At 33.3% G+C, this 72,089-nt stretch overlaps 2 protein-coding genes and 1 long non-coding RNA gene across 7 annotated transcripts in view; all 3 read right to left on the bottom strand.

Moving 5' to 3' along the window:
- Nucleotides 1–25,338: 25,338 nt before the first annotated feature.
- Nucleotides 25,339–29,885, bottom strand: LOC111365463. Of its 2 annotated transcripts, none has more exons than XR_002697460.1 (4): nt 29,632–29,885; nt 29,273–29,382; nt 28,506–28,652; nt 25,339–25,699 (listed from the first exon to the last, which is right to left on the bottom strand). It is a non-coding gene; the product is annotated as an uncharacterized LOC111365463 (long non-coding RNA). The 2 variants fall into 2 exon arrangements; XR_002697459.1 differs by having other exon boundaries at nt 29,273–29,340; nt 29,632–29,883.
- A 13,587-nt stretch (nt 29,886–43,472) lies between these two features.
- On the bottom strand, nt 43,473–50,346 carry LOC111365462 (probable disease resistance protein RXW24L). Of its 3 annotated transcripts, none has more exons than XR_002697458.1 (3): nt 49,833–50,346; nt 44,081–45,917; nt 43,473–43,732 (listed from the first exon to the last, which is right to left on the bottom strand). XR_002697458.1 is itself a non-coding variant. In XM_022986015.1 (2 exons), the coding sequence occupies exons 1-2, from the start codon at nt 50,262–50,264 to the stop codon at nt 43,721–43,723; spliced, it is 444 nt and encodes a 147-aa protein (XP_022841783.1). In that variant the 5' UTR covers nt 50,265–50,346; the 3' UTR covers nt 43,473–43,720. The 3 variants fall into 3 exon arrangements, 1 of the variants encoding a protein (XP_022841783.1); XR_002697457.1 differs by having other exon boundaries at nt 44,081–45,909; XM_022986015.1 differs by lacking the exon at nt 44,081–45,917.
- Nucleotides 50,347–69,531: 19,185 nt separating this feature from the next.
- Nucleotides 69,532–72,089, bottom strand: part of LOC111365461 (putative late blight resistance protein homolog R1A-10) — a 5,149-nt gene continuing 2,591 nt past the window's right edge. Inside the window, exons 2-3 of one of the 2 annotated variants that reach the window (XM_022986014.1) lie at nt 70,451–72,089; nt 69,532–69,680 (exon numbers count right to left, since the gene is read on the bottom strand). The exon at nt 70,451–72,089 is cut by the window's right edge and continues 634 nt beyond it. In XM_022986014.1, coding sequence (XP_022841782.1) covers nt 70,489–72,089 — 1,601 coding nt within the window. In that variant the 3' untranslated portion in view covers nt 69,532–69,680; nt 70,451–70,488. Of the gene's footprint in view, nt 69,681–69,858; nt 70,158–70,450 lie in introns of those variants that run through there. The other variant, XM_022986013.1, reaches the window with a different exon arrangement.

Here is a 72,089-nt window from a genome sequence, read left to right as displayed (position 1 = left end):
ATATCAAAGGGTACCAAATTTCAAGATACCCTAACTACTTCCTAACTCGAATTAAAAAGGGTGAAGACGTGAGGTAAAAAACCAACAAATGCAATGCCCTTTTTCAATTTTTTTAAGGCATACATAGGTGGGCCTTAAATCCTTATAATATGGTCATTGCCTAGTTTATACTTGATAGTTGAAGATGAAGTCACACATATTTTTTTCAACATGCATGGAACCAACACATTTTAGATCATCTCTTTCACCGGCTCAAGCACCCCCAAATTATACTATACAAGGTTCGAGGATGTAATAAATAATAGGTTGTGGGATTGAATATCGTAATCTGCCTGTTTCAACCTATCAATGATACTATTCAACTCGTTACTTTATAATGCTAAAATCAATTCATGTGTGCAAAGAGTACCAAGTTTTATATGGATAAGAATAAATTAATTTAAGCATGTAACCTATCCAAAGTTCATAAATAAATACATAATTCCAATAATATTCATCACTGTCAACAAAGCCATCTAACCTACACAAACACGCAAACTAAAAAAATAGAATTTTTTTGGAAAATTTTTAAAATTTTTTGCATTTTTCCTAGTTTCTCATATAAAATAAAGCAATAAATACTCAATCACACAAAAAAATAAAACTAAAAACTCAATGTTTTACATTTTTTTTCACTATCCCAAAAACTTAAATTAGACAATATCCTCAATGTCTTAAAATCTAATGTACACATGAAGGGGTGAGAGAAAAGAAAAAGATACTCCTTGAATTTTTTGTCTGATATTTGAGGTAGCTTGTTAGATTAGTTCATTCCTTTTTCAGTTTGCAGGTGTATTGTTTCATATTAATGCTGCACTTCATATTAATATTGCATATCTGCTTAGTTCTTTCTCAAACTACATACTATATGATATATTGGCTTTTTCATAAAGTCAGAGTCAGTTGTTTAAGTAAGGAAGTGGTATGTTGCTTAAAGGAAATATCTGAAAGGGTGCAGTTCATGCAATCTACTTTGAAAGCACTCTACACACAAGCACAAAAGTAGCATTAAAAATCCAAATTACTTTATATCTACTTAATATTTATTATTTTATATTTCATCCAAAATATGAAGTTCAAATAGGTTAGCCAGTCAATGCCAATAAGTCACGACTGGCAGGGTACTACAGGTAAACAGATTTCTTAGCTATGTATTTTAAGGTTTTCATGAGATGCAATCTTTAATTTTCCATACAACAACATATATTGAAATATATACTTACTATCTTGGACAGGTTTGATTGGTCAAATGATTAAAAGAAAGAAATATTATTTTAACTAATAAAAACTTTCCTTAGTTTAATTATTGACCATATCAACCATAAGCTACTTGATTGTTACCGTATATAAATCCCATATTATAGGTAAGATATGTTCGTGCCTTGGAGAAGTCTCTACATAAGTAGAGAAAATTATAAAGGTACAAACTACTGCTTTAAGAATAATCTCTATTTTCAATAAACCTGCAGCATCAAGTTTTAAAGTCTTGTGACCATTCCAATGAGTCCTGATTGCCTAATGTTCTAGTGAAGTTTCTCAAAGTATAACCCGTGTTCTTCAACCATAATTGAAAACACTTGTGCGTGTGAGTAAAGATTGGTGAATCTTGAACCAAGTGGTGGTTGCAGCCGATTACAATAGTGAAGTGACAATAAAATCAAGATCGGAGGGTTTGATTCAAAATGCATTGGAGAGACCACTCAAATGACTACAACTTTACTACAAATAACATTTCATCAACACTAAATGCTATTCAAAATATAGCTTTTGGGAATTTATCTTGTATTTGGGCTACAATTTAAGATAAAGGAAAACTTTGATTTTATGTTCCCAATTCGATCGTTTACTATTCTAAAAATGGGTCTTAGTCTCCAACTAAAGATCTAAAACATCAGTTGTGCGGTCAAAATTTGATTTGTGAAAATACTTTGATTATATTTTCACTCATTTTTTACTCTTAATTGTATCTAATTGACTTCTAGCAAACTTCAATTATCGTTTTGTGGTTCAAATAAACTATTGAAAAATTGCAACCGAGTTCTCAAACTTTGAATTTCACCATTTTTTGCATTTTTTTCACTTCTGTATTTTAATTTCACTTTCGATCATCGAATTTCACCTAATAAAAGAAATATACAATAAATTAGGTTGTAATTAATCAAAAGCACTATTAAATGTCTATATTTTTAGGTCCTAATAAGTGTATAAACTACACTTATCCCCTTGAATACTTAAAAATCTTGTAATCAAACCCATTAAACAAATATATATCTGAAAACTTTAAATTAGTCGATGGAACATGAGAAAGATTCAAAATTTGAGACTCATTTTTTCAAGCAACTCCGGATTAATTTGCTTTTAGCTAGTTGGGTTAATTTATAGATGTATTCAAGTCATTGGCTACTTTCTTTTTTACGTTTTTTTCCCTCCTGAACCTCACTTACCAAACAGGCTATAATTAATTGTTTAGATTATAATTAATTAATAGCACATGACTAGTTGACTCCCAAATACAATTTGTGTGAAGTCAACGTCCACATCCTTTCCGATTGTAATATGTAAAATAATTAATGATTAATTAATATAGTTAAGAAAGACTTCAAATTTTAAATTATATGATGAAGTCATTTAATAATACATATATATGGAAATTTGTAAAATAGATTCCTTCGCACGTTAGTGTTCTCAAGTTAAATATCCAAAGATATTAAAAATTAATAAATTTCATTTTTCAACAAGCTTTTGAAATGCTAACACGTGAAAATGTGACATTTATGTTCTTTGTTGAATAGTAATCCATTTAAACAATAAAATGTATTAAAAATTAAGACAACGAGATTTTCTGGAAATCATTTTAATTGATTTTCTAATTGTATGATTTGGACATTAACCCTTTTAAAAGACTTATTAAAATAATATTGCTGAAGCTGGCCGCTGACAAGCAACCAAATTAATGCTAACTTTATATCTGTCGTGTTCACAAACACAGATAACTTCCAAACAATTTAAAGAATAAAATGGATTGAAACTTTTGGTGATAAATATGACTGTAAAGATTTATATGTGCATAGTTTCCATTCTTTCTTTAGACAAAATTGCTGTCTGATTTATTATAGGAAAGTTGACAATAATTGAAAGAAAGGCCAAAGGTGTGACTACAATATTATCGGGCTCCTAGATATGGATGGACTTCTTCACAACGTCTTTTATTTTTTCACCACATGAACTAGAAAGAGTCTCGCATTGATTACATCGGTGAGGAATTCGCAGACGTTAAATGGTTTGCTAATGCCATAAATTTTTTCACGCAAGCATATCTAATGCCTAAATAATAAATAAATAAATTCGCATTAGCAAAGTAGGCACCATGTAGAAAATTTTCTAACCAATGTAATCTGGTAGAGACTCTAACTAAACGGCTGATGAGACAAATAAAAAATAGATATTGTTAAGATTCAAAATCTTTGTTGCACGGAGTGAACTCAGTAGGATTTAAAATTATTGTGCAGATTTAGATATGAGTTTTATTTTAAGCAAAAATAAAGACACCTAAACAGTATTAATGAGTTGTGATAAAACCCACTAGAGAGCACATTTTGACTTGAGTGCCTATTTATTAGGTACCAATGTCGCGTGCTATGGAAGTCTTTCAACTTACATGTATCAATCCACCGAATGCCTTAAAAATGTTTGAATATGTTAAGATAAGTCAATTAATTATATTTGGATATGGATTTTGTAATTATATCTAGCATGATATGGGGAGTGCTATAGATTGTATAGCTATCAGTGCATATTATTTTATGGTCACCTCTGATCGTCCTAAATCTGCCCTTTGTATGTATATCTTCAGAGTTATCAATTGAATTATCAAAAATAAAAATAAAAATAAAAAATAAAAAATGAAAAACTTTAATCATTTTGACATTGTTTTAGATTATGGTTACATGATTATATTTTTTTTTCTAACCACATCATAAAATTTATTCTGCTGCAAATTCTTGTTATTGACTGTTCGTTTTTCATCCATTCCTTTTTTCTCCCTTCTATATCGATTTAACTACTTCGAAAAATTAGCAGTTTAAAATCTATGACAGAAAAAGCAAATATTGGTTTTGCTATGTTGCGTGCTTTTCATTTGCAAGAAGCATCCTCGCTATCACTCCAGAATGACTTGATGATATTAAATATATCGAGAATCAAAATGTGTTGCAAAAAAGTAGTTACTTTATGTTTTGTAGCAATAACTAGTAAGTTAAAATCTTTAAACCAATTTATTGTTTGCTATGAATTGAGATTTTTCATCCAAAATCAGGAAACCAACCTTGAACCTCCTCAACTAGTTTAACAGCTTTTGAATCCTCTTCTTAGCAAGTAGCACGGTATGACTCACCTACAAACCAATTAAACAATAAAATCCCAAAAAACTAAGAACCCATTTTTTGAATAACAAAAATAAACCCCAAAGTTGAAAAAATTATTCCAATTGGTTTTGCAAGGAAACGTGATTACGTGAAGAAAGATGGGAAAAAATGGGTATTGAATCTATTGATAAAAATTAAATAAGTTTGTGGTAAAAAATTGGGCCTAAAATTATATAAATAAGTGGGCCAAAGATCGAAACAAAAAAATCATTTGAGGAATTGCAGGTGGGCTAGCACATTGAAATTAATAATTGGTGGGCAAACCGATTACAATTAACATAAGGCAAAAAAAAAAAAAAAAAGTGTATTGGGCCTGGGCAACAGTAGGATGCAGCAAAGTACAGCTCATCCCTAAATCTGCCCATGGCAAACATTGAGTCAACCTTATGCATTCTTGTAGCTCTTTTTCCACCCGATCTTTCTGCTGACCATAGAGCATTGGCATATGCTAGATCTTCCCTGATTTGATATACCTGATCCACTATCTTTCTTTTAATTGATCCATCACATGCAAAGTCAACGTTATCGTACTAGTCGGAGTCAGGATATTTTAAAAGTGCTAGAGTTATAGCCATTTTTGCAACCCTTTTTGTGGACATTTTCGAAGCAAACATTTTTATTGTTTTCATACCTCATAATGGCACTCTGAATTAAGTTGTGAGAATGTAGTGATCTCATCTCTAAACTTGGCAATCATTTTTTGTGGGAAATATTTATTGAAGAACTTCTGGCTCAAATTGTCTCAAGTTGTGATGCTGTGAAGGAGGGTAGCAATCAGGCTTCTCCAAGATACATCTCCTCCATCTAAAAGAAAAATAGACTATCTTGTGTCTACACATTCAACAAAATTTAGTCTTTGGTTCTTTGAAGATACCTTTTCACTTTCTTGGCAGCTCTCTATTGCTCTATACCTAGATTACTTTGATATCTATCCTTATAGCAACTGCAAATATAATGTCATGTCTATTACAAACTTGTACATACATCAAGCTACCGACAGTGGAAGCATTGGGTATAGAAGCAATGTACTCTCTTTCCAATTCATTTAATGTACACTATTTTTGGTTTAATTTATCACTTTTAACAACATGATACACGATCCTTTATCCCCTATCTTTTCAAAATCTTTTCATTGTATACTTTATGAGACAATCTTAATGACCATTTAGACATATCTCTATGAATCTCTATGTTAATGATATAAGAGGCTTTACCCATACCATTCATTTCAAAATTTTGGCTAACAAACTGTTTTGTGTCATATAGCAAATCGATATCACTGCTTGCAAGTAAAATGTCTTCTACATATAGGAGTGTAAAAATGTATGTACTCCCACTAACTTTGAGATACATGCATTGGTCAATGATATTTTCTGTAAAACCATCTGAAGTAACAAAATGGTTAACTTCAAGCACTACTTATGGGATGCCTGTTTTAGGTCCTATATAGATTTTCTTAATTTGTAAATCATTTGATTCCTTCATCGCTATTAAAGCCTCCATGTTGTTTCATTTGTATCTCTTCTTTAAGATCATCATTCAAGAATGTTAATTTCATGTCCATCTGATGTAGCTTTAGATCAAAATGAGCTACTAAAACTATTAAAATTGTAAACAAATCTTTTTTAGAAGTTGAAGAAAATGTTTTATGGTAATCAATTCCTTCCGTTTGAGTGAAACATTTGCTACAAGTCTAGTTTTATACTGTTGTATAGCGCCAGATGCATTTCTTTTGGTCTTATAGACCCATATACAACCAACGGTTGTAAGTTCATTTGACAAATCAACGAGATCCCAAACATGCTTTTTAGCTATAGATTTTATCTATTCCTTCATGGCATCATACAAAAGATTGAGTTTTTTCCTTCAACAACTTGTGATAATGAGCTAGGATCATTGTACTGTCCAACATATTATTGGACTCTTGAAGATATTCGACATAATAACTATAGATTACTAATTTTCTTATTCTTGAGGATATCTTTATACCTACCACATTATTTTGATTTTGCATATTCTGAATAGTAATAGCTTTTGCATGTTCTACATTGAGTGGTGATTCTCGTTCAGTGTTTTTCTCATGTAGTAATGATTGTTCTTTAGTTGATTCATTTTCCAGTTTTACATGAGTGCTTTATTTTGTAAGAATCAATATACCATGATTGGAAAATGACCTAACAAATTCGCTAATTTCTTGAAAAGCAATATTTATAGAAAACGCACTCACACTCACAACGTGATATTCTAGAAACTTTACATTTCTAGCTTTGACTATTTTTGGAGTGTGCGAAGGACAATAGAATCTATAGCATTTAGGGTTCACTAGATAGCCTATGAAATATCCACCAACTGTCAACGGGTTCAATTTCTTTATGTGAGGATTATGGACCCCCACTTCAACCAGACAACCCCAGATTTATATATATCTCAAACTAGGTTTTCATTTGTTCCAACTTACCAATGGTGTTTTAGGAATTGCCTCAGATAGAAATCTATTTAAGATATACACGACAATTTACAATGCTTCACTCAATAAATATAACTAGAGTTGAATGTCTCATCATGCTCATAATCATGTCCATTATTTATTTATTTTTTAATTTCTTTCGGCTACATCATTTTTGTTGCAGCGTACCTAACATCCTCTATTGTTGTATAAAATTTAGCAAATGGAGTTGGCATTTGTCACTTTATTTTTGTACTGTCCATAATATTCTCCACCCTCTCTGAACTTATAATTTTAAATTTTCTTTCATTTTGTTTCTTTGCTTCTATGTTATAAACCTTCAAGGCATCTAGTGCATCATCCATATGATTTAGAAGATAGAGATACATATATCTTGAATGGTCGTCTATAAATACAATAAAATATCTCTGACCATTTAGACGAGGAGTGAAAAAATGTCTACAAATATCTATTTGAATAATCTCAAGAATGTTTGAACTATTTTTGGCACTATTAGTGGCCTTGTTTGTCAGCTTTCCCTTTATACAATCAATACAAGTTTCAGAATCAGCAAAGTCAGGAGTCGGTAAAATTCCATCATTTACTTATCTTTTGAGGTCTCTATAGAGATATGTCCCGATCTTTTATACCATACTTCAGATGAATTCTTCTTATCATACAACGTTTATTGTCAATATTACTACTATTCAGGTTGAAAAAGATACATTCATAAGTGGGATCCAAATCAAGTTTGTATAAAGTACCAACTAAAACATCATCTCCAACAATAACTGAATTTTGAAATAAACTAAAACTTCTATTTTCAAATGCAAATTTTAAACCTAACGGTGCTAGTTTTGAAATAGAAACTAATTACGCAATATTATTGACTTTTTTGCTCTAAGGTGGGCTAGCAGGTCTTTTTCCTTACAACTTGGGAGGTGTAGCCTCATTTACCTTCGATTTCTATGGAGTAATTTGAGTAGGAGGAGCTAATGCAGATAATCTTACCCTAAGGGGCACTATGGTAGAGGTTGGGGAGGTGCCCTAACTAAAAAGTGGGGCCAAAGAAGAAGCCAAATGCCCCAGTCATTTTCTTTTTATTCACATGATGGAGACAGTATTCCAATGTTCCTCTGAAATTGCAAACTGAGGCAATGTACCTCCAAACAAAGGAGAAAAATGTTAAGTATAAGAAATGAAAACAATAAGGCATAGCTTGCAAATCTGAAGACTAACTAGGTGTGGAGTAGGTTGTGGAGATGGTGAAAGACGTCGTACGATCTCCTTCCATTATATCCCAATAACTTGAGATCCAAAACCAAGACTCTTTCTACCCTTCAATGGAGGATGAAAGACCTAAAACAAAAAGGGGGTCTGCATCCTCCAAGAAGTTAGTGGCTTTAGGATTGTAGACGGTTGGAAGACATTGAACGGCATGTCATCACTAGCATCGCCTCGTGCCAAAGCATCCACCATCCAACAATTTGACTCCAGGAGTTCGAGTTGAGTATGGTCGATGGATAGGTAAACTAAGGGCGACTTTTAGAATGGCCTCGCTAATAGCTACGTACCCTAGCCTCGAATAATATGTTAGTTCATAAATCTCGAGGACAATTAACCATATGCTATCAGATATTCTAAACTGTTCCTTAATGGTCTAAATTTTGGCTGGAGTCATGGTAGAAGGAAATTTTGAGGATTTTCATTTAATTGAGGTGTTTATAGGCTCGATGGAAAGTGTCCACTACTAAAATACAGTTTTTCACCTACGAAAAATTACCAACAAATTGCATCCGTTGGTGATTAGAAATGGATTATCTGTTGGTAAAAGTAATTCGCTTTTAGCTACGACAATTAGCAACGAATTTTCCGTTGGTAAGATGATATCTCTTTACCAACCGATATTCCGTGCCTAATGTAATCATTTAACATTTGGCTCTTCCTCCAACGGATATTATTACCAACGGATTGCATCCGTTGGTAATTAGAAATGGATAATCCGTTGGTAAAATTAATTTACTTTTAGCTACAATAATCAGAAACGAATTTTTCGTTGGTAAAGATGATATCTTTGTACCAACGGATATTCCGTACCTAATATAATCATTTAACATTTTGATCTTTTACCTACGGATATTCCGTTGGTAATTAGAAACGGATTATCTGTTGGTAAAAGTAATTCACTTTTAACTACGATAATTAGCAACGGATTTTCCGTTGGTAAAGATGATATCTTTGTACCAACGGATATTCCGTACCTAATATAATCATTTAACATTTTGATCTTTTACCTACGGATATTCCGTTGGTAATTAGAAACGGATTATCCGTTAGTAAAAATGATATCTCTTTACTAACGGATATTTCGTGCCTAATATAACTGTTTAACAATTTGATCTTTCAGCAACGGATATTCTGTTGGTAATTAGAAATGAATTATCTGTTGGTAAAATAATTCACTTATCCCACATCGGAAGTTTACAACAATATCTTTGTATTTGCCCTCTATAAATTTGTGGTCCAATAAAGAGTTAAACAATATTTTGACCTTTCAATTCAGTTGGCAAAAAAAATAAAAATTATAATTATTAAATAAATAAATAATAATAATAATAATAACAATAATAAAAAATAAATAAATAATTTTTTTACCATATGGTTATTTACAACATTGATTTTTACCAATTGTAATGGTAGACATTTACCAACGGAAAGTCGGTTGGTATTGGTTAAGACTTTTACCAACGAAAATTCATTTAGTAAAAGATTCACACTTTACCAACGAAAAATCCGTTGGTAAAATGTTTACTCTTTACCTACGACATGATCCATTGGTAACTATCAGCGACCCTCAAATTACCAATGGATCTGTGGTTGTAAATATTCCATTGGTGAATATTATTAGCAACGGATATTGAGGCTTTAGGAACGGAAAATCCGTACCTGAAACTCTATTTTTTAGTAGTGGTCCAAGTATTCACCCTCGACCTAAAGGATGCAAAAAAATCTCAATCAAGGTGAGGACAATTGGTTCCCTAATACTAGAAGTGCCCATACCTAATCCATCTCCATTCATCCCGCCTAAAGAACCTCTCATAGTCCCAAACATCATTAGTGCTTGTTTTAAAGAAGAAAACCAACAAAAGGGATGAAGAAAATAAAAATGAAACTAAGATCTTGTTAGAGAAACTATTAGTGACTGTAACAAATACTGGATAGACATATACCGGATTTGCAGTTTACAGAAATACTAAATTTGCACATACCAAGTATGCAATGAACATAGATACCGGATATTAGCTAACATTTAGCAAATTAAATAATCTTGTTAATTACAATAAAGTAGAACAAGTTAATCTAAATTACAATAAAGAAAGTAATAAAAAAAATCAAATGAAATTTGAAAACGAGATCTATGTGAACACAATTTTCTTAAAACAGATTTGCTCCCTCACTATAGGTGCTTGAGGTTTAGTTTGGACATCTATCCTAGGATACAACAAAGGAATGGTAGAATTTGAGTTTCTCAAATACCATTCAGGCAAACAGAACTTGAGTCAAAACAATATCACAAAATAATAATAATAATAATTCCAAATAGACAAGGAACTGTATATCTATGCAGTATGCAGACCAAAAGAAACTATGCAGAAACTGTATTGCTTTTTGTGTAGAATGGTGAAAAAATGGGTTCTCATATACAGACTTAACCCCTATAAATGGTAAGTTAATTATGTCCGTAAGTATGCCATTCACTTGTATTATAATAACAATAATTATTGGAGTTTCAACAGTTTTGAAATTTAAGATGTCTGTTGGAGAACAAATTGACAAAACGTAGGCCCTCTAAAGGGGCCAATTTGAGTCCTTTCGGATTAAATAATTTTGTTAATTACAATAAAGTAGAACGAGTTAATCTAAATGACAATAAAGCAAGTAATGAAAAAATCAAATAAAATTTGAAAACGAGATCTATCTGAACACAATTTTCTTAAAACAGATTCGCTTCCTCACTATAATTGCTTGAGATTTAGTTCGGACGTCTGTCCTAGGATACAACAAAGGAGTGGTAGAATTTGAGTATCTCAAATACCACTCAGGCAAACAGAACTTGTGTCGGAACAATATCATCAAAACAGAAAAAAAATCCGAATAGACGAGGAACTGTATATCTATGCAGTATGCAGACTAGAAGAAACTATGCAGAAACTGTATTTTTTTGTGTGGAATAGTGAAAAAATGTGCTCTCATATATAGACTTAACCCCTATAAATGTAAAGTTAATTATGTTCGTAAGTATGTCATTAACTTGTATTATAATGACAATAATTATTGGAGTTTCAACAATTTTAAAATTTAAAAGGTCAATTGAGGAAAAAAATTAGCAAAACGTAGGCCCTCCAAAGAGGCCAATTACAGTCCTTTCGGTCCGACATTCATGTGTCCAGGCCAAGCTCGCACACAAGTTCAAGGTCCGAAACATATTTCGGTCCATGATTTGCACCCTCTTGCGCATGCACGTGGAGAGAGTCTCTATACTACTCATGATTACACTCTTTCAAAGTGTAATCCTATATAGGTGGTATTTGCCTTCATTACTTTCCTATGTGGGACAAACCTTAATTGGTTTCTCTCCAACATATAAACTCCTTTCAATTGGTATACTTTGAGCTTCAATTTCTCATTTACCCGAACATCATTTTGACAAGTAAATATATAATTTTAATGTTCTCACGAAGGAGAACACAAATCAATCTTGATCTTCAAAAATAAACAATCGGGTCCCACACAAATTTTCTACCAAATTCAGCTACTCAACTCATTTTTCCAACAAATTTAACTAGAAAAAGGCTTTTATAGTAAGAGACCTACTAAAGATGATGAATGTCGTTAGAAAATTGAAATTTCTTGCTGAAATTACGATTTTGAATTTTTTGTAGAGTAAAGAAATTGCAAATGAAAGGGAAAGGCCTGTGCACTTCAACTGTTGGATAAAATCAAAATTGATCTTAGCCATCCATTCATCAGCTCATTCAAGCAATTCAAATGAAAGATTAAAGCTAATCAAAGGTTCGGATGAGGCAAAGGTCTAGATGAAGCAGTATATCTTAAATATATGTCTGGTCACATGGCCTTGAACTTGCACGTGAGCCTCGATTTATTTTCTTGAAAACACACAACACCTTTCAATCAATGTCTGGTCATCTCAGGGTTTCAAATCACCTACGCTACAACATTCCATTTTTCACGCCACATCGCCTTTGCCTTACATCTTCGTCAAGTTGCCTACCTTCAGATCCCCATCTTCCATGGTACGACATCGCCTCTACATCACAGCTTCATCAAGTTTCCTATCTTTTTGAGCCTCGTCCTCTAGCCTAGAACCTCACCTCTACATCATAGCTTTATCAAGTTTCCTATCTTTTAGAGACTCATACTCTATGTCAGACCTAGCCTCTGTAATACCTGGTTTGCATAGTTGCTCCACAAGGTATCAAAACATCATTTCAACATTTTAAATCCATGCGTTATATTAAAAAAAAAAAAAGGTTGAACCCCAACCTTGAGGGCTCCCACCGCCCCGCCCCAGAGCTTTGTGAGGGAGGTAAATCGCAGGATGTGCCTCAGCAGGCCAGGGAACAAGAGCTGTCTGTACACTGCGCCTATAAGAGTCCAATTCCATGTCTCAGGAATCGAACCCCCACACTGTAGCTACCAGCAAGACGTGAGATAACTTCACTCATGTCCTTTGCACCACTGGACTATGCACCGGGGGGCAATGCGTTATATTAATATCCATGCTAGGATTAGGCGAACGAGGTATTGCTTGTTTGGTGTTATAAAATATTATGGGTTGTTTAATTTGTTAACAATAATTTTTTATCTATAACATTATTTTCTATTAATTCATCTTTAAAGACGCATTATTATTTTGTTACAATGTTAAAAGAGTTAGTGAAATTGGTGAAAATGACACTTTTTGTATTAATGAATTAAATTAAGTTTGAGTTAACTTCATAGTTAGGGCAGGAATACTTACTCACTTGTCACTATATTGATCTCTAAGTTCATAACAACTTTGAATCATATATGGTCTCTATATGTAATATGAATATATTTCTATGACTTTGATTGTCATTAGAGTGGATATAAAAACAAAAAGAAGTAATTTTGGTGAAAGCAGCATCTGACCGTTAAAAAAAAGGAAAAATGTGTTTTTTGTACAAGAAATACTGATTTCACTCCAAACATTACCGGCCATCTAGATGAGTTTAGATAAGGTGCTAAGTTTTGTTATCTCATCTAGAGGGATTACTAGAATATTAGTTCACTTCATTCCTAGTGTAGTGAAATTACTTATGAGACTCACATGTTGGTCATTATAGGTGAACTTTGTATCAATCGTGATTCCTAGTGTAGTGAAATTACTTATGAGGCTCACATGTTGGTCATCATAGGCGAACTTTGTATCAATCGTGATGTCAAAAGGTAGTTAGAATGTGTCTTCATTCATTTTTATGATCACATGAGATAATATAAGCCAAATGCACATGGTATTAGGTAAAACGACAATAATTTAAAATGGTTGCATGCAATTTTAGAGCATGAGCTCTCATTTGCCTCTATAACTCATCAATAATATTTTGAAAAGTTGTAGAAGATTTGAACGAGTATAACCAAGATTAGATACATAGTTTGTTATATCATCTGGAGGAATTTAATAGAATTTGAGTTAACATCGTTCCTACTGAAGTTACTCATGAGACACAAATGTTGATCATTATAGTGCGAACTTTGTATGGATTGTGTTGTTCAGATATAATGAGAGCTTTGTATGGATTGTGTTGTTCAGATATAATGAGAACATGTATTTACTCATTTTTATGGTCATACAAGTAAACATAAAATCCTTTGGTGGTCTGGGCTGGGTGAGAGCTCTGTGAAGAAGATGAATAGTTAAAATCCTATTTTATTTACTTAGTATTTTTTTTAATTTATTGAAGAAATATAAAATTATAATTTTGCCCTTTAAAATTTGGTCAAGAAATAGTCAAATTGAGCTTTTTAGGTTGAATACGTGTAAGAATTTTTAATTAAAGATGGGCTTATATGTGTAAATAATTGTGTGTTAAATTATAGGCTATCGAATTCGGTTGAGCCCAATTAAAGTGATCTAATAAAGTTTCGATTTTGGACTTTAATGTATCAAATTAAAGTATGGGTTTACATATGTGTAGAGACTGGGCCCAAGTCCTAATTCTATGGTGGGCCAAATTAGGTCAAAGGGCATCCCTATATAAATAGGTTATGGTCCCCAGATCACATGCAACGTATTATTCATTTTCTACTGCATCCTATCACAGAGAGGAAAAGGAGACTGCATGTAGATTTGGAAGATCATACCGCGAAATTCATATTGCATTAACCATGTCAGATTCAGGTATGCTTCCGCTTTAATTCTTATATTTCTCGATGATTTAACATGAAAGATCCAATAATTTAAAGCATTAAATTATCCAACAAGTGGTATTAGAGCCTCTTCATGTTGAATCATTGAGAATCAAAGGTTTTAATTTGGTTCTTGCAATATATTTTGAAATTTTCAGATTTAACAATTTTTGGTTATATATTTTGTTAAATGTGAAAATTTTTGCGGTATAATTCTTGTTATTTTCGTTCGGATTAATTAGTTTAGAAAATTCAGATTTGGAATTCGAAATTTTTGAGATTCAGATTAAAAAAAAAAATTTAGTCGGACAGCGGCAGTCGGAGCGCTGTGCGCTGCGCAGGCAGAAGCGCGCAGTAGGCGCTGCTGCACTCACAGTAGCGCTGGGTGTGCTACAGGAGCCGGCTCATGCCAGCGACGTTAGTCCGAGCGGCGCCAGAGTGCGTCGCCGCCAGAAGGAAAGAAAGAGAAATTTTTTTTTTTTTTTAGGTTTTTTCAGTTTTTGATTTTTGGAGGCGGGGGCCTCTCCTGTAAATTAGAAGAATTGAGGTCCTTAGTTGCAATTAGGGTTAGGGTTATAAAATTAAGTTTTCAGTCCCTAACCTTTAAGTTATATTGAGATTTGGGCCTTTAAGTTTCGAATTTAATAATTCAGTCCCTAAAGTTTTAAAATTAATTAATTCGGGCCATCAAAGTTCTGAAATTATAATTAAAGAATTCAAAATTTAATTATTAATTCAAATTGGCCCCCAAGTTCACAATTAATTCAAATTGATCCCTAAAGTTTTGAATTGGTCAATTTTGGCCCCTGAAGTTTTAAAATTGTTCTAATTGATCCTCTAAAGTATTGAATTAATTAATTATTATCCATAAAGTTTTAAGTTTATTAATTTCGACCCCTAAAGTTTGAAATTAATTAATTTTGCCCCCTTAAAGTTTTGAATTATTAATCCTAAGGCCCCTAAAGTTTAAAACTAAACAAAATATGCAAAATTGGTGATTCTCTTTCTCAAATTTTGGTATTAAAGACTCTTTTAAAGAGATATAATATTCGAAAGTTAGTTAATTGAAGCAACATGTTGCCAAAGCAACCTCTCTTGTGAAAATTGACTAACTTAGAATGTTAAAAAGTGTTTGTGCACGTGTTATTCATAGGAATATTGGTCGGCCCAAAGAAAGGTCAATATTTAGCCGAATACACATGCACCTGTGGTGATAAACGTGTGACGATTATTTGGTTTAATGTGTGATCAATAAATCGGTCCAAAGAAAGGTTTATTGATTGATACGTTGTTTTATCGTCAATGTTTGATCACTACGCCAAGAGTACCGCTTACAAGTCAATATCTCCGTCCAAAGACTGGATATTAATGTTGTGCTTAGTATCTTGTGATGGGCCCTACCACTATTTGAGATTATTATTATTATTATTATTTGCATATTAAAGATATTCATGTGAGCTATTCATAATAAATGTTCTCTAATTCAATTTGAGGTTCTGCTGCTAATATTTCTGCTAGCATCAATTCAATTCCAATGTTAAATGGTACAAACTTCAGGGCATGGCAAGAGAACGTTATGATTGTTCTCGGAGTCATGGACCTAGACCTTGCTTTACGGGTCGATCAACCTGCTGCACTTACTGATAAGAGTACCTCTGATGACAAGAGGGAGATGGAAAAGTGGGAACAATCGAACCACATAAGCTTAATGGTCATGAAGCGTTCTATTCCAGAAGCATTCCGGGGCACTATATCCGATAAGGTGACTACGGCTAAGGGTTTCCTTGAGGACCTTGAGAAGAGGTTTGCCAAAAATGAAAAGGCAGAAACAAGTACACTTTTGGTAAATCTTGTCTCAATGAGGTATAAAGGGAAAGGAAACATTTGGGAGTACATTATGAAAATGTCTCACATTGCTTCAAAACTAAAGGCACTCAAGTTGGATTTATCTAAAGACTTGTTAGTGCACTTGGTTCTGATATCCCTTCAGGTACATTTCAGTCAATTCAAGGTGAGCTATAACTGTCAAAAGGACTCATGGTCCCTTAATGAGCTCATCTCACACTGTGTCCAGGAAGAGGAAAGACTGAAGCATGAAAAGACAGAAATTGCTTATTTAGCCACCACTTCTAAGGACAAAAGCAACAAGAAAAGGAAGATTAATAAGAAAGCTGCAGGTACGGCACCGCAAAAGAAACAGCATAAGGAACCAACTGAAGGTGGTTGTTTCTTCTGTGGAGCTGCATAAGGAACCAATTACCACGCATGGCGTGTAAAGAAAGGTACTCTTCTTCATTTGGTTTGTTTTGAGGTTAATTTAACTTCGGTACCTAGACATACATGGTGGATAGATTCTGGTGCAACAACTCACATCAGTATGTCTATGCAGAGTTGCCTGAGTTGCCGAAAACCAAGTGATGGTGAAAGATACATCTATGCTGGCGACGGCAATAGAATGGAAGTAGAGGCAATAGGAAAATTTAGATTATTGTTAAAGACTGAATTTTATTTAGATCTTATTGAGACATTTATTGTACCGTCTTTTAGACGGAATTTGATTTCTATTTCTATTTTGGACAAATTTGGTTATACTTGTTTTTTTGGAAATGGAAAATTTAGTTTGTTTCATGATTCAAAATTGGTTGGTTCCGGTTCTTTATCAGGTTACAATAATCTTTATTCAATTGATACAATTACTTCTTATAATGAAACCTTGCATGTAAGTACTAGAGGTGTAAAGCGAAAATTAAACGACGAGAATTCTGCCTTGTTGTGGCACAAGAGATTAGGTCACATCTCCAAAAAGAGAATTGAGAGACTTGTGTCTGACGGGATTCTCGACCCTCTTGACTTCACAGATTATGATTTGTGTGTCAACTGTATAAAGGGAAAACAAACCAATAAAAGGAGATTTCAAGCTAATAGGATTTCGGACGTCTTAGAACTTATACATACGGATATTTGTGGACCATTCCCTACGGGTTCTTGGAATGGTCAACAATATTTTATAACGTTCATAGACGACTTTTCAAGATATGGCTACATATATCTCATTCATGAAAAATCACAATCACTGGATGTGTTCAAAAACTATAAAGCTGAAATTGAGAACCAACTCGGCAAAAGGATTAAAAGCGTCAGATCTGACCGTGGGGGTGAATACTATGGCAGATATGACGGTTTAGGTGAACAGCGTCCAAGACCGTTTGCTAAATTCTTAGAGGAATGCGGTATCGTCCCATAGTACACTATGCCGGGTTCGCCAACTATGAATGGTGTTGCTGAAAGACGAAACAGAACGCTTAAGGACATGGTGAGGAGTATGATTAGTCATTCTACCTTACCAGAATCTCTCTGGGGTGAAGCACTAAAGACTGCAGCTTATATACTCAACAGAGTTCCAACTAAGGCCACTGATAAAACCCCATATGAGCTTTGGACGGGCAAGAAGCCTAGTTTGAAGCATATATATATTTGGGGGTGTCTAGCTGAGGCAATGCCCTATAAGCCAAATGAAAGAAATTGGACGCAAGGACCATCAGTTGTTATTTCATTGGATATTCTGAAAGGTCCAGGGGTTACAAGTTTTATGATCCCACAACTAAGGCAATTTTCAAGACAGAAAATGCTAGGTTCTTTGAGGATGTTGAGTTTGTGGGGGGAGAAAGGGTTACAGGCTTTGTCTTTGAGGAGGAATATGTTGAAATTCCTCCAATTGCCATTGACAATGATCATGTTTCTATCCCTGATATTGTTCAAGAAGCAACTCTGGATCAAGACAATGTCATACCTCCCTCTCAAGATCAACAAATTGTTCCAGAAGAACAAACTCTACGCCTTCAAGAACCAATGCCATTAAGAAGATCCACTAGAGAGAGGAAAAGTACGGTTTCGAATGATTACATCGTATTTCTTCAAGAACATGAAGTTGACATTGGAATGGTGGAAGATGATCCGATCAACTTCCGTCAAGCCATGGAAAGTTCTAACTCTCAAAAATGGCTCGATGCTATGAATGAAGAGATAAAGTCCATGAAGGACAATGACGTATAAGACCTCGTTCCATTGCCTGAAGGTGCGAAACCCATTGGTTGCAAATGGATATTTAAGACCAAGAGGGATTCGAAAGGTGATGTAGAGAGGTATAAGGCTCGTCTTGTCGCAAAATTCTTTACACAGAAAGAAGGCATCGATTATAAAGAGACTTTCATGGACTTAGTTCCCAGACCTGAAAATTGTAATGTTATTGGTACCAAGTGGATCTTTAAGAACAAGACAGATGACCAAGGTACTATAACTAGGAATAAGGCGAGATTAGTTGCTCAGGGGTATACTCAAGTTGAGGGGATTGATTTTGATGAGACTTTTGCCCCCGTTGCACGACTTGAGTCTATTAGGATTCTGCTTACTGTTGCATGTACCTTAGGATTCAAGTTGCATCAAATGGACGTTAAGAGTGCCTTCTTGAATGGACTTCTTCAGGAAGAAGTATATGTGGAACAACCTAAGGGATTTGTTGATCCAAAATTTCCCCACTATGTCTACAAACTTCACAAAGCACTCTATGGTTTGAAGCAAGCTCCTAGAGCTTGGTATGAGAGACTTACATCATATCTGGAAGAACATGGGTTCTCTCGAGGTGGTGCAGATAGGACCTTATTCATTAGACATATAGAAGAAAATTTTACCATTGCTCAGATTTATGTCGATGATATCATTTTTGGGTCTCCTCTTGAGTCTTTAGCGTTTGAGTTTGCTGAGTGTCTGCAGAGAGAGTTCGAGATGAGTATGGTTGGAGAGTTAAGTTATTTCCTTGGACTTCAGGTATGACAAACAGAGGATGGACTGTTTATCTCACAGTCTAAGTATGATAAGGATCTCGTTAAGCGATTTGGGTTAGATAGTAAGAAGCATACTAGGACACCGATGAGTACTAGCTTAAAGTTAGGTCGTGATCCTTCTGGTAAGAGTGTAGATCATTCCCTATATCGTAGCATGATAGGTAGTCTTCTCTATCTCACAGCTACTAGGCCTGACATTGCCTTTAGTGTAGGAGTGTGTGCTCGCTTTCAAGCAGATCCAAAAGAGTCACACCTAAGCTCTGTTAGACGCATAATCAGGTATATCAGTGGTACAGTGGATCTAGGGATATTCTATTCTAGAAATTCCAATCTTGATTTGGCTAGATACTCTGACGCCGATTGGGCCGGAAATGCAGATGATATGAAAAGTACGACTGGGGGTTGTTTTTACATGGGTAGCAATCTCATAGCCTGGCTAAGTAAGAAACAAAATTCAATATCTTTATCCACCGCAGAGGCCGAATACATAGCTGCAGGGAGTTGCTGTACTCAGCTTCTCTGGATGAAACAAATGCTTAGTGATTATGGGATTAGTCAAGGGACAATGACTGTTTTCTGTGATAATACGAGTGCGATAAATATTTCTAAGAATCCCATTCAGCACTCTCGAACAAAACATATTGACATACGACATCATTTCATTCGAGAGCTTGTTGAATCACATGTTGTCTCTCTTAACCATGTCTCTACTGATAATCAATTGGCTGATCTACTTACGAAACCACTAGATGGATTGAGGTTTGAGTCGCTTTGGACGGCTGTTGGTGTTTGCTCACCTATTTGATCATGGATTCATGTATGTTCATGCATTCATCACATATGTACCTCATCACTTCATATCTTGCGTGTGATATGTGTGTGTGTGATGCATTTCTTTTGTTTTGTTTAGTCTTCTGTTATGTGTTATATGTGTGTTTTAAAAAAAATCAGATAAAATAAAATAGAATAAATTTTTTTTTGAACATTTATGTAATGATTCTGGCATTTGCATTAAAGATCAAATTCTATTTTTTCAACATGTGTATGAATCTGAGGATCCATCTTTGTTCATTTTTCAATGTGGAGTTCTGGGTATATGGCACATCATTCATTTTCACACAACACACACTGTAGTCCTGTAAGTGAGTCTTGACCGCATGGGTGAGACTTGGGATGGTGTTCTTCTATGATTGGGGTTGTATGTACATTTGACTTGATCTGGGACGAGTGTAACCTAATCAATATTGTCTTTCCCCAGTTTTACTTTTGTTCTTTGTTGAACTTATGGCTATCTTCGGGGCCTATTTGACTCGAACAATTAAGCCTGAGGGGTTTCTAACCTGGTGCCCTATGGTCGTCTGACTAGGGAGTCACCGGCCCAAAGTTCGTTACAGGAGTCATTTATGTTGCCTAATGGGGATGGCATTGCACTTAGGTTCTTTTGTGAAAAAAAAAAAAATAATAATAATAATAATAATAAAGATAAAAATACAAATTTGGAATCATACAGTTAGGGGGAGTAAAATTGTGACAATCATAGTATTTGCTATAGGTCCTCGTGGAATTGGATTTGACTGTCACTTGGTCGACATTCACCGTTGTCGGGTCGTTTTCACGTGTCCTTTCTCACTAATTTAAGGTTTTGAGTCTAGCTTGCATGGACTACGTAGCACTTTTCACAGTAATATTCTGTATACACTTTACTACACAGGATTCTGAACTATGTGTGGATTAACGATTTGACTACATGCTGGAGGTCGGGTTTGTGATTTTATGCTTATTGTTGGTTTTGATTGCATATGTGATTTCATGCTATTATTTTTTTTGGATTATTTTCCACTATTACGTAGTTCACTTATTTTTGAAATTTCACGATTTGGGCTAATTTCGTCATTTCTTGAAGATTATGTTATTTTTCTCACAATTCAAATTTTTGGTGCTATTTTTGACATTTGGTATTTCGCTCGAGTCTCGCCTGGTCTTCGCTCGAGCGACAAAAGCAGTTTGCCTGTCGCCCGAGTCTCGCTGGACCCTCGCTCGAGCAACAGGCCTATTTTAAAACGGCCCTGTTTCATTTTTTTCGCGCATTTTCTCTTTTTCTCTTCTCCTTCGTTTTTCTTCGTGATTTCCTCCATATTTCATCCCCATATTCCTCTAATAATATCACTCCACGGTCCATAACATATTTGTTTCCAGATTTCCTTTGCCAAACTTCATATGGAGGTAATTTTTTTCTTTTTTCGTTTTCCTTCTCTTTGTCGTGTGTTTGGCTTACTTTGGTATTCTTGCTTGATTGTTACTTAATTAATAGTGGCTTCGACATTCCTTGTTTCATTGGGAGTTCTTTCCCGCATTGTGCATCACGATTTCCATTGCATTGTTGATTTCTTCATTCTTCGAACTATGTGATTTACATGTTTTTCATCCATTTTCAATTCGTTCGTTCTTGCATTCCGTTAATCCGTTTGACGTGTGGTTTGTTTCATTTTAAAGTACGTCGTTTCTCGTTTGAGGGACTATGATTGGATGGGTGATTGGATCTCATATGTGCTTGGAATTGTGTGACAAAGTGATGCACGCCACATGCTCGATGAAATTTCTTACCTATTTTACTCTTTGTTTCCTTTTTTTTTTTGTGCATCTCATTTCTTTCTTTCCTTTCCGTCGTTGGTTCTTTGTCATCACGTGCCATGATAGGTGTGTTCACACATGTTTTTGGTCTATATCTTCATCTTACTTCGTTTGTGCTTAGGGTCATTCACATTTGTCGATGCATCTCTATTGTGCCTCTTTTGTGTGTGTGGTGTTTCATTCCACATTGCATCGAATCACGTGCATTCTTCATATTACTTATTAGTTTTGTCTCTGCGAATGCCAGATGGCCCGTAAGTGTTCTCGATCCTCTGCACAGCCAGCTAGTGGTTCGACGTCGTATAGTCGTTCCAGATTCATTTCTGCTACAGTTCAGGAAGTCTTCACTTCTCAGTTCTCCTTACGCCCCGTTCTCGTGGAGCGTGGGGTAATCTTATCTGACTTCCTGTTGATATAGCCGCCATTTTTGTTTCCCGGGGTTGGGAGCCCCTTCTTATTGGTCTTTCACCTCCTCCCCCACTCCTTGTTCAGGAATTCTACGCGAATATTCATGATATAGACGGCTCGTCCTTTAGGGTTACTCTTAGAGGTCATTTGTTTAGAGTTACTCCATCGGCTATAGTTCATGCCTTAGGTATACCTCAGATTACCCATCCGACGTACCCCTATATTTTACCTGCTTATATTCCGGCCGATACTCTTATTCGGTCTACGCTTTTGAACACCCCGTCTATCGGTGGGCTTACGGCGATGGCCACGGGGTCATTGCCTACTGATCGTCAGGTCTTGTTGCGCATAGTGTGCACAAACCTGTGGCCTGTTGCCCATACCTCTTCTCTACCTATGGTACGTACCCGTTTTCTGTATGCCCTTCTTCATGGGGACTCGATCGACTTTTCTAGTTTTGTGTGCCAGAATATTCTGGCTTCCTTTCGTACTCCTGGGGGTCGGATCGGGTTGCCTTATGCTTGTTTGATTCATCGGGTTGCGTTGTCTTTGGGTGCCTCTTTTTCGGAGGGTTCGACTTGTCGCATAGGACGTCCGATTGGATAGCAAACCATTCATTAGAGTCGATCTCATGTACTGTCATCTTCCTCTACCGCTCCGGCTGCGACCCCTGATGTTTTTGATCCTTCGGAGCCCTTTGATCCTATTACTGAGATTCTTACAGGGGGCTCCCGTGTGTTTCTCCCTCCTCGTCCAGTTTTTCCTTCTGCTATGCCTCTTAGCTCTGCGTTTGCTTCGACATCTACTTCTACTCCGGGGGTGGCTTCTCTGCCCGTTGACACCATGGTGACGCTTATAGGTCAGATGTCTACACTAATCGAGCACCAGGCTCGTATGATAGCTAAGATCATGCAGTTACGTGTTGTTTCGGACGTCAGTCAGCCGAGATGTCTACGTTTCACCGTGCTCTTGCTGTCTATCAGCGTCAGTTGAGCTGGATTCGAGATCATTTGGAGGAGAGCACGAGTGCTGAGAGTGGTTCTGATTCTTCCAGTGCTGGAGATGCTGCTTCTAGTTCATTTTGTTGCTTTCGCTTTTCTTTGGCCCTTTGTGACAAAAAGGGGGAGTAGATTGAGATATGGAGTAGATTGCATAGATATTGGAGCTGCATAGATATTGGAGCAGATAATTATTTTTTGATAACTGTGATATAAAGTTGATGTATATATGTCATTTTATAACTAGATTAAGTTTTTGATGTTTTGGCAATCTTAATGTCTGTTTTTGGTGTTTTAGACATACATTATTATTGCTTCTTAATCTGGTTAATGATATATGATTTATATCTTGTCTATATTTACTGTTTCCATTTCACATGCTTTTTCACGTGGTATTTGAGTTTTGTTTTTCAGGAAACAAGTTCAACAAGATATTGCTGATGTGATAGAATAGATTGGTAGTTTGAAGTCAATTTGTTTTTTATCCTTGACTGTCAAATGTGTTTTTGTCACAGAATGCCAAAGGGGGAGTTTGTTAGGAAAATATGTAATTGACAAATATGTGACCAAGGACCAAATTGTCAATGTCCAATAGTTCAGGGTCTAGAGTTGCAATTAACTAAAGTTTATAGGCTAGGTCTAGGGTTGTGTGGGATGCCTCGAAGATGCAAGCGGTGCTTTGATTTCGCTAGAGTCTCGCCCTGACCTCGCTCGAGCCACAATTGCAGAACCAACTTCGCTGGACTCACGCTGAGCCATCGCTCGAGCGAAATGTACGTCGCTCGAGGCTCGCCAGTACCTCGCTCGAGCGACCGTGTTACCTAGCCAATTCTAATTTTAAACGCTCGTGAATGTTTGACGCTCCACATTACCATATATCGACCTCTATATATACCAAACGTCCGATTCGTGTTCATTAACCCGAAAATTCACATTGAAAACACTTTGAATATTCTTTCAATTCCTTGGCAACCAAAAATCCAAATCATTCTCTCCAAGGATCAAAAGCCAAAGAAATCCTTCATTGTTCTCATACCAATCTTTGGCTTGTTGAGTAAAAACATCAAATCCATAAACACCAAAACACCTGTCTCACAACTCCAATTAAACTTCCAGACGATCATCAGTTTGAAGATCCGGGAAGGATTTGCTTGAAGAGCAGGAGTGCGTAGCGATTCACGGGAGGTAGAAATTATACAAGGCTGGGATTTAGCACGGATCTACAAAATCCAGGAGGGTCTTGAGTTCATACAGCAAGGAGGTCAGAAAATTGAGAGTGTCAATGATGTCTGGCGTGCTGTAAGTTGGTTTCTACAATAATGAATTTCTACTGGCTTGTGCCCGGAGTTTTTACCCAGTTGGGTTTCTCCGTCAACATGTTTATTGTGTTTTTACCGCTTTAATTTATTTACTTGTCAATGGTAATCCAACATAGGTAGATAAAGCACGTGAATTAATCTGAACAAATTATAATTTGTGTGACTTGTTGCATGAATTATTCAAAAAGTTTTTAATTCCGCAAGAACACCTATTCACCCCCCCCTCTAGGTGTTAGTTGGGTCGAACGATAGGTTTTTCACTATATTTACAACATTCTCCCTTGAATGACTATTTATACAATAACTATCTCATTAAAACCTCGTTTGACAAAAAACTTGATGAGACAAAAATGTCGACAAATAAAGAAAGAGTATAAATAATTTGATGTAGTAAAATAATGTCTCATTAAAACCTTGTCAAGAAAACACAATGTGACAAAACTTGATTGAAGGAAAAGTAGTACATTTACTCCCCCTAATTTCAATTCTTGTACCAAGCAATTTACATCTTGTATGTCAATGCCTTAAATATTGATATCTAATACGTTAATGTTTTCAAGAAAACCTAATGGAATAAAACATGATAATTGTAGTAACATAATGATTAAAACAAGGTTTTGTTGATCTCTTCAGGAGTTATATATATACGAGTAAGACGCACGTGCAAAGCACGTGACATGGTGTAGTTGACTATGTAATAGCACAGGTACAGAAAAATACATAGATGTAAAATTAAGGAGTTTGGGTGAATAGAAAAGGTGAGCTCGTCCAAAAGGGGCATAAGCGAAAATAAAACCTCAATTTAGAAACATAATAATTAATAGTTGTTTATGCCATTACAGTAAAAACTCCTATATATCTAAAAACAATTACTTTCTAATAAAAATCGACCGAAATAATAAAAACTCAAATATCTAAAATTAAAGCTAACAGTAAACATATTTCAATAAACATATCCAAATGCAAATCTATCCGTTGGAAGTGGTTGGCAGTTGGACCATTTCATTCTGATGCTCAAGTAGCAACACATACACTGTCTTTATCAAACCAGGAAAGGCTTCTTAATTATTTTTCTTCTCCTGTGGGTCACAAAGAATTACCAAAGCCAACCTGCCCTGAAAACTTTTAACCATTTTAAGACCTGCAAACACGCAACAAAGTGGGAGCCTTCATCATTAGTCATTCCAAAGCAAAAGCAAAAGCAAAAGATAAAAGAAAAGAAAAGAAAAGAAGAAGGAGGAGGAGAAATTTTTTTTTTTTAAAAAAAAAATAAAAAAATAATGCAAAATCAGAGGTCAGTTGAAACCCAACAGTCTCTGATGCAAACAGGGCAGATTTCAGGAAGTTTGAGTTTCACTGGGATTATGACAAAAGAAGAGGAAGAAATGTTGAAATCTGCTCTTTTGACATTTAGGGCTAAAGAGGAGGAGATTCAAAAGAAGAAAATGGAGGTTAAGGAGAGAGTTCAAGCACAGTTGGGTCGAGTTGAACAAGAAACTAGGCGTTTGGCTACAATCAGGGAGGTATATATTTTCATGATATGGCCACCAAATTTATTGGCTACCTATAAGCAGAGACTGAAAATGTGACATTAATGCAGTTGCTGGCAGGTACCAAAGAAATGAGTTTGAACTGAATGATGTCAAGTTGAGGTCCATCTGACATCATCATCTTACTACCCCATTTCTTGAAATGAAAATGGTAGAATAATGTTTTTTTTTGAAAAAAATGAGTGGTTGAAGAAGAATAAAAAAATTTTGATTTACGTATAATATTATTTTATGAAAGATTGTGCGATTGGAAAAAGAAAAAGGAAAAATGAAATGATGTAGCCGAGGAATAAGTTTCAAAAGTGCTTGATGTATAGCATGGTATAGTCCCCTCACAATAAGAGGCTTATCAATTTTTATTATTATTATTTTTTTCTATGGACTCCCCACACATGAGAGAGCTGTACAAGTAGGGATGGCAACAGAATGGAGCGGGGACAAGGCAACTTTTTGCCCCGTTTAATTTTTTTCACATTTTCAAATTTTTGAGTTAGGTTATTATTAGAGAATAAATTATAAATACAAAATGAATTTTCAACTGGTGAATTGTCTAGAAATAATAAAGCTAATAGTAAAAGCAATTACTTTTTAACAGTTTCATAATTTTGCTGGTGATGAAACCCTATGTTCTCAGCATATTCTCTCTCTCTCTCTCTCTCTCTCTCTCTCTCTCTCTCTCTCTCTCTCTCTCTCTCTCTCTTTTTCTTACCAACTGATCCATAGAGTTCCAATTCCTATATCTTTCAAAGTATATTCCAATTCGAGTTCCAGCTCAAAAAATTATGGCTCTCCATAATAATTATAGAAAATAATCTGCCTCAAGCAGCTTCTATTTACATTACAAAACTACTATAAGAGGGAGTGTGTGTGAGAGAGAGAGAAAGAGGGTTCCTATGGTGCCGAGTAGGTAAACTCTGCATAAACCATTGTTGGAGTGAGCTTAAAAGTAAATTACACTTGCTGTTAGCAATAAGATGCTAAAAGGATAGAGTAATGTCAAACCTAAGGTGAGAAACAATCTTCAATAGCCCTACAAAAACAAAAAATCCATCATTGTTGCTGGTGTCAGAAGCCATAGAAGTCTAGCAAAACATGTGGGAGGTCGATTTTGTTGCTTTAACTCCATCCCCATCTTCATGGACACTTATCCTTTCAATCTCTTTGTCATTTAATTTTGCTTAAATTAGCTGCATAACATAGGATCTTACTAATTATTGAAACTTCGCTTCTAATAACTATGCTAAATTATTTATTTCAAATTAATTCATTATTCTCAAGGCAAAGAAAATTCCTCTTTACTAGAAGAGTTATAAGGGTATAATTAACCTTTGCTTTTGTTGCAACCGAGTCCTCTACAACATGAATGACTCTCTTCTCTCCTACCCCCACTCTCATTCTCCTTCCCGATTGCAAGATAATATATAGTTGGAACTTGAGTTTCTTTCTCTTTTTGTCAACATTGAACTGAAAGTTGTTAATTTTGGGTTTTCAAATTTCACCTGCTATCATACAATCAGGGATATGTTCGACCATAATTCTAAAGTCAATTGCCCAAAATTTTGAATTCCACCTATCGCAATGTTGGCTAATTAGAATATATCATTAAATATGTTTGAAGTGAGAATATATTCTAAAACCAAATTGTATTGTCAAACCAATTCTCTTAAACATCTAGAGAACATAAAATGAGAAAAAAAAATTTAAGAATTTCTACATAGGCACTCAACTTCCAAGCTGTAGTATATATATTCGGCATAATGGGTCCCAGAGTTGAATAAATTGAAGACATAGTTGAAGAAATTTTGAGCCACAATCGGAATGATATCTTGTTTCCAAATAGCTTAGACTTATTGGGGCATCTCAAATGCTATCTAGCAATGGTTTATACATGCACAGGCTTTATAAGTACATGCACCTCTCTTAAATGGACTACAACCAACTTAAGGGCAATGAAATCCTAATGACATTAAACTTCGAACAATTAAAAAAAAAAAAAAAATACTGTTTGATTTCATACCACCAATAGAACACATATCCCATGTCCCAAAATGAGTTAAAAAGACAAGTAAAGGACTGGTTCGATTCAATTCCAATTTTTACCGAAGTATAGCCTTAACAATTAAAATACTCTGATTAGCATAAGGTCCTCATCTCTACCTGAATTTTATACGCCAAAAGTCGAGTATCAATAATAATATTAAGAAAAGGGTAATCTTATTCAATCCAAACATTAATTAAAATTAAAATATTTCCAGTAGTTATAATCAATTATAATAAAAGAACTCATTATTTCATCTAGGAGTAATCAAATTCTAATCAATACCACATTGCAATCATACATAGCACAATTAGTTAATTAAAGATGAAAGAATAAAAAAATTTAAACAAAAACCATACCTTCTGTAGGTCCATCCATCATGATCATTGATCACAGCAGTAACTCTTTTTTCATTCGAACTTCCCATTTCTCCACCAAAATAAAGCAATACCCAGATTTCAAAATTCTATGTGCAACTTTCTAGTAATTGAACACAGCTCCATATCCTACAATATCTTTCGATCATTTAAGTTTTCAAAAAATGTAAAAATTTTGGATTGATTATTTACAGGAGGAAAAAAGGGTGACGATGGTTGGGAATCATTTGGCAAAGAAGCTTGTGAAGTATCATTATAAGATTTCTATACAACTCTCCAGCAATTGTTGTTTTTCATCATCAACCTTGATTAATTTCTTATATGTAAACTTTTATGATTACACTACTTGGTAACATGCATACAGGCACTTCATCAGATTAAGCTGCTAGATATTGGCTTCTAATCAGAGTTTGTTTGCTTCTGACACAAACCTTTTTTAAAATTTTATTTTGGGAAATCTCAAAAATTCAATAGTGGTTTATTTTTGTTCTTTCTTCAGAATATTTCCAAAATCTAAAATATGATGGGAACTAACATTGTCAGAGTACTAAAATTGAAAGAATTGAGAAAGAAACAAATCAATTAACCTTTGGGGGCCTCATCGTAAGCCTCGATTCACCATATCTCCATTCCCCATTTCTCTATTCCTCCTTTTTTTTTAAATAATACACTTTTCTTTTATTTCACTCTAATTCAAAGACTTTTAACAAATAAGTCAGAGTGAAAAAAAATGTAAAAATGAAATTTACCCATCTGTTGTACCCACTTGTATTGTGCCAAACACTGCTTGAGCTCGAATCATCATGATCATCCTGTTCTGCAGACATATTTTGCCCATTTTAGTGTACACCATTAAATCCTAATGAGAAAATGACTATCAGTCAAGTGAAGAAGATTTCATTTCAATTTTTCAAAGAGAAGGAAGGACAAAAAGCATCATCAATTCAATCGTCGGAAAAAAAAAAACAAGAAGAAGAAACAAAAATCATTCACCACAGATAATACAAACCAACAAAATCAAAACATAGAGAAAAAGAAACAGTAAAATTAGTTCATTCAACACTCCGTCAGTGAAACACTTGTAAACCCATTCTTCAAGAATACCTACATCCGCTTAGAGGCTTGAATCTAAATCGAAAAGCTCCGGCAAGATTACGTAGCTTATGGAGAGAATCTTGAGAGAAAGAAAAAGAAAAGAGAGAAGGAAGGAGAAGTATGGACGATTTTCTGGGAAACTGGTGAATTAAAAAGATCTAGTAGTTCTGAGAAGAGAATGGAGATGATGGTTGTGTGAGGTGTCTGTACTCAGATGTATGGGTGTTGCGAGTAAAAAAGTTTTTTTCCTACATTATCTTATGATGTCGTTTTACGTTCCAAAAATAATTATAAATGACGAAAAAAAAAAGGTGGAGCTAGAGGTAGAGGCACGCATTCCTATTAACAGTAAACAAACAAACTCCCTCTTTTATGTTATAGGGATATCAAAATATTATTTTGAGGATAAATTCATTACAAAATATACCTCATCAAAAGCAATTAGAAAAAATACTATGGAAAATTTAATAAATAAAAAAACTGCATTTATTCTTTTAAGTATGCTACAAAAATTGTCTCGTTAAAAACATTATCAGAAAAATTCAATTGGACAAACCATTGGTAAAGAAAAAAATGTACATCACGTATTTACTATTTATCATGATAATATTACTTGAATTATGTTTCAAGCAAATTAAATATTTCAAGGATAGTATTAAATTTATATAAGATAAGTTGACTATAATCATATTTATTATATAAATATCAAATATCGTGCATTGTTCACTAACAATCACATGATAATTTATTTATTTATACAATTTTTCGTGAAATTCAATATGTAAAGGGTCGTACATTTTATATTATGACTTTACTTTTTTCCTTTTCATTTCACATGGGTACACACTTTTAGGTGTTCAGACCATAGATCCAAGAATCTCAAGTATCCTTTGTAAGTTTGATTTTACTAGGATCGCATCCAAAAACTTCGGGTTTCTTTAGTAAACTAATTTTAGAATGATACCATCATTTTATTTTGGTTTCTCACTATTCATAATATGATATGATTCATCATATGCAAAAGTATTATCAACAACTTTTTTCTTTTTGATTCTATTTCTTGCCTTATATTAACATAACTTATTGATATATCTTAATTTCCAATATATCAAGAACCAGAAGTATTAATCACAAGTAACATAATGTGTAAGGATGAGAAAGTTGGGTTGCCCCCCAACAAGCGCTTGGTTATAGTCCCTAGCTCAACTATAGGCCTTGTTCACTCCGGATTGGCAAGAGGAATGGATGACTTCTCCTTTGAAAAATCACCTCCAAAGTATGGTTTCAACCGTTGTATGTTAGCCTTAAAGTTTCCCTTTTCCTCATGATGAAGTTCAACCACTCCATGTGAAAAAATTTTAGCGATGGTGATAGGACCCTACCATCTCGAGCGGAGCTGTTTAGGAAACAATCAGAGTCGAGAATTGTAAAGAAGAACTTGTTGCCCAAAAAAGAAGTCCCGCTTTACAATGTTTTGGTCATACTATGTCTTTGTCTTTTCCTTATAAATTTGGCCACTTTCGTATGAATCAAAGCATTGTTCATCAAGTTCATTCAATTGAAGCAATCTTCTCTCACCAATCGATTTGACATCAAAATTCAAAGCTTTTATCGCCCAATAAGGCCACTGCTCAAGTTCTACTGGGAGGTGGCAAGCTTTTTCAAACAAAAGACGATAGGGAGAAATACCAATGAACGTTTTGAACGTGGTAAGGTAAGCCTATAATGCATCATCCAATTTCTTGGACCAATCATTTCTAGAGGCACTCATCGTCTATTCAAGTATCCTCTCTAACTCTCGATTTGAGATCTCAACTTGGCCACTAGTTTGGGGCTGACAAGGAGTGGCCATACGATTCTTTACTCCATATTTGGTCAATAGTGAATCAAAGAGACGATTGCAAAAATGTTTACCTTTATCACTAATGATAGCTCGGGGGTGCCATAATGAGAGAAAATGTTTTTCTTTAAAAAGCTTACTACCACTTGAGCATCATTAGTAGATAAAGCCACCACTTCTACCCACTTTGACACACAATCAACTACCACCAATATGTATTGATTTGAGAATGAAGGAGGAAAATGTCCCATAAAATCAATACCTTAAACCTTAAACACAAAAAACCTCCACCTCCAATATAGAATTCAAAGGCATTTCATTTCGGTTGGAGATATTACCACTGAGTTGGCATTTGTCACACTTGGAATCAAGAGTGTAAGCATCTTTAAACAAGGTACGCCAATAGAAATTGAATTGAAGTACCTTTGATGTAGTTTTTATGGTACCAACGTGACCACCATAGGGAGAGGAATGACATTGCTCAAGGATTTGCTCCATTTCTTCTTCCGGTACACATCTCCGAATAATTTGATCTGGGCCCGTTTGAACAACAAAGGATCATCCTAAAAATGATGCTTGATGTCGGCAAAGAACTTCATCCTTTGTTGGTAAGATAGATCTAGGACAGTGATACCACTAGCAAGGAAGTTCAAATGGTTGCATACCATGGTGTATAAATGGTTTGTAGAATATGCATAATTTGCAAGAGTTGTTTATCAAAGAATTCTTCATTTATCTCCCCATCCACTACTTCTTCGGTTTGCTCAAGTCAAGACAGATGATCGGCAACAACATTTTTTATCCCCTTTTATCTCAAATTTCCAATTCAAACTCTTGTAGAAGAAGTACCCATCTGATCTACCGAGGCGTGGCATCTCTTTGCTAGCAAATACTTGAGGACTGAGTGGTCTGTGTAAACAATCACGTTCGACATAGTGAGGTAAGATCGAAATTTATCAAATGCAAATACCACTGCAGGCATCTCTTATTCAGTAGTGGCATAGTTCAGTTGAGCATCGGTTAAAGTTTGGCTAGCATAGTAGATAACGTGCAAGATTTTATCTCTTGTTTACCCTAAAATTGCTCAATGGCATAATCATGTACATCACACATAAGCTCAAACGGCAGATTCAAATTCAGAGCTACAATGATAGAAGCCATGATGAGTTTCTCTTTAAGAGTGTTGAAAGTATAAATACACTCTTGAAAAAAATCAAATGGAGTGTTCTTCTCAAGTAAGGAGCAAAGCGGCTTTGCAATCTCCGAGAAATCCTTGATAAACCTCCTATAAAATCTGGCATGTCCCAAAAAACTCCTTATCTCCTTCACCAAGGTTGGTAGAGGTAATTTCTCAATGACTTGGATTTTTGCCTTGTCAACCTCTATCCCTTTTTGTGAAATTCGATGGCCAAGAACTATGTCTTCTTGGACAATGAAATGGCATTTTTTTCAATTAAGTATTGAATTGGTTTCCTTACATCTTTTTAACACCATCTATAAATTGCTTAGGCATCCGTTAAATGAGGCTCCAAACACTGAGAAATCATCCATAAAAACTTCAATACATTTTCCACCATGTCGAAAAAGATAGCCATCAAGCACCTTTAGAAAGTGGTGGGTGCGTTGTAAAGACTAAACGACATCCTTCTATAAGTAAATGTACCATATGGGCATGTAAAGGTAATTTTCTCTTAATCCTTTGGGGCTATTGGAATTTGATTATAGCCCGAATACCCATCCAAATAACAGTAATGAGAATACCGCGCTAACCGCTCAAACATTTGATTAATAAAAGGAAGGGGAAAGTGATCCTTCCTTGTAGCCTTGTTAAGCTTGTGGTAGTCAATGCATACCCTCCAACCGGTCATGGGTCTAGTAGGCATAAGTTCATTATCCTCATTTTCCACAACAATGATACCTTCTTTCTTTAGCACCACTTAAACAAGGTTCACCCATGCACTATCTGAAATCGGATAAATAATGTTCGCATCAAGCCACTTTACTACCTCGGCTCTTACCACTTTTTTCATGTTGGGATTCAACCGCCTTTGATGCTCCACTAATGGTTTAAAAATCATCATCCAGAAGGATTTTATACATGCATAGTGAAGGACTAATTCTCCAAATATCTGCAATAGTCCGACCAATGGCTTCCTTGTGTTCCCTCGACACCCGAAGGACTAATTCTCCAAATATCTGCAATAGTCCAACCAATGGCTTCCTTGTGTTCCCTCAACACCCGAAGTAACTTGTCTTCTTCCAAATCACTTAAGGAATTAGCAATGATAATTGGAAGTGTAGATGACTCTCCCAAATAGGCATACCTCAAATGAGATAGAAGAGGCTTCAAGTCAAGTATAGGTGCCTGTTGAAGAGATGGTATTGGTAGTGAAGAGCTCTTTTCCAAGTCCTCAAAATTTGGTGTCCTCTTGTAAGACCGAGAAGGTATAGCCTTCAAATAATGTGCCATATGCTCAACTTTAGGATCTTATCTTTGATATTTGAAGAATGGACAACACATGTTTCGAGATGATCCTTAGAAAGCCCATAAAAAGAATCGGCAACCATATGATTAGCAACGTCCACTCGAAGGTATGAATCGGATTCAGAGGAATACTTGATGGCCTTCAAGATATTGAATGTAACTTGTTCATCTTGGACTCTTAGAATGAGTTGCCCCTCTTTTACATCAATCAAAGCTCGACCGGTGGCAAGGAACAATCATTCCAAAATGATAGGGATGTCATAGTCCCCCATGTCAAGAATTATAAAATCATCCGAAAATATGAATTTGTCCACCTTGACTAACACGACCTCAATGACACCCTAAGGATTTTAATTGATCGATCAGCCAATTGTAATGAGACAGTGCTGGCCTTAGCTTCTCCCAATCCCAGCTTCCTGAAAATAGACAAAGGCATCAAATTAATTTTAGCACCAAGATAACATAAAGTTTTACTAAAATTTAAATCACCAATAGTGCATGGAATAATAAAACTCCCTGGATCTTTGATTTATGGCCATAGCTTCTTTTACAAAATGGCGCTACATTCCTTCGTTAGCATCATTGTCTCATGTTCTTATTGTTTCCTTTTGTTTGAAAGAATATCCTTCATAAATTTGGCATAACTTGACATTTGGGCCAACGCATCAGCAAAGAGAATGTTTATGTGTAGATTTTTGAAGACTTCCAAAAATTTTCCAAATTGAGCATCCAATGTCTATTTGTAGAACCTTTGTAGGAGGGGAATAGGAGGCACATAGGCCTTGACCGGTGTTGGATACTTTGATGTTGATGGCTCCGATTCATCTTCCTTGGTCGCTTCATCCTTTGTATTACGTTCTTGTACAACCCCTTCTTCTTCAATGGGTGCCCTGTCAATTTGAGCCTTCGGGTGTATCACCGTGATTTCGAGCAATTGCACCCCACGTCTAGTGGTAATTTCACCAACCCCTCTTTTGAACCTCTATCCGGCCACATAGCACTTTGCTCACTTATGACCTTGAATAGATCATATGCTTTCCGAATACTCTTCTTCTTGATTGAGCCATTAGACGATGAATCCACATCTGAACGGCAAAGAGTTAACTCGGCATAAAAATAATTCACTTGTTGCCCCCTTGTGATTCCATGATTTGGACATTTTCGAAGCATATCTTTAAACCTCTCCCAAGCCTCATGAAAGCTCTCAAATTCAGATTGTTGGAAGTGGTTGTGTCATGCTTGAGTTTGGCTACTCGTGTGGGTGGAAAGAATTTGGTTGTAAATTTCTGAACAAGTTTCTCCCAACTATTTATACTTCAGGGCGATAAAGTTTCAAGCCATTCTGATGCAGGAAGATCCGAGTCGAGTGATACTGATTTGTCAGATAGCACGATGATGACACTAAGATACCATGAGATGGCAGATCGGCGCAAAGATGGAAAGTGAATCGCCATTATTTCCTTAATTGGGGGAATTGACACGTCTTTGGTAATTTGGCCATAACTTTGGCTACGGTTATCGGAATCGCTATTATGACCCCAATCCAAAAAGCTCTTTTCGGCTATGCTTGGTGGACGTCAATTTCGAGCCCAAAATCCACTGTTTTCCTTTCCAAAATTCAATTTTAAGTTATTTTTTACTATTGATGGTAATATTTCGTTTTTCTTTTTCCATATGTTAGAAAACTCGAATTGAGCCAAATTTTTGGCAATTTACTTCTTTTACTTAATAATTTATTTTGGTATAATTTCGAGATTTTGCCATTTTTGGTAATTTTTCCATAATTTCGTATTTCGCAGCTATTTAACCCGGCTTGTGGGTTAATTTTGAGGATCCTGCATTATTAATAATATTGAGTTGAATTCAGAGTATTTTCTCTGATTTTTTGGGCGTTTTCTGACGTTCTTTTCTTGCAAATTATCTGCTACAACAAACCAATAGGATAATCACTATCCTACCTGGCGTCACATTCCCTGCCTTATCCTTCAAAGTTTGAACAAATAACCTCATCCGGATTGCTTCCACATTCACGCCTTCATATTTAAAAATTCCAACATCTCTATAATTCGTGCAACAAGTGAGTTGAGGGTTCTCACCAATTCTCCCATAGAATGGAATGGTGTTGGAGAACAAACTGATGACATCCGAATGAAGTTGAAAGTTTGGATGTCCATATGAAGGGTAGACAATACTTGATTCATTCTCTAACACGGGTGAGTTCATGAAGTCCCCAAATAGCATATCTTCCTCATTTACAATGGGCCCTTGAGCCCTACCTGCTAGGTTACCAAAAGCTAGTGGCATGCCACCTCGAGGAATATTTTTTGGTTGAGCATTAGGTTCCACATTACCCCCTTGGTTTGCCATCTCAATTAGTTCTTAGCATCTTAATTCTCTTTGTTTTCATTGCCTTTTTCGGAAAGTCCTTTCAATATCCGAATCAAGTTCAAAAAGATCAAAACTTCTCGAATGAAGCATGCACTACCAAAGACCTAGAGAAACCAAAATTAAGAAGTCAGTTTCACTATAAAGATATAAAAACTACAAAAAAAAAAAAAAAAAAAAAAAAAAAAAAAAAAAAAAAAAAAGACCAAAAGTAAAATTGTGAAAATTAGAATCAACAAAGATTGTAATTGAATTAAACATTTTTCGACAACGGCGCCAAAAATTTGTTCGCTAAAAGTGCATACCATAGTGCATGGGTCGCTTACAAGTAATACAATGAACTTTTTGAGTCCGAGTCGATCCCTCGAATAGTGCTTCTTCCAATTACACGAAAGTTGATTCAAATTAGTGATAGAGGTGTACACAATTAAATCTTGAAAATTAGAAATAAAAAAAAATACTTGTAGGCTTAAATTTAATTAATAGTTATGAAAGGAAAAAGGTTCCAAAATTTAGATGGGTTGGGATTTATGATTTCACCTTACCGTCATTTCATTAATATCTCAACAAACCAAAAATATAAATTACCAATGTTAGACTCAATTTTCCAATTTTAGTTAGTTACCTCTCTCAAGTGAAACTAACTTTAATTGATTCGCTTTACCCACTATATCTCTATGTTGATAAAAACACAACCAGCCGCATTAAATTGTAGTGAAAATAACTCAATGGGTCAGTTAGGGTTAGGAGTATATCTCTATATCCTAAAACAACCTAGGACATTAATTACTTTGGTCTAGAAAGTACAACCATCTCTCAGTAATTGCACAAACCACCTAATCCAATCATCTATTGGCCAAACAAATGATGAAAATGTAAACATAGTAAAAAAATGCACAAGAACAATGGCACCTTATCATTAAATGGCAAATATATTGATATTAATAAATCCCAACTATACACCCTTAACCCATTGTCAAGTAAGGGTAGGACACGGAGAATGTGATGAAATTCATTACAAAATGAAGGAGCTAATGAAAAGATACAAAATGAAAGGAGAAATCATTTTTTTAAATGTATTCTTGAATAAAAATAGGGTTGAAATCTTAAATCTTTCCTTGAACTCCAAAATCTTAGTTTGAATCTTCTCCTTTCTCCAATTCTTCTTTATCTCCTCTAGGCTAAGGTTTGTTCAAGATGAAGATAGAATGGTGAGAAAGGGTGTTTAAAAAGAATAAAAATGGTTCCAGCCAAATTACAAGAAGAGCCCTTAAAAAATTAAAATGTGCACAGGGGTCTTGATTTTCAGCCTAAGACACGTGCCTAATACAAAATGAGGTGCGCACCTTAGTCCTTTGGTTGCTCTCAGTTGTCCAAAATTGGGAGCTTAGGCACACTCCTTAGCCTTTTTTCCTTCTCTTCAGTTTGGTCTCAAAAGAATTGCACATCAAGACCTCCAACTTTGGTTTCATCTAATTTAGTCCTTGAATTTTGAATTCTTTTTCAATCAAGTCCTTCATAATTTGAAACTAATTAAGTCCTTGAACTTTCTGACTTATACATTGTAGAGGCCCTGTATGGTAGACTGGTAGTTATTCTAGCATCCACAAGGCATTTTTTGTGTAGGTTCATCATACCGGAATCTGCATTAACCATAGTTGCTAAACATTGAAATTAAGACGTGGGATCTAAGAAGTTTGGATATTTTCTTTCTTGAAGCATTGTCAATTATGTCATTTATGGTAGAGTTGCTACATTAGTGTTTCTTATTAATTGAAAGCTTTCTAGCTTCTTAGTGGAATTTAGATTCATTAGTAAGTAGATTTACTTCTTTCTTCCCTCATCCTTATTTCTTAGTTTCTAGAGTAACACCACTATAATTAGTTTTTCAACATTGCCATATCACAACAGAATACATATTTTTGATGTCTATAACATTCAGCAAAGAAATGGTCACTGATTAAATTTTGGGAGGAAACCTCATAAATCGGTTCATATTTTTCATGTTAGTGATCGACTATTAGTTACTTCTGAAGTTAGGAGTTAGTATTTTGCTTGTTGGTGATTGTAGGTTCTAGATGTTATTTGGTTTGAGATGTTTGCATTTTTTATTATCTGTCATTTTTCTGAATTTTTACTCATTAGCACAGAATGCTTTACATAAACACCATTCCCATATTTCATTAACATAAGCATAGCTCTAAATGACAATGAGATTTCATGCATGTAATTTGTATTGTGTTGTAATTGCCTTGTCAATCTGTAGTGAAGTGGCTATTTTAATGCGAGTAATTGCCATTTTATAGGTGCTGGAAGCAATGAAGACCGGCAGCAGAGGCATAGGGACTGTGAGAAAGGAACAAAAGAAGTATTGATCTTTGGATAGTTTATTGTAGTTTCGAGCTATATAGTGGATGCAACAGAAACTCTTTAACTCCAACTCCTTTTTATTAGGTGGTGTTGTATCACGCTCTAATGTTCAAGTGTATTGATTCAAAAATTTGCAATGAAATTATCAATTTTTTTGCAATTCCAAAACTTGTTCACAAAGTGTCATTTTCAATTTTGATCAACGTTTCAAAAGCTAGACTTTTGCAACGTTGTTTAAAGGCTGCAAAAGTCAATCTACAACGTTGCAAAAAATTGACTTTTGCAACGTTGCAAAAACTCTCTCCTTAATGGCAACATCAACCTTCGCAACACACGCTAAAACGCTGCAAAAGGTCTAAAGACCGTTGCAAAAGCCTTTTTTGGTGTAGTGTTGAGTCCTTGAACTTTCTGACTTGTACATTTTAGTCCCCATAGTCATACTTTTGTCCATTTTTGGGTCATTTTTCCTTCCTTTAGCCTTTTTCTCTTTCAATTTGGAATTTTAGCCTACAAACACGATAATTACACAATTATGAATAGGAATCTACTCAATTACATCAATAATTAGCTCATTAAAGTGCCTAATAAGTGTGTAAAAACACACTTACCATCAACCTTGTACATGAAACATCAAGGTAACATTGATTGATGATTTGATGTTTACAAAAAAAAATACAAAAATAATTGAAGAATTTAAAGTTGACATGATGAAAAGATATGAATTGAATGATTTGGGGCTGGTACATTATTTTCTTGGTATGGAAATATATCAATATGGAAATTGAGTGTTTATTTCTCAAATGAAGTATGCTTAAAAAATTCCAGAATGTTTGGATGTAGAAGTATTGAAAATTCACTTGCTTGCAACGAGAAATTGATGAAGGATGATGGAGAAGAAATTGGATAAAACTCCTTATAGAAGCTTGATTGAAAACTTGCTTTATCTTACCGCTATAAGACCGGATCTTATGTATGCCAGAGGTTTACTTTCAAGGTACATGAATAGTCTATCACATAAGCATTTTGGTGTTGGAAAGAGAGTTTTGGAATATAAAATGGGGACTATAAATTTTGGGATCAGATTTGAGAAGAATTTAGAAGTGAAGTTAAATGGTTTTTGTGATAGTGATTGGGAGGTTGTGTTGATGATATGAAGAGCACCTTCGGTTATGCATTTTCACTTGGTTCGAGAGTATTTTTCTTGCTATCCACGAAGCAACAAATAGTTGGTCAACCTCAACTGATGTTGAACATATGTCAACCTTGATTGCAACCTCACAAGTCATTTGGCTAAGAAGAATTTTAGAAGACATTGGGGAGAAGGAGAAGCCACACCATTATTTTGTGACAACAAATTAGTTATTGTTATGTCAAAAAATCCATGTTTTATAGTCGGACCAGATATATTGCAATCAAGTTCCACTTCACGAGAGATGCAATTGAAGATAGAGAAGAACTCATCCATTGCGAGTCCAAAGAGCAAATTTCTAATATCATCACAAAGGCACTTCCAACAAAGAGATTACAACAAGGGAAATTTTCATAAATGCCATTAAATTTGAAAATGCACAAAAAAAATTTCATTTGCACCAAATTCTTCCAAAAATATCACTTTTTACTACGAAATGTCCATAATACCCTTTGTGACACCTTTTTATGAGCATTTAATGCTTGATTTGGGTGCCATTAATGTTGTGATGTAATAATTTGTTTTGTATATTATAAATATTTGAAATATCATTATTACATGTGTAATATAAATTTTGGTAAAAAAAAAAATTAAAAAGTGAAAAAAACACATAAATTCTCACTATTCATTATCTTCATTCCATCATCAACAAGTGAAAGCTATTGGATTGATCATCTATTTTTCAAAGGTTAACTATTAGAAATTGTTTATAATTTCACCTTATAATTTACTATTTTAAATGTTGAATACAACATGGTCATATTTATTTGAAAATTGTGAAGAATTCATTGATTTGTTTGATTTTTGATATATTTTTGAAAGGAAAATATACCAACATCCTCTAGAAAATGTGAAGGATGCCATATTAATAAAGCATTGAGTTATTCCCTATTTATTTTTGGAAAGATTTAGAGATGTAGTTGAGAATTGATTATCACCATTAATGTTTTCAATAATTTCTTCCAAAGATTCAAACACGTTTTTTAAGCTTCCCCAAAAGTCATGGCCGTTCAACTGTCGAATAGTATCTTCGAAATTGTCGAGTTAGACATTTGAACTGTCAAATTCAACATTTACAAGATGTCGGGATAGACAATTTAACTATCGATTTTGACATTTGAAAACTCTCGACAGCCTTTCTTTCCCTTTTTGGTATTACATGGATCTAAATAGATTTCAGGTATGAGTCATCATTTGAAATTCATCGTGTTGCATGGGGGAAAGTTTATTTAAGTGGACGACGAATGGAAGTGGAGATGGGACAAAGCCACTTCCATTTTAGCTCTAACTAGTATTATCATAGCCGAGCTTAATTACATATATTCTTATTTTGTCACCCATCGTATGTCTTCTTCTAGGTAGACCACCGACACGACATAAGCGTTATAGATTCGAGTCTACCACACGACTCAAGAAATGCACTCATTGTGGTCAAGTTGGTCAAAATCGAATCACATGTTCAAACCCCAATGTAACACAAGTTTCTCAAACAGCCGCTCCATGTCGTTGAAGACGTTATATGTTCAATGTTCCCCTACTGTACTATACATTATAAAGTTATATTATCATTTTCTTATCATTATTGTTTGCGGATGTTATTGCACATTATGTTGGCATAAAAATTACAGATCCTTATGTTGACAATCTGCACAACATCCCAACAGTGAAACAGTCAGTCCTAGCAGATGTTTTCCTCATTCTCAATAGATGATTGTAAAGTAGAATTGTTCACTGAAAATGTACAAAAAGCAATAAAGACAAGGAAAAAGGTAAAAAAGCAATAAAGAGAAAGAAAAGGGGTAAATTGTTGATTTCTTAAAAAAGAATAAAAATAACTAAAAAGTTAAATTGCTCAATCTTTAAAAACGTACAAAAGGCACTCCAACTCTATAGTTGGTCAAAATGATTCAACCAGACAATTGAAAAACTTCTATCACAATTCACTAAAAATTCTAATTTTAATCCCCCACCAAGTACATTGTAATTAGTAAATTGTATATAGTGAACTAATTGACACATAAATGATAAACACCACCAATGTTAAATAGCATTACTACGGAGAAAAGGAAAGGACAATTAGCATAATTAAATTGAATTACTTTGAACAATTTAATAGTTGGAGTGCTTTTTGAACTTGTTTAATAAATCAGCGCATGTGGCTCTTTTTTCTTATCTTTACTGCTTATCACCCTTATAAACTGAAAATTTCATTGAAGCTTGCATACTTGTCGTAACGGTATTTTCAACTTACGATGTTCCCCAGCATACTATCAACTTACATTTTTTATCTTTAACTTACATCGCCATTATCATTCCATTATCATTTGCAGATATTTAAAAATATATGTTCAACTTCACAAGCAAAATATGGATTCATAAACAACATATTGCATGACAGCTCGACCGATTGTTTGTCATTCTCGACACTTGAACCGAGACAAAAATTACACTACACGTAACTAGCATAAGGGACAGGTCCAAGCTCATCTAATGAGTCATTTATCCTTGACATTTACACAGTTTTTGAACAGTTTTTCATCTAGTCATATCTAATTTAATGAAGGACATGTAAAGTATTCAAATTATTCAAAGGGGCAAAAATGTCTAAATCTGACAATTTTGCAAAGACTTTTAAAAAAGTGACATTTTTGCCAAATCCAAAAATTGACTTTTAGTGTAATTTCCTCTTACCAAACAATTAATAGAAGCACTTGGAGTTTAAGAAAAACGCGTTGAGGGGGAGAATGTTAATATATAATGTGTTTTTAGTAGAAAAGTCAAAGAAATTTATAAAATGAATGAGAACTATAAATGTAATTTGCATTGTTTTAAAGTTCGTAAAAGTAGCAAAAATATGTCATAATCATATAACGAGAATCTTGTAAGAATCTTGTGAAGTAAGGAAAGCTCCTATTGCTGTCCTTTATCTCGTTTTTCCATCTGTTTCCCCTATTTTCTGTTGCTGAATATCTAATGGAGTGATTTCCCCTGTTTTCACACAGCTGAAACCATTTTGTCCTACTTTCATACACGTGAAATATGTGAATTATAAATTTTCCCTTGATTTCATTTGCGAGAAACAAGTGTAGTTTTATTCAAAACCATAATCTCAGCCAACAGATATATTTGGCAATGTATTTAAAACAATTATGTATACGATGGAAAAATCTAAACGCAATTTAAAGACCGTTAAGGATTTGGAGTTATATTGCAACTATACCAAACTTCAAAATCTAAGTCTCTCCTTCCTCCTTCCATGAGCTTCCAATTCCCAATATCCTGGAAAAAAATTACTAATGGTCTCTCTCATGAATGTATGGATAAAAAGTGATTTATTGATTATAATACGTTTATAAATATTAGCCAAACGTGGGACTTATATGTTTTTTATTAGGAAGAGAAGTTGCATATCCAAATATGCTGGAGGATAGAATCTTACATAAAGTTTAATTTACTTAGCAAAACCTGCTCCAAGTACAATGACCATACTCATCAAGCTAAGGCAAATTACCTTAGGTGCAATAAAGTAAGAGCGCAAGACCATGCAGTTTTCTATTTGCCTCTTCAAAATTGACCACTTTGTCAAGAAAAAAAATTATAAGTAGGTAAAATGAAAGCAGCAGTAATTCCATAGTGAAAAGCTAAAGCAAGGTCTAATGATTACAGCAATACAACCCACTGAATAAAAAGAAATACCAATATTCTGATGTTCAACATACATTTAAATGAAGTGCAACTTTTTATTGAACGAAATGTAAAAAGACAGGGAAAAGAAACAGTGGCTCCACGCATCTAAACTTCCTTTATTCAACACTCATGACATCATTGTTCGTCTAATTATCTGCCTGCACAAGGTATAAGTTGATCATATCATTGAATTTTTACACCTTTACACTAGAAATAATTTTCATAATTCATTAGTAATATGTAAGATAGTAGCAAACATGTTTACTTGGACTTCTACTTCATATGTTTCAGATTTTTGTGATAAAAATCATGGATTAGCTGATAGAGCATATATCCACAAAGAGATAAGAAATAGACAGGGCACAGGGGAAAAAACAGTCCTTTCTTGGTGCTAATATTTAGGAAGAATAATTCTAACCAGGATCATCCCATGAAATATATGTTTCTTACGTTTTAAGCAGGAATAGATATATCAACTGAAGAGAACAAAATTTAAAATATATTACCTGTGAAGTAGCATTTATGAGCTTTGAACAAATGGAGATCATTGATCATGATCTGAAGGGTAAATCGAAAGCTTAAATCCACTACCACCAATTTGCTTTTAATGCTCCGAAATTTTCTTGGCAGATTTAGCTGCTGATCTGCTGGTACAGTTCAAGTCCAATATCTGGAAGCTTGGAACATTGGCCAGTTCGAATGGGACTTCATGAAGCTTGCTGCAGTAATTAAGACGGAGGCACTTGAGTCGTGGGAAATGAAGAGCAGAAGCCTCCCACAAAACTAAATCTGTCCTTCCAATATACAAGACTATCAGAGAACGGAAACCTCCATCCTGGGACTTCCAACGGTCCCCTCTGAATGCATTTTCTTTCAACTTCAGGATCTCAAGGCCTTCCAACAGTCCCAAAGTAGAAATATGCCACCAAACGATCCTGGTGCTTACTATTGTTAGCTTCTTTAGCTTCAATGGGAATTTGTAGCTTTGGGGAAGGCTATATATTTTTCCTTCAGGAGGAAATGCATCATTCCATAGCTTCAAATTTTCAAGGTAAACCAATTTTCCCAGATTGTCAAACAAACTAGATCCAGTACCCTTGGTATCAAATAGTTTAGCTAAATTGCCCTGAATACCCAATTCTCTTAGGTTTGGAGCTGCAGAAACGACATCTTCTGTACAACTTTCAGGTGATATTGCAGGAAGTGTTTTGAAGTTCGAAGATGCTTCTTCACTTTTTCTTGATTTAGCAAGAGGGCCTTTCAATGTTGTGGATGCGTTTGTTTTTAGATGCCTCATTTGAATCACATTCCATACATCTGCTATGATTTCAAGGGTGCATGATGATGTCTCAATTACAAGAGTTTGTATGTTCCAAAGGCTGGAAAGGGCTGCTGGAAGTATTTTGAAGTCCCACGACAGAACAAGATACCTCAAATGAACAAGTAGAGTTAGGTCAGGAGGAAAACGAGTGAAATGGATGGGTTTACTGTCTAACACCCTGAGCAATTTAAATGCACCAGGGATGGAAGAATTTTGCTCATTTTGCAAGGTTATTTCTTCATGGGCGAAACACAAAAAAGACCGAACATGTGGACCGATTGGTTTTGAAGAGAGATAATTCGAAATTCTGGAATTGATGGAAAAGGGCGACGACACATTTCGAAGTCAGGGTTGGAAGGTGAATAAGTACCTTGATTAGGCTGTGTGATGTAGGATGAATAAGAAAGAAAGAAGAAGGAAAAGGGAGGAGAAGAGAAGAAGGGGAACCGAGGGGGGAAGAAGAAGAGGGGAAGAAACGTGGCTCAACCAAACGCAATTTAATCAATTCATCATCTAATGAAATTACAACTGAAAACCATATAAATAGTAAAAGCATAACCCTACCAATAATAGGTTTGGGCCAAACCAATAATACAAGCCCAATAACTAGAAAAGTAAAATAGTGCGATAATAATATAAGTGATGTCCGCATCAATTCTCCCGGGGTGGAAGAAAAACTCGACTCTGTCGAGTGAACAAATGACGATGAGCTACCGTCAATCTTCAATGTCTGAACTCATACCACGGTGGACGATCTTTTTGAAGAACCAAATATCAGAACTCCACGGTTGATAACAATACAAATGGCAACTTGTCCTCAAGAATATGATCCGACCAAGGCGGATGATCCCTCATTTTAATTAAGTACCGACATTGGACTCCAAATAACAAGTACTCCTACAACTCATCTCCAAAATCTTCACATGATTGCGCATAAAGTGGAGCACAATAAGAACGTTGATCTACCCAACAATTAAAGAAGCACCGATTCTCTCCATCAATGATTAACACAACCTGTTCATCTAAAATTACATCAATTTTATCTTTGTGTGCTGCGACTGGTGGCATTCGAATAGACATAGCAAAAGATTCGATATGGGAGTTCTCAGGTAGAGATAGAAAAGTATCAACAAAAGTGTTAAAATAGCCATTGTAAGTATCGAAGTCGTTAACAAATAAAATAGGGTGATGGTCATAATGTGATAAAAGATCATTGACATAGGCATTTTGACCAACATGCTTTGAAATTTTAAAAAGACCCGCATTACACGCTTGCAATATAACATAATCCCCAATATTAAATTCAAAGTGTTGTTTATGTCAATCAACTTGAGGTTTATATAATGCTTTACTTGCTTCAAATTGTTTATTGATCTCAATATGCAAGCTATGAAAATGTGATACAACTACCTCAATTGACATAGACACACAAGCATGTGGATGCATGGGAATAAGGTTTAGAGGTTTCAAAGGTTCACAACTAAGAATAACTTCAAAGGGTTTTAGACCTAAAGACCAGTTCACAGGATTGTTATATGCAATTTGAACAGTTGGAAGGATCAAGTCCCAATTCCCAAGATTTTTCTGGACTGGATACTGTAATAAATTGTCAGGATTTTGGTTAGCACTCTTGTTTTGACCATCAATTTGAGGTTGGTCAATGGTAGATAATTTTGCCTTAGTGTTAACCACATGCGACTGGATTTTCCAAGGGTGACTGGTGACATCATCAAGCTCTTTAACTTGGGTAAGGGTACGACATATAACATGTGATCGAGAATTGTCGGAGATAAGGGGTATAGTATCCCAAGTCTCGGGAAGAGTCCGGATTCCACCTAAGTGTCCCCACTATCATCCAAGTCATCAAAATCTTCAAGTTTAGGTTCATAGACTAGATCTTCTAACGGCTCCTCTATTACATTCTTTCATTCTTCCATGACTAAGGTTCGATTAGGACATTTAGAAGAAATGTGACCAAAGTCTTTACAGTTGACGCACAACAAGTGAGAAGAAGACCTTGGAGTTTTAGAAATTCTACCCTAATTTTTCAAGATTGGAGAACCATTAGAAGGGGGAGGTCCTAGAAGGGACTTAACGGGAGAAGATGGAGCCAATGAAACCAAATGATGATTATGAAAAATTTTACCCTTATTTTTCAAAATTGGAGGAACATCAGATGGGGGAAGTCCTAGAAAGGACTTAACGGGAGGAAGTGGAGCCAATGACACCGAAGGATGATTGTCAATATTCTTTCTACATGAAGAAGAAGATCTTGGACTATCACGACCTTTACAATTATTTTTCCAAATAGGAGGAACATTAGACGGAGAAGGTTTTATGATAGACTTATGATGAGGCGACGCAAATGAGATGGGTGAACGACGATGACCATGCTTTTCATATGGAGTACTAGTAATCAACTCATAATCTCGAGCTAAAGAGTAAGCATGATCAAGAGTAGTGACACCTCGAAGGAAAAGCTCGCGCTTAAGATCATCTCTCAGACCTTGGCTAAACTTACTCAAAGTCGTGCTCTCATCCTCAATCAAATGACATTTGGTTCGAAATTCCTCAAATTGCGCGATATACTCAGTCACTAATTGATTTCCTTGTTTAAGAACATTCCATTGAGTAAGAATTTCAAAATTATCTCGTTCTCGCTCATGAATCTGATCCCTATTCCTATCCCTATCCTTACGATCGAGTCGAAAGTATTTTTGATTACCTTGTCGACGATGTTGTCTATTATGAGACACCTTAGAATTATCAACATCAATTGAACGAGGAATGTGTTTAAAATTTTTCAAACTGACAGATAGGGCCTTACTCTCTTCAAGAGTAGCGGTCATTTGAGTTTGAATAGCCGCTATTTGTCGGGTGAGTGCATCGAATTGTGAGGGGTTCATGTTTAAGGTACTGGAGCTAGAAGTGACAAGATGACCAATATGTAACTACATGCACTGTAATAGCAACTTAATGACATGCAATAGAGAAATCAAAGAACAAAAAATGCAAGTAATGGAAAATGAAAATTTGAGCTATTTCTTTTATCTTTTTTTTTAATAAATAAATTTTGAGATTAAAATTATATACAACAAGCTAGTACTGCTGGTTTATGTAAAATAATAAAGTAATGGTCAAATACTAGTCAAAAAACCTAATCACGTAAAATAAGCAGGTTAAAATGAGATTTAATGAGGTTAATGGATCCAATTACGTGAGTTTAGGTAGTAAAAACTGGAATAACAGCAGCACACAGAAAATATTGATGCAATTTTAAAACGAAACAGTAATATAAACCAAAGATAAATAAAAATAGTAACTTCCCTTTCGTCCATTGAAGTAGCCGTGTCAAATCAACAGGAATAAAAAAGAAGTACCTACAAATAATAGAAAATACGTTTTCTTTTCACTTCATTTTTTTTTTCACTTCCTTTTTTTTTTTTTTTTTTTTTACTCTTTTCTTTTCTTCTCTCTTTCTTTTTTTTTTTTTTCCTCTTTTTTTTTTTTTTTTTTTTCCTGCCATAGAATATCAAAACCTAACTACTAACCACGGCCCAATTGAAAAGGCCTGAAAATCAAACGGCGATGGCACCAGTGAAGACACGGCGGTCGGCAAGTAGAATAGCAATCTGGGAAGGGGAAATCGATGGTCGGCGTCCCTGGCGGTCACGAGTGGAGCGGCGGCCGCGAGGTGGGTACTCCGGATTGTCGCAACGGGGCCAGTTCGGATAGGCGATGGCTCCGTTTCTGGTCGCTGTAAGTAGTACGTTTTGATGGGTATATGGAGTGAATTGGGAGTTGCGTGTATGTAGTAGATAGATGGCCGTGTGTATTATGAAGGGTGGTGTTGGTGAATTTACCGTAGCTGGCGGTGCTGATTTGTAGTTTTGCCGGGTTTGTATGGGTATCTTGTTGAGTGTAATAGATGATTGATAAAGGCAGAGATGGTGAACGGGTGTTGCAGCAGTAGGTTGACGGTGGTGGTTGTGTTATATGTAATAGACGAAGATGGCGGCTGGGTTTGTGTAGGGCTTCAGTTATAAGGCGAAATCCAAAACTTAGAACTCCAGTTAATGTGTTCAATTGTAGAAGTTGGAACCAGGTTTAACTCTGATACCAATTTGATGTAGGATGAATAAGAAAGAAAGAAGAAGGAGAAGGAGAAGGGAGGAGAAGATAAGAAGGGGGGAGGGGGGGGGGGAGAAGAAGAGGGGAAGAAATGTGGCTCAGCCAAACGCAATTTAATCAATTCACGGAACCCCTACAGATACCTCAAATGGGCAGGGTGGGTGGGTGAGTATTTTGACATTATTTATTCATGCAAGGTCCACACTTTGTGAGATATTCGTAAATTTTCTGTAAGAATATTTCTGTACACCAAACATTACTCATGTGTGGTTAAAAATGAATACGAGAAACAAACTAAATTAAGTAAAGGATGTCAAACAGAACTATAAACATAATTTATTAATCATATATTTTAATGACACGTCTATTATAATGAATTATGTAGAGAGTAGGCTTTTGAAAAGATTATAAAGAAGCTACTGTGAAACACGTTTTCTCAAATTGCTTGTTTGGAGAAAGTTGTTCTAAAGTAATTTGCTTATAAAATTTTCTACAAGTAGTGAAGTGCGTCAAACCGTCTCTAATTAGTGTTAAAATGAATTAATTCCTGAAATAACAAAGGAGGTATGGTCAACTTAATTTTTTGTTCTTATCGAATTCATCAGATCTTGCGTTTCTTTGTTCAAAAAATACTCCCCTAATTTCTAATATCAAGATTCACTCGAGATGCCCAGAATTAAATTTTATTTCTAAGCAAATTAACAAGTTTTTATTATGCTAAGCCAAAAATGCTCGGAACTGATAAATTGTAAACATAATCAATTAACAAAGATTTAAAATCACTAACCAGAGTAATGGCAATTTACCTCTTTCTTTTCGACGAGAGGAGCAGCAACTAGCAGGGCTTCAAACCCAAATTTCTTGTTCTGATATGTATCGTTGACCATGGCCCTTATAGACTTAATCTTCTCTGCCATATCTCGAAGCTTCGTCGTATGATCGAATATATGGATAACTTTCTTTAAGCCATTTCGAGCCTTCTGCATAGCTGAATGAGCAACATACACGTCCACATAGTCTTCTGCTTCGTACACAATATCTCTGATTTGCTTCACGATTGTATTTAGGACTTCAGGGTTGTTGTCCCATTTTGCCATATCTTTGAGAAAGGCTTTGAGCAATTGCAGTTCGTTTTGCAGAGATTCGACATCGCTCTTCACATCAATCAGATGTGCATTGTAAAGAAGTAGCTGCTTTAAGTTTTCTAGCAGAAATCCCACCGCAGTTTCGTACTCCATTTCTTCTTAAATTAATTCTTCGGTGCCATTATTTCGGCTATATATGGTAGATGTATAATCATGAAAACCGAAACTGGGAGAATTTTTTTTTTTTCTTTTTCCTTTTTTATGTAACTTTGGATGAATTGGGAGATTTTTCTATTCGGCATATCCCTATTCTTTTTTATGGAAAGGTCTATATTATTTTTAATGAAATAATTCTTTTTATATTGTAACATATGTTCTAATCTTTTAATCATTTTATCTTCTATTTACTCTATTTTGAATAATCGAATATAAAATCATTCTATGATCTAATAAATAGGAATAATCTGCAACATACATATCATATTTTCTAAGTAAAATATCATATTCTTCAAATAGTAAATTTATATTTTTTAATTGAGATATAATATTCTTTATTTCTTTTTAATAAATTATTTAATCCTTCAATTGTATATCCTGGAATTTATCAAAATAATCATCATGCAATTGTCCCCGTGATTCTTTTAAGCTCTTAAAAAGATTCATTCTAATTTTAGCAAAAGTTTAATAGTTTTACCTTACGTTTGATCTAAACCTGTATTTTTAGAACCGATTGACCTTCGAGCTCTAAATTTGTAAATTGCTTCCTTCAACGGCTTCCAGCCTTCACGAAATTGTTACTATTTCAGCTACTTGCTCTCAATGTATCAACTTTTAAAGAATAAAATTCTAGACTTCTGTTAAAACAAAAAACTCTCTTTTTGCTAAATTAAGAAGAAAACTTTTTATTAAATCCTTCAAAAATTTATGGGAAAAAGATTTAGAAACTCATATTGATATAAAAATATTGGAATTTTATTTCTATCAAAATTTATACAAGACTTCTATTTGATACAAAGGGATTTTCAGAAAAACTGGTTTTTCAAACTGAGAATGGGCTATTGCTTACAACTAGAGATTTCAAGATAGGATGAGATGATATTCTTCTATGGTAATGTCTTTATTTATACAAGTTTATGAGACTCTATTGCATCATTGATTACATCAGTAAAGGCACTTTTGTCTCTCTATTTTCTTCCTTGGGCCTACATCTTCACATGTTGGTTCAACTTTTATATCCAAAGAGCATATTTTTCTATTATTGCTCTTTATCTTCAATGTCTTCACATGTAGTATTATTGTCCTTCATACACCTTTGTCAAAAGGTGCTTTGTCTTCTTCTTTCATTTCTTCACATGCAGTTGGGGCACTTTCTTAGCTGGCAGGATTCTTTTATAGAGGTAAGACATTCTGAAAATTTATGTATATCAAATCTTATAATATAGTCTTTTAAAATTTCTGATTTTGCATATCCTCCATTGGATACCAGCATCCATTTTTCATATTGGCACAAGCACGAGAATTTTTTATCAAACAATTTTTTGACAATGTTGTAAATGGCTTTAATTTCAAGTGTTTTTCTATGTCTAATCCATGATTTTGTCTCTGTTGGGACTTTCCTATTATTCTCTGTAACATCAATTTGAAAATTGGCTGCAACATATCCAATTGAGATTATGTGTTCAATTGGATAGTAAACAACTCCATCATACTATGGACTAATTGAATAGAATTTTAAAAATATCTTCCTTCCCTTGGCAAATCTGGATACTTCCTTAATGAATATGTCATCAAACTTTGAAATTTCAATAAAAAAAAATTCTTGGATAAATCAAATCCATGAATCCACAGTCTGTCATAATTTTTATAAATGAAGGGTCACCTCCTTACATGGCTGTTATTCAGGGATAAACATTATTTCTCAGAGAAATGAAATATGAATCACTTATTTTTATTTTATAAGCGATTTTGACTATGTCAACATATTTTTCTTCGTTTGGATTTAAAGGGATTTTATCTTCTTGGTCTATGATATTAATTGTTTTGGTATCTCTTTTATCTCCATGTATCATAACTTTCTTAATTGACGATACAGAAATGGAATCTCCTTTATTATCAGTTGGTATGTTGTCACGTTTGGGTCCCTGCTGCTTCCAGTTGTCCCTGTTTGGTATTGATTTGGAAAACTCATTTTTGAGCTCTTTGGTATATCTGTTTCAGACGGTATAGATTTTTGTTGTGCTGCAATAGCATCAACTTGATTTTTGAGTTCTATAGCATATTTTTTATGCTCAGTAGTGATATTCAACAGTATTTTTATATTTGAGTTGAACATTTCTGAAACCTGGGTTGTTCCAGATTTTATATCATCGGATTCTTCTTTAAGTACATCCATCCTTTTTTTGTATGTGTATGATAGATTGGTATAATTCCATGACCTTGATTTTATCCATCAGCAAATTCTATGTTTTTGCTGAGAAAATCTGTAAGAAAATTATTAACTCCTTTAATATGGACTATATCAAATTTATAAAATGCTAAATAAGCTTGCCATCTATGAAGCCTTCTGTATTGAGGTTCTGAGGGTAACTGATTCCTGACTAATCCTGCAACTTAAAAATTATCAGTTTCAACAATAAATTTCTTGGATAATAAAAACAATGAGAACTTTTTTATTCATCTAATAATTGTTAGTAATTCTTTTTCATGAGTAGTATAATTTATTTCTGCTTGGTTAAAGGTTCCACTTGAATATCTACGAATTTCATTAAGATCTATTTTTAATATTACTGTCCAATATTTATCTGAGGCATCAGTATTAACAATCAAATTATCTTTTTTATCTGATAATCTTAATTTTGATAAATTTTTGCATTCTTCTTTTAATGATTTAACTATTTCTGTATGTTTTTCATTCCATCCCTTAATATTTATTTTTCTAAATAAAACTTGAATTTTATATCTTTTTTTAAAAAGATTTTCAATAAATCCTTCTAAATAATTTAAACATCCTAAAAATTTTTGAATTTGTTCTTTGGATTCTAATTTATCTGGAAAACTTTCTATCTTTTTGGATATATGAGTTTGTAATTTTATCCATCTTTTATCTATGGATAATTCAAGAAAGTTTATCTTTTGTTTTTCTATTATAGAACTTTTTTTTAGATAGTACAATTCCTTCTTTTTTACATTCGTTAATAAATTGAATTAAATGATTTCTATGCTCTTCTTTACTATTAGAACATATTAATATATCATCAATATAAACTATTAGAAATTCATTAAACTTTTTAAATATATTATCCATCTTTTTTGATATATTTGTGGTACGTTTTTCAAATCAAATGACATAACTAACCATTCATATTTTTCTTGAGGTGTGCTAAATATTCTTCCATTTTTACTTACCAAAATCCTGATTTACAATCAAATTTAGAATAATATTGTTTTCCTCTTGCAAGATTTATTAACACTTCTTTATTTGGTAGAAAGTAACAATCAAATTTAGTATATTTATTTAATTCTTTATAATTTATGACTATCCTAGCTTTTTTTCTAACTTGTTCAGAATGTTTCATAACCATAAAGGCTGAACTACTATAAGGTTTATTACTAGGTCTAATAAGTTTTTATTCTAACAATTCTTTTATCTGATTTTTAAACTCTTGTGTATCTTCTATAGTATACATCATTGGCCTGACTCTTATTATAACATTTTCTGTTAATTTTACTTTAGCCTTTGGGTGATGTGGTTTCCAAAATAATAATAGATTTTCTCCATAAATTTTTTCTAGTTGTTTAATGATTTTTTCTATATTCATTTCTATTTCTGTTTTTAGAACTTTTTTACATATTATTCTTTTATTTTTTATTTCATTATTTATGATTGATTTTTTCTCTCATTTATCATCACGCTGAACTGATTGAACTCTATAAGTTTTAAATTCTCTAGAAATCTTTAATAAGTGTCCACAAGATGTTTGTAGCATTATCATATAATTATTTTGCTTATAATATTGAAATTTGTTGTATAAAACAATTTTCTAATAATATATCACATTCTAGTTTATCATAGTTATATACTTTATTTATTGTAACTTGTTTACTTCCAAAAATTATATTTACTTTATCAAAACTATTAATTATCGAGTACTTTCTTCTGTGACTCCAGTTATTTTTATGTTACTATTTTTATCCCATGATTTTATTAAAAAACTTTTAAATATTGTTATATCACTTCTTGTATCTATTAACGCACAAGTTGTTATATTTGTTTCTAGAATATTTGTATATATACAGCTAATGAAAAACTTATCTGATTATTCATCTAATTCTTTTTACATAGTGTAGTTTGCCCATTATGAACAATATATAATAATTTTCTTTTTATACTATAATTTTCTAATCCATTTATGCAACTCATTTCTAAAAGTATATGAGGGTTTATATCTATACTTCTATCTATGTAAAATGGTACTAAAAGATCTATTCCTCATATTTTTATTGGTACCTCAACTTCCAAATCTGTAATATGTTCCTGTCCATCAAAATTTACATATTTATATGGCTCAGTTTTATGAGTTACTAATCCTTTATTTCTAATTGAAGGTATATGACATTCACTAGCTCTTGAATCTATTAATATATTTGGTCCATTTATATGTTCTCTTCCATTATAATATTCTCCTTCTATTTTCATATTTCCAACATTTCTATATAATTTTATTTCTTTTATTTTATTGATTTCTTCTAACTAGTTTTTATTAGGTATTTTAAAGCTTTTTGATCTTTTAATTAATTTTCCATTCTTAAATATTATGTTATTAGAATATTCTCCTTCATTTAATTCTGTTATTTCAGGTTTATTTTTTGCTATACTAAATTCATATTCTTCTAGAATTAAACTTATTTATTTATTTGGTTATATTATTTTACCAATATCTTTACATTCTTTATGTACTTCAATATATGGTTTATTGGAATAGATATTTATATAATTAGAATTGGTAAATGTGTATAAAATTCTATATACTATAGTCATAATTTGGTCACCTGGTTGCATAATATCATCTCTACGAAGTTTGAAATGTAGTCCTAAAACTTCATTAAAGTTTCTATCTTTCAATGATACACAATATTTTGAATAACATGTAAACATAATTTTTTGATATGTCAAATTTCCTTCTATTGTTTCTAAATGACTGTCTTTTAAATTTATTATTTTTTCATCATCTAAAGTTATAGTTAAGGGTGAGTCTTTCCCTTCTCTAAATAATGATTTAAACATTATTTATATTTCTGCTAAATAAAATTTTTGGATTTTTTCACTCTATTTTTTGCTAATCTTTGTTAATAATTCATCAACTGTATTTTTTGTTAAAAGATTTAATTTATGTTGCCTATAAGTTGTCCTTATATCTATGATTTTTTCTATTATGTGATATTCATTTATTACTATTCTTTCTCTTTTTCAAATTCTATCAAAGACTTCCCATTTTCCTATTTTTAAATCTAAGGATAATTTTTACAATTTTCTAAACTTATTATTATCAAAAGTGACTTTTAATCTATATCCTTCTATTTTTTCATATTCTTGTATATTTATATTATTACTTTCTATTTCTTCAATATCTTTATTTAGATCCTGATTCATTCTCTTCCGTTTCACTTATATGTATTTTTTTATTATAATATTCTTCAATATCTGATATTTCACTTAATTCATCTTTTATTTCTAAGTTTTCTTTTTGTAATATTCTAACTTTCTTTTTATCACAATCAGGACTTATATGATTTATTTTTCCACAATTCCAACATTTACACTTACATTCACTTATATTTTTCTTTTTATTCTTCTGTTGATTATATGGGTTATTTTTTCTTTTATAATATCTTATTCTAGATTTTATACATTTTTTATTAAAATTTCTAAATTTTTTAAACTTTTTATTTTTATATTTTCTTTTATTAATTCTTCTTTCAGGATTACATTCTCATTGCACAGGCGTTTCCATATCTTCACAACATATTTTAGTTAATTTTCCTGATTTTTTTCATTAATTGTCTCCGTTGACATATATATACAAGTCTTTCAAATAAAAAATTTATTCTTGAATCTAAAGTCCTAGATATTTGAGTATTATCTCTAACATATTTTTTAAATTCTATTTTAAAATATATTCACCATGAACCTGAGAACTCATTATAATACATGTCTTGGTATACTTCTTGATTTTCATTACTATAAAATTGAATATAATAGTAATTCTTAAATTCACAAGTATATTCTTTAATTTTACACATATCACATATTGTTAAATTTATTAATTTTATTTTAACTTTATCTTTTTCTCTTATTGATTCTTCTTCAGCATTTCTTATCCAATTTTCTTCTAAAAATTCATCTGAAATATATTCTACTAATTTTTCTATACCTTGTCTATCTGCTTTTATTATTCGTATTTGTACATTTCTTTTTATTAATATTTTTGTATCATTACTTATTCCTTCCCACCAATTTCTAACATCTCCTTCAAATGATGCTATTAAGAAATATATTCTTCTTTCAATATTTTCCCACGTGTCATCTTTGTTATATAAAAAGAATAATATCATTGAATCTGCCCAAGTTAATAAGGTTTTTTTAGTAGCTATTTTATAATTTAAATCTAGTTTTGTTCCTTCATGATTAATTGGTTTATCATAATTATCATTTAGTTCAAATCTAGGTGATTGTCTATCTCTTACTTTATTATAGAATTGTCTATATGATTTATTATATATAGGTGCATAACTTTCATCTGTATTATGTAATTCCTGTTTAGAGGTTCCTCCTGGATTAGGTCCTCCTCCAATATTCATTAAAACTTGGTATTCACTTATATCAGTTAGATTTAGTTGATTGAAATTTTATATTAACAAATCTAATTCTTCATTCATTTTTATTTTCTTTTTCTTCTATTTTTAATTTTCCTAGTGATTTTTCTTCCTATTCTAATATTTTTGATAATATATTTTTTCTAAATTCATCATCGATACTTCCTGTTTCTATTACTATATTCTCTTTTTCTATATGTTTCTTTCCTATTCGAGTCATCTCTTTTTCTATAAGTTTTTTTTTATCTATTTTCTTATCTTTCTTTTTGTTATTTTCTTTTAATTCTCTAATCTCAATTTTTAATATATTTATATCGTTTCTTGTTTCTTTTACTTCATTTCTCAAATCTTGTATATCATTTATTAACATTTTTATTAATAATTTTAATACTTCCATATATTCACTTATTGATATCTTAATTTTTTCTTATTTCTAACTCGTCGGTTAATTTGCATTTTTTATCTTCCTTTTTATCTATTGTTTTTCCAAATTTTCTTTCATCTATATCTGGATCTACTAATTCTTCTTTTACTATAGTAAAATATTTGCTCCCAAGTCTTAATCTTTCACATTTTAATTTTAATAATTGTCTATTATTTGATATTCTCATTTCTTCTGGTATTAACATTATATTTCGTATTTCTTCTTGTATTTTATCCATTTTTATAAGTAGTTTATTTAATTTCAAATGTGTATTATTACTTGTACTCATATTTTTCTTTATAATATAAATTATTTTCTTCATCTTCATATATATTAATAATTTTTTCGTATGTATATATATCTTTTATTTTTTCTATTATTAATTTATCGAATATTTGTTCCTTTATTTCTTTAGGAAGTTCTTTAATTATTGTTAAAGTCATTATTTTTAATCTATTATGAATAGGTTCTAAAAATATATAGCTATCTTTTTCTTCTTCTAAATACCAATAATGATCTATTTTTCTTATTTTAATTTCCATAATCTTTATGTTTGTATATAAATATTTGATTAAGATGTATAATCTAAATATTCCTTTAACTTTCTAATAGTTAAACTTTTATTTATTTGCAAAATTTTAGTATTAATCTAGAGATTTTTATTTCTTTAAGTAATCTATTTTTATAGGTTTTTTCATGATCTCTATGGCTCTTAGGGATGGCAGTGGGGTGGGTTCGGGGACGCCTCACCCACGCCCCACCCCGCCTCACTCGCCATGTCCCATTTGTTGCCCCATTTAATTTTTTTTAATTTCAAATTATGTTATTATTAGAGAATAAAATATAAATTCAAAATTTTAAAATTCAAAGTAAACACTTGAAATAAACAATGTTAAAAATTAAACAATTTCAAATAAAATTACGTTTTGACTAAATTTTATTTCTTTTGTAATTAATTAAAATTTTACATTAGTATTTTATTAACTAATAATAATATAACTTGAAATTTTAAAAATGTAAAAAAAAAAATAAATAAATATTTCCCCCGCCCCGCCAAGCCAAGCCAAGCCAAGCCAACCCATCGGGGCGGGTCTTTTTGCCCCATTCGAGGCGGAGCGGGGCGAATTTTTTTGCCATTACTAATGACTCTAATACCAATTAGGGGGCTACTTAGAGCAAACAAAAATCAAATAAATCAAATAATAAAAATATTAATCAAATAAATCAAATAAAAATTATCAAATTTCAACCATTATTTAATTTTAAGGACTAAAATAGAAAATTTCTATATTATGATGTCTTGTTATGTAAATTACCACCTACCAAACAGAGACTAGGTCTAAACAAGTCAATCCATATTCCCTTTCTTTTTTAATTAAAAAGGAATAAGAAAAAATATAATTTGTATGCTCTATGTCCCATAAAGATATTTGCTTCCATTTTAACATTGACCCGTTTCATTTATATAGGTTGATTTTTTTTTTTTTTTACAGTTAAGAAATTTTATTTTATATTATTTTAAAAAAAAATTACTCCCTCTGTCCCTTGGCAGCTTCGTCCGCCATTTCTTCTTAAATTAATTCTTCGTTACCACGAATTCGCCTATATATGGTAGATGTATAATCCTAAAAACTGTAAATGAGAGAAATTATATTTTTATTTAACTTTGGATGAATTTGGTCTCAACTTTAGGCTCATTTATCGGTCTACCCAAGTCAATCTATAATCCTTTTCATCTTTACCACCTACCACATGTTATTATGTTAAATCCATGAAACGCTTATATCTTAAAAGTAGCAAGTTGCAGGCTCAGTGCTTGTTTGATAAGGATTTTGATAATTAATTTTTTAATTGTTAGAAATAAAATGGATCCTACTTGTGAGAGAAGAATTCAAAAATAACGACTGGAATAGTAAAATAATAATCAAAAAATTAATTTTAATTGACTTAAAATCTGTACCAAACAAACACTTAATTCACACGGAGACTCGTTAGACTTCCAAATACATTTTGCCCTTGTTTGAAGCCCACTCTTCTAACAAGAATGAATTTTTAAATAATATATCAATGAAAAATGTGTGGTTAAAATTTTTTTAAAAAATTGGATTTTTCGTGTAACATTATTGTAATGAATAATGTATGGTTGAAATAATGTCAAAATACTGTTTAAAATGTATTTTTTTTTTTTTTTAAGGATGGAGTTCAAACAAGGGCTTTGTGAAAGGTCACATTTCACATAGTCAAATGATTGTAGCCATTTTTTTTTACAACAAAATAAACTTCTCATTGAATTAAGTCCCAGTTTGTCTACTATTCTTTCAAAAGTCTTTTTTATATATATATATACTTATTTTCAATCACATCTACTAAATAAAATATTATACACTTAACATCAAAACTTTTTTCACTTTTTAACTATACATTCTCCAAAAAAAACACTGTTTAAGACAATGTTTTTCAAAAAAATAACCACAATAAGGGGCTAAATCTCCCGAACTACGGAAAAAATAAAAACTGGCAAACAATCCATTTAAAAGTGCATTTTGGCACCCAAAATAGTAGTTAGTGAACATAGTGTATTGGAATTTGTAAAATAGATTTCATTTTTTAATTAATGTTTTCGACATTTTCTATTAAATCGTAACCCATTTAAATCATTTTAATTGGTTTTCTAATTGCATGATATGGGCATTTAACTTTCAAAAGACTATTAGAGTCAATATTGTTTAAGTTGACCGATAGCAAGCAACCAAATTAATATATTAACTTTTATCTTTCCTGTATTTGCAAATGCTGATAACTTTGAGACAACTTGAAAAACAAAAGCAGCTTTAAACTTTTGGTAATACGTATAACACTCAAGATTTATATGGAGCATAGTTTCCATTCTTTCTTTCCAATAAACTAATAATGGATTTATTGGAGGGAAAGGGACAATAATTGAAGAAAGGCTGAAGTGTTCCTAAGAATCACAAAATAATGAATTGATAAATTGAATTCATACATGTAGAAGCCATTATTGATATGATTAATAGCAGCTTTCACCTCCTTACTCCTCACGAAATATTAGTCATCAATGGGGCAAGTTATTAAAAATAATATGGAAAAGAGAGGGAACATAGCTTTTATATAGGAAATTATCAAACCGGCCCATTACGACTTAAACTCTAATTAGGGCTTATATATATTTTCGGTCCACATATTTAAAATTACCACATCATTTTAAATACAACTCGTAAACTGTAAAATGCCCAATTAATTACTTAATAAATTTTGGCCCAATCACAAATATTATTATGAGTTATACATCTAACCTGTAAAATAAATGCTCAAATGTGAATCACATATTAGAGACATTCCACCATTCTCCTATTTGGGCAAATATTTGATTACTATAACAAAACTTTTAACAACTGAATTAGACTACATAGGCGGCCACAAAAGTATAATTCTATTGAAAACAACTTACGCAACATGATCCGATCCAACAAGAATTTTAACACTGAACATGGAAATCATTACACAGATTAAACGATGCAAGACCATTCCAAAGCTACAATACCAACATTTTTATCGACATGGATCCCCATCCTCCAACCAATGCGATAGTATGTGATATGAGTTTAGCATCAAATGTGATTTAAAAAAAAATCTTTGCTAATTCATAACGATCCTTATAATGCTTCAGATCAAAATGAAGCCACATGTCTCCAAAAGAGACTCATCTTATATCTTTATCTATCATATTTCGATATTACAATAATATAATAAAATATATAAATCAAATGCATGCTCAAAATAATTCATGGATTGTAAAAAATATATTTTATTTTGGAAGAGGGGGTTGTACCTAAAAACTTATAGATTGCCTACATATCCTATAAAAGGATCAAGCCNTATATATATATATATATATATATATATATATCCCACTAACCAAAAAATCAAATGTTTTCACAATGCCTATATTAGCAACATGTGTGTTTAAAAGACTTTTGGAGAGAGTGCCTTGGTCAAAGGATCCGCAATCATCGTCTTTGTATTAATGTTCTATATTCGTCTGTCCTTTCTTGACTCTGTCTCTAGCCACCAAATATTTTATATTAATGTGCTTTGATCCACCAGAACTTTTATTATTCTTTGAAAAGAATACTGCTGCACTATTATCACAATAGATAGTGATTGGTCTTGAGATGAAATCAATAATTTTCAACCCAGAGATGAAATTTTTTAACCAAACGGTTTGAACTGTAGTCTCATACTATGCCACAAATTCAGCTTGCATAGTAGAAGATACCACTAGAGTCTGTTTAACACTTTTCTAAGAGATAGCACTATCAGCTAACATGAAAATATAATTTGAGGTCGATTTTAAATCATCTTGACATCCAGCAAAATTAGAATCTGAGTAGCCTACCACCTCAAGATGATTTGAACACTAGAATGTAAGTATATAATCTTCAGTTTTCATCAAGTATCTCATAACTTTCTTAGTTACTTTTCAATGTTCTTGTCCTGGATTTGACTGAAACCCACTAAGCACACTGACTGTATAGGCTATATCCTGTCTAGTGCAAATTTGAGCATACGTCACACTGCCCACATCACATTAACACAATAATGACCATCAAACACAGAGAGAGAGAGAGAGAGAGAGAGAGAGAGAGAGAGAGAGAGAGAGAGAGAGAGAGTGTGTGTGTGTGTGTATGTGTGTGTGTGTGTGGAGAGACAGAGAGAGCAACTAGACAAAAATCTAATTGTTTAGGTTGATGGTCGCGTGTGAGAGTGTTAATTATGCCCCGTGGTGGGGGTTTAAAATCAGATTTTTTGTAGATCTTTATAAAAGTTGATGAAAATGTGTGAATGAAAAAATGTGAGGGTTTCATAAAATGAGTGGTTAAAATTAATTGTTAACTTTTACTTAAATTAAATCAGAATTTTAATTTATACCAAATTGGGGGAAATGTGTGTGTATGTATATGGGGTGTCATTCAGTATAAGTGGCGTTAAATACCCATGTAAATGTGGTATTGGGATTTATTACCTATATTACTTCGAATGGATAAGTGTGCATCATTTGACAAATTGTAGGTATGGATTCCATTGCACATAGCCGGGTGCTTAGCACCGCTCAACAAATCTAATAATCAATATTTTGAAAGTTATATAATAATAACAATTACTGACTGTAAATAAAACAATAGGGATGTGTCACATAAATTACAAATTTAATTTAATTTTTGGAGCACATCATAAACTTATTTATCAAATAATTGACATATACACAAACAACGATCAATCATAACTATCTGATATTTGTCCAATTGCATTCTTTCCCCTCAACATTCACATAAAATTTATAAATTTTGATCAATTTTAGCAGGCTATAAATCTCACCGTCACATAAACTTTTACTTAAGATTAGGGTCGAACGAAACTTCAGAATCGAACCGGACCCAACTTGAACTGAACCAAATCGAGCAATTCGTCTTAATTTAAATACTAGAACAGGTATTTGAATTGAGATCCGATAGGTTTGGTTTGATATTCGGTTCTAAATCAAGAGTCGAAAAACTGAATCTTCCTAATTTTTAAATTTATTTATTTTAAATAAGTCAAATTATTTTATTTTTTAAATAAATTTGCTAACTAATTAATTTAGTTCAAACCTAAAAATATGATTTTCCCATTTCTAATTTTCAGTGAAAGCCCAACTTAATCAAAAGGACCTAATTTACATCGTTTGGACATTCTCTCCCCTTTTACTTATTGCTTTTGCATTTGTGCTTATTTATCTAATTATTTCATTTGCTATCATACTGTTTTAGATTTAAAATTAATTCTCAAAAAAGTTTTAATAAACAATTCACCTCTCTTCGTTAGCTATTCTTGGACTTTCACATAGTAGTCAATACCTTGGAATCTTCATTTTTCTTGTTAAAGAGTCCATAATCAATTGTTCTTTTTACATGCATTAAGATCCGTCGTACTACTTCAAGGTGGCTTCTTCAACATTTCCATGATGCAGCTATTCCAACTGCATATGCAATGTCAGGTCATGTTAGCGTTAAGTAGATCAAGCTTTCTAATAGCTTCATGTACATGGTTGCATTTATCCAAGTCCTTGCATTTATCCAATTTCAATTAGTGTTCATATTGGTTTGTAATCAGTCATCCTAAACTTTTGTTTGAGTCTCATAATATGATTTAGCTCTCCAGACTCTTCCATTGGGAATCTCATCGATAGATTATTTCTGGTTTGTTGAATTTCATCTTCTTCATCTCGAATGATGATAAGATATTCACATATACTAGCACTATTGTTAATTTTCTATTTTGTGCTTTAATAAATAGACTTGAGTCTGCTAGTGCTACCAAGTTTCAGCTATCTTATTGTATCATACTTGTGGTGGTTGCTTTAACCTATAGAGAGCATTCTTTAACTTGCAAACATATCCTGGCTTTTCTTTTTTCTCGAATCCATTTGGTTACTCTACGTATATGTCTCAATCAAGCCCTCATGAAGAAACACATTTTTCACATCCATCTGCCATAGAATTGTAGTAATTTTTGCCATTTGATTAAATTTTTCATCATAGTCCAATCCATATTGTTGCAATAATCCACAATAGTCCGGTCTTATATCTTTCTTGATCCGTCAAGACGTTTCTTTACTTTGTATATCCACTTGCAGGATATAGGCTTTACTCTATCAAGCCTTAGCACCAAATCTCAAGTCTTATTTTGCCTTAGAGCCATGACCTCTTCTTTCGTTGCTCTTCTTCATTTCTTGTGTGTTTCTTTAAAGGTCTTTGGCTCTTTGATACTATCATCTTCTTCTATTGCTATATTAGCATACTTGGGATTTGTTTTTCTCTATCTAGTTAATTTTATCAACTGTGGTTGGGGGTTTAATTCTTCCTAAACCTCCTCTTATTGACTCAGCCTTATCTCTTCTAATGTTGACTGATATATACCCATCTGCCAAGAATTTTGTATTGCAATATTAGACTCCTTATTGTCAATTAATTCTTATGCATTTTTCGTTTATTTAGGGCTTTGTTGTGCTTCAGTGATCTCCTTTTTTAATTTGTCATCCATTTCCTTTGAATCTAGCAACTCCACCATCTACAATGTCCACCATAAAGATGCTTCTTCAAATGCCATGTGTTCTTGACATGTAAAAATGATTGGTTATAAGGTCCCGACATCTTGCTTTATCAAATATTACGTTGCTTGACGTGTACCCACAGTTGATTGTAGGGTCGTAGTATCTGGACCATTTCCTTATGTTGTCATATCTCACAAATATACACCTGATTGGTTTCTTATCAAACTTGCTCCTGAAGTGATCAGGCACAAACAATTGAATTCTTCTATATGTGTGAATTTACATAGAGATGAAATAAAACTTGGGCATGTGAATGATGTTGGATTGAATGAATGTTAAATGGTCTAAGTGAAATCGAAATTTTCAACCACTTAATCTAAAAGCCTCATAAAAATTAGATTAATTTTGAATAGTTTACGATAACTTAATTATAAAATTACATTGTTTTAGGCTAAGACCGGATTAAAATAGAAATTGATAGTGGATACTTAGTCTTTGTGGGTAAGATATCGTCATCCATTATTCAGGGGCGGAGTTAGAAAATGATGTTAGAATTGACTGAAATTTAAAAAATTTTGAATGAACCCAAGAAGCTAAACTTATGACATTTACGACAAAGGGTACACGACACTTAATGAAATATAAGAAATCGAGATATCTCACTCTAAGATGTCCCGTTAGATCTTTTTTATCTTTTCTTACCAAATAGAAAATGACGCTCACATTAAAAAAATATAAATTGACTTAATCATGATCGAAATAAGCAAATAATACATATCCACTAATGAAAAGCTAAGAAAATATTTTAATGAACACAACTCTAAATAACTTTGATGATCAACCTTTTTCAAATCGTTGAAAGTTTTGGTCTAAACACGCAGTCAATAATATATCAATATATGTTATTATCTCAAAATACTATTTTGGTGTGGATAGAATCTTCTATTTCATTTCATTTCATAGTGAGTAAAGAATCATATTCAAAGTGAGAAGAATCAGCTAAGAGAGTCCTAAGAAATTAGATTTAAATATTTAATTCATGTCCACGTTCAGCTTATTTTTAAGAATATACTTATATATAGATTAATTTATAAATAAATAAATTTTAACAAATATTCTTTTTACTAACAAGATCAAATTTATATCAAGATATTTATTTTGATCATAATATCTATTTCATTGTTAAAATAAGTATTTTTTCTTCTAAGTATGAATAAGTAATATATGAACATAGAAAAAAATTAATTATTTTAAAACTTAGCAAAACATGTAGCCCCTGTGTTTGATGGGGATTAAAATTAAATTTTTAATAAATTGAAAAGTGTGGTTAAAAAGTAGTGGTTCAATAAAATATGCGGTTAAAATTAAAATTTGAATTTTAAAATCAAATTTTTAATAAATTGAAAAGTGTGGTTAAAAATTTGTGGGTTCCATAAAATATGCGGTTAAAATTAGTTGCTGAATTTTATTTTAAATTCAAATTCAAATTTTAATCTCCACCGTACAAGGATGTAGTGGCTCTAATTATTAAAATAATTAATTTTTAGATCCGATCAATACAAATTATCTGTTATAAAATTTACTTAATTATTATAAGTAAATTTAGTCAAACATGTATTAAATAAAATGCCTAATTCAAAAATAAAATAATGTGAAAAATAGTATTTAATAATTGTAGAGCTAGGTTCAAATTGGAATTCAAATTAGAGTTGGACTAACACAAATATTTAGATCGAAATTACACAATTTATTCTTAATTTTCCATATGGGGTGGGGGTAGGGCTAGGCTATAGCCCATCTCCATCCCCACTGCCTCCTCCCCTACCATTATTGTTACTTGTCACGATCCGTACACTTGGGGGATCATACAATTAAGTTTTTAGTGTCTTTATTGGGGACCAATTTATCTACTTTAGTTTTTGTTTTTAATTCTGACTTTGATTTAAATTTTGAATATTTTTTTTTTCCAATTGATTTACTTGTTTCTATGGTTTTAGGAAACGAAAAGAAGCAAGAGCACAACAACAATATGAGATGAAAGATTCCGAAATTGATGAAGATGACATGCATGGAGGATTTCTCCATCTTATCACGCTTTATAATGAAAGGATATCATAAACTTGTTGAACTTGATGAAGATGACCTGCACTTAGCAGTAATACATGGACTACCTAATTTTCAAGTACAAGGTATGAAGTTGATGCAGATGCTTTGCTATTGAGATTGATATTTACATTAATGGCCTACCAAATACAGGATAAACAAAGGATGTCTCTTCAAGAGGATCAATATGCCGTGATGATGATGACATGCCTTTGGGAGAATGGAATTTGTTCTCAACACAAAGACATAAAATTTTGTCAATCCAGTATGTTCAGACGATACATACCTGCAGTACAATCCGTACGAGCAAGCACACAATTAGGGTTGAGAGCAACACCTAAATCTCTATTGGCTGAAAAGTAAAAAGAGTGACAATCCCACTAATCGTCAATAAGAAATGGAGACATCTAAAGAAAGCCCTCTTGTGCCATTGTCTGAAATTTTTGATAGTAAACATGTCATTCAACCCAAGGTACCAACAATATGAGAAAAATGTACACGGGGTACCATTCTTTACCCATGGTCAGACTCTGGTGGATCCTTAGTCCCACAAGTTACAAGAAACTATATCCATCAAAAAATTGTGACGAATGCAGTGGGATGTGATCTCCCACTTTGTATGTGCATGTAATATGACTGCAATTTTTGAGTATGTTTTTCTCGCCATTGAAGAGTCCCAGTTAAATCTTTATGTGAATCGCCTAATGGATGAAGTAAAACTATTATGGGTAAAGGAGTTTAAACTTACTACATATATACAAAGAAGAAACTTACGACATATACATAAAGAAGAATTTTCAAATGAAAGTTGTGTTGATGTAGACAATTAATGCCTTTCCGGCATATGACATATTGCCTAGATGGGATATGAATGTCATGAGTTCATACCAAATGGGTCGAACTGACTGATCCACCCTAAAAAATGTCTAAAATACATCTTTTATCTTATTGTCACCACCAATTTTAGACCAATATGAGAAGTATATGTGGTTGCCTGTGATGAGCTGTGAAGTAGAGTTGAAAACCTACCAAACATTGAGAGCGGAAGAGCTAGTAAGAGACAAGAAATAAATGGTTTTTGTCATTACCATTATTAGGTGAATAAAATATGTATCTATGAATTGCATTATCTGCATATGAATAATAGTAAAAACTATTTATATAAGATAGACTAAGCCAAGAAATTACTCCATTACGGACATTATTTAATATAGGTAATAAAATGAAATAGTATAATAACACACGATATTAAAAATGAATGCCACAACTAAAGAAACAAGTCATAATCAGAGATGTGTCATACCATATTCCCTAACACCAAGTTCACCAAATAATGTAAAATGTTGATTTGCTAAACAATTTGCAAAGCACAACTACAAACTAATTATGGAGGCAATGAATGCCGGAAGTTTAAAACCTGATGAGCAGTTCACAAATTCTATAGAAGGCTCTGAGTCTTGAAGAATTCCAAAATATTCTATACAAACTAGATAGTCACTTACTGCTTCAGAATATGAAAAAAAAAGGTTAAACCCCAACCTTAAGGATCTCCATCGTCCAACCCCTAGAGCTTTGTGAGGGAGGTAAATCGCGGGATGTGCTCCAATAGGCCAGGGAACAAGAGTTGCTTGTACATTGCGCCTACAAGGAATCCAATTCTATATCGTAGGAATCGAATCCCTACATTGCGGCTGCAGCAAGACATGAGATAACCTCACTCCTGTCTTTTGTACCATTGGGCTATGCTCCGAGAGCAGCTTCAGAATATGATTTATGGAAACAAGATTGCATAAGTATTTTATTATTGTTACCCAACTTTATAAGAAGATTTAGTTTCTATTTATAACAAGGAGTATTTAGCGCACTCACTTAAAATACATTATCAGTTTGCCTGCGAGAGTTGCGGGTTGGAGTCCCTAGCGTGGGACAGGATGTTAAAGTCTTGAAGAAACAAGGCTGAAGTTTTTCGAAACTTTGTACTAAAAAATGGGTTTTCAAGGTAAGTTTTAATCGCTCCTAACGCGTTATGGTTCTAATCTAGCCCCCTCTTTTGATCGCAACTTATAAGGAACTGTTTTGATCATCTTTTTGTACTAAGAAATGATATGTTTGAATTATGTTTTTGGAAAATGATCGCCTTTTATGTTCCTGCTTGAGCCCTGATAATTTGAAAAAATGTATTATGAATTAGTAATTGATGAAGAATGTGTGGTTAAAAAAGAAAGAAAAATTCTTGATCTGCGTGTAATATTATTTAATGAAGAATGTGTGATTAATAATGAGTGTTGTAGAAAAAATAATGAAAAATAATTTAAAATAAATGATGACAAATAAAGGGTTAAGCTTATTGTGATTGCATATATGCAAGCCTGTAGAATGAATCATTTTTTTCCTTTTCCTTTTTCTTTTTTTTTTTATTTTTATTTTTTTTTATTTTTTTGTGCTTTTATATTGGGGACCGGCTTGATGTCGTGTTTCATAATAGACGCACCATACTTCTCAATGAAAACGGGGCCTGTACATTACGTTCCTTTTCCAAAGGTTAATCAAATACCAAATCTTTACCTGTTTAAAATGTTAAGCCAAAGTAAGGATGACAACTCTAATCTTGTTTACAATAATTAATGTTTGCATAAAACAAGTCTTCAAATGTTCTGTTAAACAGAAACTAACCTGCCCTGTTTACAAAATCAGGCCATTGGTAGCATCATTTATTACACGTCAAGTTACCACTATAAGAAACTTCCCAAAATTATAACCGATAAAGCTTGTAAGAAAAAATAAATTGATTAAACACATTCTTGGATATGCTTTGTGGCATTTAATTTAGATGTAATGCACATTAGAAGGAATATATTTATCAATGTATTTAACACAATTATGGATACGATGGAAGAACCCAACCACAATTTAAAGACAATGAAGGATTTGGAGTTATATTGCAACTATAGCAAACTACAATAGATCTCAATTTTTGGTTGAAATTTCTATAACTCACTCATAATTCTACCCAAAACTTACAAGTCTCTCCTTCCATTGGCTTCCGATCTTCGAAATCCTGAAAAAATTACAACGGGTCGCTCTAAGAGAATAAGCCTCTCCTATTAGGTTCCAAATATATATGTACGTGAATGAAATATTACATAAAAGTAAGTTTAATTTACTTAGCAAAACCTGCTCAAAGTACAATGACCATACTCATCAAGCTAAGGCAAATTACATTAGGTGCAATAAAGTAAGAGCGCAAGACCATGCAGTTTTCTATTTGCCACTTTGTCAAGAAAAAAAATTATAAGTAGGTAAAATGAAAGCAGCAGTAATTCCATAGTCAAAAGCTAAAGCAAGGTAAAATGATTACAGCAATACAACACACTGAGTAAAAAGAAACTACCAATATTTTGAAGTTCAACATACAATAAAGTGCAATTTTTTATTGAACGTAATGGAAAAACACAGGGAAGAGAAACATTGGCTCCATGCATCTAAACTTCCTTTATTCAACACTCATGACATCACTGTTCATCTGATTATCAGCCTGCAAAAATATGAGTTGATCATATCATTGAATTTTTACACCATTACGCTAGAAATAATTTTCATAATTCGTTAGTAATATGTAAGATAGTAGCAAACATGTTTACTTGGACTTCCACTTCATATCTTTCAGATTTTTCTGATTCAAATCATGGATTAGCAGATAGAGCATATATCCACACAGAGTTAAGAAATAGAAAGGACACAGGGGAAAAAACAATCTTTTCTTGGTGCTTAAGTTTTAAGTAGGAATAGATATATCAATTGAAAAGAACAAAGTTTAAAATATATTACCTGTGAAGTAGCATTTATGAGCTTCGAGCAAATGGAGATCATTGATCATGATCTGGAGGGTAAATTGAAAGCTTAAATCCATTACCACCATGCTTCTTTTTATGCTCAGAAATTTTCTTTGCAGAATCAGCTGCTGCTCTGGTGGTACAGTTCAAGTCCAATATTTGGAAGCTTGGAACATTAGCCAGTTCAAATGGGACTTCAACAAGCTTACTGCAGTGATTAAGACGAAGGCACTTGAGTCGTGGGAAATGAAGAGCAGAAGCCATCCAATTAACTAAATCTGTCCTTCCAATATGCAAGACTATCAGAGAACGGAAACCTCCATCCTGGGACTTCCAACGTTCCCCTATGAATGCATTGTCTTTCAACTTCAGGATCTCAAGGCCTTCCAACAGTCCCAAAGTAGACATATGCTTCCAATCAAGCATGGTATCTACTATTGTTAGCTTCTTAAGCTTGGATGGGAATTGGTAGCTTTGTGGAAGGCTCCTTATTTTTCCTTCAGAAGGTTGTTGAGGAAATACATCATTCCATAGCTTCAAATTTTCAAGGTAATCCAATTTTCCCAGACTGTCAAACAAACTAGATCCAGTACCCTTGGTATCCAATAGTTTAGCTATTTTGCCCCGAATACCCAATTTGCTTAGGTTTGGAGCTGCAGAAAAGACATCTTCTGTACAACTTTCAGGTGATATTGTAGAAAGTGTTTTGAAGTTCAAAGAATCTTCTTTACTTTTTCTTGATTTAGCGAGAGGGCCTTTCAATGTTGTGGATACGTTTGTTTTTAGATGCCTCATTTGAATCATCTTCCATACATCTGCTTTGATTTCAAGGGTGCGTGATGATGTCTCAACTACAAGAGTTTGTATGTTCCAAAGGCTGGAAAGGGATGCAGGAAGTATTTTGATGGTGCAGGAGAGAACAAGATACCTCAAATGTACAAGTAGAGTTAGGTCAGGAGGAAAACGAGTGAAATGGATGGGTTTACCATCTAACACCCTGAGCAATTGAAATGCATGAGGGATTGAAGAATTTTGCTCATTTTGCAAGGTTATTTCTTCATGGGAGAAACACAAAAAAGACCGAACACGTGGAACACGTGGACCACTTGGTTTTGAAAAGAGATAGTTCGAAATTCTGGAATTGATGGAAAGGCGACGACACTTTTCAGAGTCAATGTTGGGAGATGAATAAGTAGCTTGATTAAGATGCGTAATTTCGACGAAAAAACTTTCTTGTGCAGCTCGTGTCTTGCAAAACAAGTGTAGCATGTCATGAATATGGCACGTTTTAACTTTGCCATTTGACCTCCTTTGCCCAACCATGACTAAATTCCTGCTGATGAAATCTTCCAAGTACTCTTCAGCAATATCCTCCAAACTCATATTCATTCCTTCACTTTGCTGTATGAATCCTTCAGCGATCCAAAGGCGAAGCAGTTTCCATACTGGAATTTGGAAGTCTTCAGGATATATCCCAAAGTAGAGAAAACATGGTTTCAAGTGATAAGGTAAATGATCAAAACTCATTTGTATACTATGGTCCATTTTTTTCTGCTCGTCCATGTTAATAAATGCCTCCACACTTTCAGCAACTTTTTTCCACGATTCACTTTCCTTACCTTTTCCTAGCAAAA

This window comes from Olea europaea, chromosome 17 (genome assembly GCF_002742605.1).
Source record: "Olea europaea var. sylvestris chromosome 17, O_europaea_v1, whole genome shotgun sequence".
NCBI lineage: Eukaryota > Viridiplantae > Streptophyta > Magnoliopsida > Lamiales > Oleaceae > Olea > Olea europaea.
Note: the sequence above shows the minus strand (reverse complement) of the source record. Positions and strands in the feature narration are given on the sequence as shown.

What these genes read in the sequence shown, in the direction of transcription:
- LOC111365462 (XM_022986015.1), bottom strand. Translation starts at nt 50,264, where the DNA reads ATGGAGTACGAAACTGCGGTGGGATTTCTGCTAGAAAACTTAAAGCAG.